The 68,146-nt window shown below is 45.8% G+C and overlaps 7 protein-coding genes across 12 annotated transcripts in view; 4 read left to right on the forward strand and 3 right to left on the reverse strand.

The window, feature by feature from the left end:
* Nucleotides 1-9,172: 9,172 nt before the first annotated feature.
* Nucleotides 9,173-12,144, forward strand: LOC124484371. Of its 2 annotated transcripts, XM_047045268.1 has the most exons (6): nt 9,173-9,220; nt 9,412-9,825; nt 9,949-10,107; nt 10,287-10,348; nt 10,490-10,609; nt 10,994-12,144. In XM_047045268.1, the coding sequence occupies exons 1-6, from the start codon at nt 9,178-9,180 to the stop codon at nt 11,012-11,014; spliced, it is 819 nt and encodes a 272-aa protein (XP_046901224.1). In that variant the 5' UTR covers nt 9,173-9,177; the 3' UTR covers nt 11,015-12,144. The 2 variants fall into 2 exon arrangements, with proteins under 2 accessions (XP_046901224.1, XP_046901225.1); XM_047045269.1 differs by having other exon boundaries at nt 10,490-12,144.
* A 1,232-nt stretch (nt 12,145-13,376) lies between these two features.
* Nucleotides 13,377-21,622, reverse strand: stim2a (tromal interaction molecule 2a). Of its 3 annotated transcripts, none has more exons than XM_047045735.1 (12): nt 19,837-21,622; nt 19,088-19,218; nt 18,256-18,367; nt 18,005-18,116; nt 17,746-17,861; nt 17,470-17,647; nt 17,219-17,396; nt 16,882-17,043; nt 16,657-16,757; nt 16,300-16,535; nt 15,930-16,104; nt 13,377-15,642 (listed from the first exon to the last, which is right to left on the reverse strand). In XM_047045735.1, exons 1-12 carry the CDS (start codon nt 19,973-19,975, stop codon nt 14,286-14,288), a joined length of 2,997 nt encoding a protein of 998 aa, XP_046901691.1. In that variant the 5' UTR covers nt 19,976-21,622; the 3' UTR covers nt 13,377-14,285. The 3 variants fall into 3 exon arrangements, with proteins under 3 accessions (XP_046901691.1, XP_046901692.1, XP_046901689.1); XM_047045736.1 differs by having other exon boundaries at nt 13,377-15,585; nt 15,915-16,104; XM_047045733.1 differs by having other exon boundaries at nt 15,915-16,104.
* Nucleotides 21,623-23,461: 1,839 nt separating this feature from the next.
* On the reverse strand, nt 23,462-28,823 carry rbpja (recombination signal binding protein for immunoglobulin kappa J region a). The gene is made up of 11 exons (XM_047045033.1): nt 28,609-28,823; nt 27,939-27,977; nt 27,640-27,735; nt 27,345-27,510; nt 26,911-27,085; nt 26,553-26,690; nt 26,203-26,315; nt 25,952-26,092; nt 25,074-25,229; nt 24,893-24,996; nt 23,462-24,761 (listed from the first exon to the last, which is right to left on the reverse strand). Exons 1-11 carry the CDS (start codon nt 28,626-28,628, stop codon nt 24,410-24,412), a joined length of 1,500 nt encoding a protein of 499 aa, XP_046900989.1. The 5' UTR covers nt 28,629-28,823; the 3' UTR covers nt 23,462-24,409.
* Nucleotides 28,824-29,220: 397 nt separating this feature from the next.
* On the reverse strand, nt 29,221-36,355 carry hgsnat (heparan-alpha-glucosaminide N-acetyltransferase). 2 transcript variants are annotated; one of them, XM_047045031.1, is made up of 18 exons: nt 36,130-36,355; nt 34,949-35,064; nt 34,457-34,593; nt 34,070-34,188; nt 33,835-33,904; nt 33,582-33,651; nt 33,198-33,301; nt 32,850-32,926; nt 32,716-32,746; nt 32,424-32,584; nt 32,192-32,307; nt 31,920-32,041; nt 31,539-31,665; nt 31,311-31,397; nt 31,063-31,140; nt 30,747-30,817; nt 30,517-30,629; nt 29,221-30,428 (listed from the first exon to the last, which is right to left on the reverse strand). In XM_047045031.1, exons 1-18 carry the CDS (start codon nt 36,302-36,304, stop codon nt 30,247-30,249), a joined length of 1,956 nt encoding a protein of 651 aa, XP_046900987.1. In that variant the 5' UTR covers nt 36,305-36,355; the 3' UTR covers nt 29,221-30,246. The 2 variants fall into 2 exon arrangements, with proteins under 2 accessions (XP_046900987.1, XP_046900988.1); XM_047045032.1 differs by lacking the exon at nt 36,130-36,355 and adding an exon at nt 35,432-35,842.
* An 816-nt stretch (nt 36,356-37,171) lies between these two features.
* LOC124483800 (proline-, glutamic acid- and leucine-rich protein 1-like) lies at nt 37,172-46,131 on the forward strand. The gene is made up of 6 exons (XM_047044330.1): nt 37,172-37,479; nt 43,083-43,124; nt 43,586-43,630; nt 43,844-43,988; nt 44,400-44,561; nt 44,712-46,131. Exons 1-6 carry the CDS (start codon nt 37,429-37,431, stop codon nt 45,815-45,817), a joined length of 1,551 nt encoding a protein of 516 aa, XP_046900286.1. The 5' UTR covers nt 37,172-37,428; the 3' UTR covers nt 45,818-46,131.
* Nucleotides 46,132-50,784: 4,653 nt separating this feature from the next.
* pdcd4a (programmed cell death 4a) lies at nt 50,785-62,902 on the forward strand. Its single transcript, XM_047044718.1, has 12 exons — nt 50,785-51,040; nt 51,149-51,258; nt 55,544-55,852; nt 55,978-56,075; nt 58,069-58,182; nt 58,329-58,550; nt 58,658-58,755; nt 59,374-59,488; nt 60,336-60,443; nt 60,915-61,025; nt 61,161-61,300; nt 61,381-62,902. The coding sequence occupies exons 2-12, from the start codon at nt 51,213-51,215 to the stop codon at nt 61,430-61,432; spliced, it is 1,413 nt and encodes a 470-aa protein (XP_046900674.1). The 5' UTR covers nt 50,785-51,040; nt 51,149-51,212; the 3' UTR covers nt 61,433-62,902.
* The window catches only part of mogs (mannosyl-oligosaccharide glucosidase), a 7,031-nt gene continuing 388 nt past the window's right edge, over nt 61,504-68,146 (forward strand). The window contains exons 1-5 of one of the 2 annotated variants that reach the window (XM_047044716.1): nt 61,504-61,799; nt 64,117-64,480; nt 64,694-64,917; nt 65,370-65,563; nt 66,387-68,146. The exon at nt 66,387-68,146 is cut by the window's right edge and continues 388 nt beyond it. In XM_047044716.1, coding sequence (XP_046900672.1) covers nt 61,770-61,799; nt 64,117-64,480; nt 64,694-64,917; nt 65,370-65,563; nt 66,387-68,146 — 2,572 coding nt within the window. In that variant the 5' untranslated portion in view covers nt 61,504-61,769. Of the gene's footprint in view, nt 61,800-63,362; nt 63,536-64,116; nt 64,481-64,693; nt 64,918-65,369; nt 65,564-66,386 lie in introns of those variants that run through there. The other variant, XM_047044717.1, reaches the window with a different exon arrangement.

The raw sequence follows: 68,146 nt of genomic DNA on the forward strand, positions 1-68,146 counted from the left end.
ACCACAGCCTGCACTGTTCATATCTCTACATCCAGAACACAGCCTACAGTCTGTGTGTGTGTGTGTGCGTGTGTGTGTGTGTGTGTGTGCATGTGTGCGTGTGTGTGGGTGTGTGTGTGTGGGGGGGGGGGACTGTGTGCAGTCTGCAAATCTGTGATTGAGAGAGTCAAAGGTAGTTGCCTACGCAGTTAACAGATCTTGTGGCACAATTAGAGGTGCGGCGGACAAGTGTGTGTGTGAGTGTGTCTCCGAGGGCTGTTTAAAATAGAAGGGCACAGACAGATGGCATGCACTCATTACAGAGAGTAAGATTAACACATCTGAAACACCGTGTACCCTTTCTCTCTTTCTTTGTTATTCTATTTCTTTCACTCTGTCAACCTCTAACCCTCTCTACCTCCCACCATCCCGGCCCTCTCTCTCTCCCTCCCTCTCTCCCTCCCTCCCTCCCTCCCTCCCTCTCTCTCTCTCCCTCTCTCTCTCTCTCTCTCTCTCTCTCTCTCTCTCTCTCTCTCTCTCTCTCTCTCTCTCTCTCTCTCTCTCTCCCTCCATCTCTCTCTCCCTCTCTCTCTCCGTCTCTCTCTCCCTCTCTCTCTCCCTCTCTCCCTCCATCTCTCCTTACATTTCCATAATTCTCTCTCACTCATTCTCCCTTCATCGCCATCGCCAATGCACTAAGGTCTCACAAACAGAATAATAAACCTATTTTCACATCTCAGATGACTGAGCGGTTAAGGAATCAGGCTATTAATCAGGTTGCCAGTTCGATTCCCTGTCGTGCCAACTGACATTGTGTCCTTGGGCAAGGCACTTCACCCTACGTGCCTCGGGGGAATGTCCCTGTATTTACTGTAAGTCGAAACACGATCAACAAAGCCACTTAAGTTTCTTTGCTTATTGGATTTATTTAGCTCTACTAGTATATTAACATTTACATTTTGTCATTTAGCAGATGCTCTTATCCAGAGCGACTTACAGTAAGTACAGGGACATTCCTCCGAGGCACGTAGGGTAAAGTGCCTTGCCAAGGGACACAACGTCATTTTGCCGGCCGGAACTCGAACCAGCAACCTTCTGATTGATATCCCGATTCCCTAACCGCTCAGCCATCTAACCCCCTTTACATACATGTACTGTCTATATTGTTCTTATGGAAAAGCAGCTCAGACTTCCTTCCTGTTTGCAAATTATCCTTCAGTTTCTTATTCTCATCAAACTCTTACATTCTGGTCAACTAAGATATTGCACATGATAAATATTCCACGAAAACGTGTAAATAAATAAATAAAATTGATTGTCTGTAGGTTGACTGCTTTGCTTTAGTTTTGGGAGACGTGAGATATCACAGAACTCCTCGGTTCGCTTTGACAGCCTTCACTAAATCCTCTCGAGACAATAGTGTGTATAATCATCGTTTTTATAATGTAGTCAAATAGATGGGGAGACGCAAAACTCTATTACCCAGAATGACACGGTCAGATTCTTCATTCTCTTGACTTTCTTGTCAGCTTTTGTGCCCGAAATGGAGTTCACTCTTCAGAAGATAAAAAATGACTTTTTGACGGTTCGGAAGCTAGACAGGAGACGGTGGAGGGGGAGGGGTGGAGGGAGAGAATAAAGAGAGAAAGGGGAAGAAAGGAAAGAACTGATGAGAAGATGGCAGGTAATTGCCTCTGTTATATAGATATAGGGTGAATAAGAGGAGAGAGGAAGAGGAAAGAAAGGAGGGAAGGGGGAGAAAGAAGGAGAGAGGGAGGAGAGATGTTTAAGTCACTCCATCTGGCTTTGAAAGGTCAACTAATGTGTCAGCTGTACTGTAAAGGTCCACACACAGACGCACACGCACACTAAAGGCCTGCAGTGGCTCATGGAAGATGACAGACAGGCAATTCTTATCTCAAGTGTTTTCCTCACACCTCTCAAACTCGTCTTTTTTTTCTTACAGTTTGTTCGCAACACGTCAATGAGAAAGTTTAACTTAAAATGAAACTCAGTGAGACTTTCTCAAACCTTCAGAGTTGCCAACATGTGTCCATATTGCTGCCCATCTGGTGTGTATTTCATAAGAGAGAAAGACAGAACAGGAACCGGGAGGATAGAAGTATCCCTCTCTCGCTCTCTCTCTCTCTCTCTCTCTCTCTCTCTCTCTCTCTCTCTCTCTCTCTCTCTCTCTCTCTCTCTCTCTCTCTCTCTCTCTCTCTCTCTCTCTCTCTCTCTCTCTCTCTATGTCTCTCTTGCTCCCTCTCTCCCCCCTCTCTCTTTCCCCTTCTCTCCTCCACTCCACCTATTTCTCTCTTTCCCCCTCTCTCTTTCACTGACCCTCTTTCTCCTTCTCCTCTTGTTTCTCTCTCTACCCCTTGTCTCTCCTTCTCCCCTATCTCTCCCTCTCCCCATCTTCTGTATATCCTCCTCCTTCTCCTCCTCCTTCTCCTCCCTCTCCCTGTCCCTCAGTGGTTCATCTGTTCTGTGTAGACAAGAAGTCTGTCTGCGAGATAAGCAGCCTCAGTCCAATGCCGTCAGGCCCCTAACAAGAAATAGAGCCCCTCGTGTTTAGACATGACCTGCAGTCAAGCAGCCAGTCAACCTGTCACTGTGAAACTGGAGGCTGCAGGCCAGGCACAGAATGGCCACCCACATAGGCTCCAGTACATGGAGGAGGGGATGGGGCCTAATATGCTTGACTGGGGGATGACTCTGATCAGACAAAGGGAAAGAGATCCACACACAGACACAGACACACAGATGAACCTACTTTCAATTACAGTAATTCATTTTCATTGACTCCCTTGAATTAATAGGCTATTTTATAAACTCAAAGACTAAACATACTTTAAAGAAATGCCTACCCAGGTCAACGGCACAAAATGACAAATGAATAACCACGACCCTCCAAACTTCAATCTATTGTTTGACGTATTCATTTTACCCACATTGAAGAAATGCCACAAGCTGTCATCACCACGCCCCCCCCTCACACACTCACAAACACACACAAACACACATACAGACACACATGCCATCCATTCCCATCTAATCACAACCATCCACACACACACACCCGTTCACACATCCATGTCCACACACACACCCAAACACACACTCACCCAAACACACACACACACACCCAAACACACCCACACACACACCCAAACCCACACACACACCCAAACACACACACACGCAGGTCCTAGGGGTCTCTGCATGGAAGCGTGTGTCTTGTTGTTGAGCCTCTGGCTCCTACCAATTAGCAGAGCAGAAGAGAGAGATCTGAGCCAGGATGACACCATAGTGTTTTTATCCCACAGGCCACAAGGCCCCAAAGAGCACTAATCACTAGTGATTAGATCACATCCCAAAGCTTACACAGGCCAGCTCACACACACACACACACCCTCAGACACGTCTTCACACATAAACAGGCACACACAAACAATCCTAGCACATGTAAAAGTGTGTGTGTGTATGTGTATGTGTGTAAACGTGTGTGTGCGTTTGTGTGTGTACTTTGTGTAAATGTAAGTGTACGTGTGTGTGTGTGCCTGTTTGTGTAAGTAGACATGTACGAGGGTGTGTGTGTTTGTGTGCGTGAATGCCAGCGTCTGAGTGTGTGAGTGTGTGAGTGTGTGAGTGTGTGATTGTGTGAGTGTGTGTGAGTGTGTGAGTGTGTGAGTGTGTGAGTGTGTGCGGTGCCAAGCAGCCTCAGATGATGTGCCCTCAGTGGGGTCAGGCAGAAACCACGCTCCAGATTAATAAAAAAAGTCTGACTATTCCTACTTGGTTGTCTCTCTGTTACAGTAATTTGCCATCTCCCTCCCTCCCTCTCCCCATCTTTCTGTACCTCCCTGTCTTCATCTTATTCCCTCTCTTCCTCCCTCCTTTGCACCGGGATTCCTGAGGAAGCCTTTCCGTTCATCTATGTTTCATGGCTCTCGTGTAGTTTTGCTTTGTAAAGGAATGCCATTCAAGCTCTCGACCCCCCCCCCCCCCTAAAACAACCCTCCCAACCAAACTCCTTTCAGCTACTCCTTTCAGTGTGTGTGTGTGTGTGTGTGTGTGTGTGTGTGTGTGTGTGTAGTCTGCGCGTCTACAGCTACTCTCCTAACTCCTTGCTCTACAGATGCGTCCTGAGTGGAATTTTGAAAACCCAATCCCCCCTCACAACAGAATCCCCTTTTTATAGTCCACTCAACCAACACACACACAGTAAGAGGCACTCGAAGGGGACTGCGCTTAAGTTCCTACATCTACTGAGAGGGAAACATTGATTCCTCTCAAGAATCAAAATAGGACTGGAAGTGATGTAGAAGACAACGACAAAAGATGTGTGTATGTGTCTGCATTTTAAAGGATCATTTGACAGTGAGCCTACGGAGTGGAGACAACCATGTGTAGCCTTTGTGTGTGTGTGTGTGTGTGGTTGCGTGCTGTCTGTAAAGGGGGCAGCAGTGCGTAATGATTTGGGTCATGGATGTGCGCCTTAGCGCGTTCAAGAAACATGAGGTAATTATGTGTGTATACCCAGGTGCAACAAAAGCCTTTCTCTCTGGCTCCCTTTCTCTCTCTGCCGTCCTGTCTCTCTCTCACTCTCTTTGTACCCCTCTACAGTATCTCTCTTACCCCCTTTCAGTAGTTCTGGTTCTGGGCTGTTGCTAGTGCTGGTTTGCAGTTGAACTCTAAGAACCAGTATGCTTTTCCACAAGCTGAAGAAGCACTTTGTAACGTCACTGTAAACGTCTGTACATGTCTGTTTCCCAGCAACTCAAGCACCAACTTTAAGCACAACAGACTACATTGTTTCTGTCCAAGTGCTGGTCCTGATTTTGCAAGTCTACATTGGCATCAAAATGAGAGGTCCAATGTGGATCTGCTGCTTGTCGCGAGTGCTATGGTACTTCACTATGCGATGGTTGGTCACGAATATTCCGCCCACCCTGTCCCCGAACCCAGGCATACTACCATCCTATACTACCATCCTACCATCCCACCATCCTACTATACTACCATCCCACCATCTTACAACATTACCATCCTACTACAATACCATCCTATCATTCTGACGTACTAACCCACTGTACTTAGCCTTGGGCTTTAGCAGATTCATGTATCAAGTCCTCACTAATTAGGACTGGATAATCATTTTGTCATGGATCAGAGACTGTTTTAGGAATCAAATGTTCTTCTATTCTAGTGTTAAATACTTTTTTGCTCCAGTCCTTGTTAACGTGCGTGCCTTGTATTTTCCAGTGTGTGTTCCAGCCCCTTCTCTTCCAAGAAAGTGAATCACTCTCATAAATACTTTATAAGGGTTGGGGATATTGGAAAGCTGAATCTAATGGATGACTCGACAAAGAGTTGCAGAGCTCTAGACAAGAACAGAGTAAAGTCCTACAGCATTCCACTGATGAAATGAATGTTAAGCACACACACGACCCGACGGAATACACTAGTATGGATTTTCGGAGGAAACCTATATCTGTCTCATTAGCAATATAAACTAATATGATATTCAGTGAAGCTTGTTTGGTCTGTGAGCAGCCACCCCTCCAAACATAAACTCAGCAATGTGTGTGTCTGTGTGTGTACGTGTGTCTGTCCCTCCACTTCCACCTAGTCTGTGCCAGTCTCCCCCCTAATTGTGTGGTTCCAGGCTCCGGGTATTCCAGTCCGTGTGTTCCATCCTACCCGGCACCTACGATCCATCACTTTATCAACCCAACAGTATATCAACCCTGGTGTTCCATCCACTCACCGCCGGAACATCTGCTATGGTGACACAGTCAGTCCTGTTTCGACGGCTTTGACTTAGAATTGAAAAACTCTTAGAGGAGGTATTAACCTCTATTTGTTTCTCTTTGGTTCTACCATGCCTGCCTGGTTCTCCTGCCTGCCTGGTTCTCCTGCCTGCCTGGTTCTCCTGCCTGCCCGGTTCCTTGTCCACCCAGTCTGTCTTGTCTGCCGTGCTCAATAAACCCCCCTGAACCTCGAAGCTGTGTGTCTTGGCTTGTGTTGTGCTCTCGGGTCCACTGGCTAGCCCTAACACTGGGTGTGGGGGTGTGTGTGTCCACATGTGTGTGGGTGCATGTGTGCGTCTGCATACACACATGTGAGTGTGTATTTGTGTGGGGAGGACTGGGGTCCAACAACCCTTTCACTGTCCCTGGGGCCCAACATGCCCTCAGGGTTCCACACAACCTGGGGAAGATTGGGCCCAACACACCTCTCACTATACCATCATGACTTCAGGGTACCACACAACCTGGGAGAATCACTCAAGGCACCCTCATCATAATTCAATTATCAGAGTGCAACAATACACATCAAACAGGATTCATGTCAAACTGGCCTGGAGAAAAAGAGGAAGAGAAAGAGGTACACGCTGAGAGGGACAGGGAGCTTGTGTGTGTGTGTGTGTGTGAGTGTGTGTGTGTGTGTGTGTGTGTGTGTGCGTGTGTGTGTGTGCGTGTGTGTGTGCGTTTGTGTGAGGACTAGTTGTAAAGAGATGAGGAGGGGGAACATTCTAATTTCCGTCTTGGAGGAAACCATGATTGAACACAAACTCTCTGCCGGCGGGTTGAATCAGCACAGAAAAGAAAGACGGAGAGAGAGAGTGAGAGAGAGAGAGAGAGAGAGAGAGAGAGAGAGAGAGAGAGAGAGAGAGAGAGAGAGAGAGAGAGACAGAGGGAGATAGAGAGAGAGAGAGAGAGAGAGAGAGAGAGAGAGAGAGAGAGAGAGAGAGAGAGAGAGAGAGAGAGAGAGATATTCAAATTCTGTCTTTTCTCATGCTGTGCCCTTTCAACCTTCTTTTCTTTCTGTTTCATCTTTAATTTTGTTTTCTAATTTAATATCTTTTCACTCTTTTTTTATTATGTCCTTTCTTTCTATCTCTCTCTCTTTCAATTTGTTTTTAATTAAAAAAATGTAGCCTGGTAGTGGGCCTGTCTTAGACTTCTCTTTTCAGATGTAATTTGTATAGTGTGTATGTCTGTATATGTATAGTGTGTATGTCTGTATATGTATAGTGTGTATGTCTGTATATGTATAGTGTGTATGTCTGTATATGTGTGTGAGAGTGTTTGTGTGTGCTTGTGCATAAATGTGTGTGAATAATTTGTGTTTTTTTGTGCATGGACTTTTGATTCAAAGTGTGCATGCTTGTGTGTGTGTCTGTTTGTGGGTGCATGCAGGCTGGTTTGTCTCCCTGCATGTGTACGTGCAAGTGTGTGTTTGCTTTCATGTGTGTGCGTGTGTGTGTGTGCGTGTGTATGTGTGTATGTGTGTGTGTGTGTGTGCTCTGTACCATCTGGCAGCTGACAGGCCAGAGCAAGGATACAATCACAACAGATTAGAGGCAGCTTCTCTTCTCTCCTTCATTTAACTTCCTCCCCCCTGTCGCCCATTCACTTCATTTCACCTGCCCCACTGTGTGTGTGTGTGTGTGTTTGTGTGTGTGTTTGTTTGTAGATAATTTGTCCATCATGTGTCCTGTCCGTGTAGTAAATCTGATGACACCACTAGCGCCAGTGCCATGGCTAACCTCTTAGATAATTTCTTGAATGGCAGTCTTCATTGGGAGCCAGCATGGCTAACAAGGATGCTAACGAGTACTAACACTCCAGTGATTAATGAGATTAATAAGGCTAATGGATGAAGGGAAACAGAGGTTTACACCGATGTAAACAACAGAAAAGGAAGAGAGAGGGAAGAGAGGGAGTGAAGGAAGGGAAGAAGGGAATGGATGTGGAAAGAATGGGAGATAAGTGTTTCATAGAAAGATAAAAGGCCTCCCTTCTCCTCCCCTTTCCTCTCCTCTCCTATCCTCTATTCTCCCATCCTCCCCTCTCCTCCCCCCCTTCATCTCTCTACCCTCTCCTTTCCAGCTCTTTGGCTCTTGTTCACCATGAACGGCTGTGACCCCAGTTTTGGCTCTGTATGAGGGGAATCTGTGTGTGTGTGTGTGTGTGTGAGTGCCTGTGAATGTGTGTGTCTGTGTGTGTGTGTGTTTGTGTGTGTATGTCCGTGCATTTTCAACTGAAAGATGAGGTCTCATACAGCAGTCTCATGCCCTGGAGAGAACATGAGGTTAGAACACTGCGAAAGCTGCATAAACTTCCAATTGTCCCAAAGTAAAAACCCCTCTTCAACCATGGTCCTACAACCACCGACAAGAGATGGACCGATTTTTCTTATATCAATGTATACAATGTAACAATACAACAAATAACATTACTTTGATCAAAATCCATTGGATTTGATTTCTGTACACTAGATATGGAACAGAAAACAGTTGGTTGTTCGTTGCTGATAAGCATTGTGTTCATGCAGTACGGGTACACACAGCTGAGCAAACAACCTTGCTGCCCTCTAGTGGTGAGTTTGGAAAGGGCAGCGTGGAAGCAGCCAAACCCTGGGAGCAGAAAGAGGAGCAGGAGAGCAGTGACCTTGACCATGTCATTGGGGAGCTGCACACGTCTGGTACAGAGCGTCGGCGCACGCCGACACACACATACACGCAGTCACACACTCAAAGCAGCACACAAACACGTACTGCACATCCGTACACATGCAATGGTTTCAAATGCAGGTATGTAAACACAACCATTTGCACAAACGCACACAGAAACAACATTTCGAACACACACACGCACTCACTCTCTCTCCCACTCTCTCTTTCTTCAGGTATGTTGCTTCAGAAGATGCTGGTAATATGTTTGGAACTCCAACCTGCCATTGCAAACATAGGAGTGCAAACATTCATTAAGATTTGGAGGCAAAACATCACCTCACATGGCAGCCACAAGACACACACGCACACACTGCAAATAGCACACGTGAAGTGTTGGTGAAACCTTGGGTGGTGTCTGCAGAAGTCCCACCTTCAAACAGAAGCCTGAGCTGTATATGCTGATACTGCTTTAAGGCTACAGTGAGGTTAGTGGGGAGATGTTATCACCTAACAGCAAATTTTCCCCGGGCATGGCTACAAAAACTTGTAGACATCTGTGTTGCCCCAACTCAATGCCACAGAACCTGGGTTCAAAGAAGCAAGATAACAACTTTCCATCGCAGCTAACCAATGTGCTGCACATTATGTCCTTTAATGGTATTGTAGACGGGCCCCTCGTACCGGAAATAGGCATTATAGAACTGCTTCTCAGTCAGTCAGCATCGGACCTGGAGATGGACAGGCTGTGTGTGTTTGTCGCTGTCACTGCACTCTTCTGTAGGTTAACTTTGGTCCAGTTTCTCGATCTTGGTAGCTTGTTTGTCCAGTCATGACTCAGATGATCTGAGAGTGAGGAGCATCTAGTCACGCACATATTGTTTAGTCGAAAGGTATTTGTGTTTGTATGTTCATCTCGTATGATATCATTGTGAGAAACTATAGATAATGTCTCACTAGACCTTCTCCAGATTCCTTTTCCTCTAGAAACAGGAGTGTCTCTGGAGTGGAGGTGGAGCTGAGAGTCCAACCAGAAGACAACGTTACTCTCCACTGTGACTGCAGAGCACGAACTGGGGTGTACATTGTGTGGTACAGGACATGCTTTCATAGGAACCAGCCTACTCTGGTCCTGTCAACGTCCTATAATGCCAGAAAAACTGGATACAATCTACGAAATGAGAAACTTCTGAACCCCTTCCCAGGTTTCACGCTGGTGTGGAACCAGTCTAATGAAAGCTTTGATATCCTGATTGTGAATGTGACTGAGTCTGACCTGGGTCTCTACTACTGTGGAACTGAGGAGAAGACGGTGGAGGATATAGAAAAGATCGCAGAGAAGAAAATCTATCGCTATGGAAATGTCACTATCAGTCTTTCTTTTGGTAAGAACATCTATCGCCATTTTCTCCACATTGTGACACACAAGACCTCACTAAATGAGGTATTTGATTGAGAACTGAAGGAAATGTGTCTGTGTAACGTGTATGTTCTCTGTTTCATTCAAGTGTCAGTTCCAAAGCCAGGTCTTTCAGAACCGGTCAACCCTCCTGACCCAGAGCGGAATCTGTACTGGATCCTGCTGCTCACTCTATGTCCTGCCTGTGCTCTCCTCTCCTCCATCCTCTCCTCCACAATGGTCTACTACTTCTGTTGCAGGACAATCGGTAAACTCCTTCTCTCGCGATTCCCGCACTCCTGTTCAGTGTCTATCTTTCTGTTCTCTCACTTCCTCTTAACATTTAGAGGTCATATTGACTGCTTGGCTGAACACAAAACACCCTGCAACAGCTATACTTTTTAAGTGAAGTTCACATTCACACTAAGGCTGAGTGGTTGTCAACAGCATCAAAGGAACCTCGAGGACATCTCACGCCGGACTCCAGGAGGGGAGAGAGCAGAGTACAGGTAAAACACTTACCCAACTTTCTTTGGGGTTGCAGATTCGTTAAACGCAGTCATAGTCAAGGCAGATCAATAGAAGGTTTCACACTCCCAAGTCATGAGACACGATCAAGGTTGTGTACTGAATGACCTTGTGACCCCAAGGAGGAAGGAGACCTGTGTTATAGTGCCCTGGACATTCGCCAGGGACCGAGGAGACCACAGACGACAAGGAGGACGAGGACTTCTGATGTCATTATCTACTCGGCTGTCAAAACTAGTGGAGTGAGTCAGTGAGCACAATGTACTAGCAGCATCCAACACGTGTGCTGGAGGATGACTGATTGTTTTCCAAAGGGTTTTCAGTTTTTCTGAAGTTTAATCAGAGATGTTTTGGGCCAAAACAAGTTGACCCATTTGTGGATACAGTATTCAAATGAATTAATCTAGATTACTTTGCTAGGCAACCATTTGTACTTTTACTGATGACTGGAAATACTTTAGTTTTGTTTGTATAACATTTATTGTGAATGTATTTTAAACACGTTGTGATCTTAATTCTGTTGTTTAGAAATAAAGTGTTGCGTGTGATAGATAGTAGGATGTGAACTGAAGAGCAGGAAGAAGCAGGAAGGCAACATTTTAAAAAAGTATTTTTTTTTACTCAAGAACACGAGGGGAATACTCTAGGAAACCATCACTGAGATGTTTATCAAGACTGACAAAGGGAGCAGACATATATACACGGCAGGAAGATCACAATGGACAACAGCTAAGTGATTGGAACGAGACGCAGGAGTGAAGGGAGAGAGAAAGCCCATACTAAGACCCAACAGGCACCCAGGCAGACAAACAGAAAACAATGGGGGCAGGGAAAACCCGGAGAACTTAATCTGTTTTCTATTTGAACCAAGACCTTATTTTAAAAGACTGACATTAGGTTGAAACAATCTAACCACTTCTATTCTAGAACTCGAGGGTGGAGGCTTGAATTGCTAACAGAGAAACCCCAACAGCTTTTGATAATGGTGGAAGATGTTCAAACTGATTTTAACCACGTTAAGAGGTTGTCTAAGAAACTATCAATGTCAAAAACAATACACTAATACATATCTTTTCAATATTATGTTTCATAAATATCTTCAACAGACAACTGCAACCACATAGGAAATCCTGCTGAAACAGTAAAGAATGACAATTTTCAGTCATTTTTTTCCATTTAGCCACAATAGCATTAGGGATTAGACCTGGTTTCCAGTATTAGAATTGATCCCGATTGTGTTTGACGGTGTTTAGGGCAGGGACATGTGCAGGCCAGTCAAGACTATCCACAGCAAATTAGACAAAACATTGCTGTTTTTTTTGCCTTTTCAGGGAAGACCCAAAGCACCTCTCATCCTCTTCTTTCAATTTGTTGACTTTGATCAATTTGACTTAATTACATTTGAGGTGATTTTCTTCTGTGCCAGCCAGATGAGTTTGTGTGGCTTTGGTGACAGAGACGCACACAAAAATCACAACAGTTTCTGTTAACTGCATAGAAACTGTCACAGGAAATATTCTGGTATGGCAGACAACTTAGTTGCTGCAGCAATTCAGGCTGTTTCTGTGGCTGCATTTCCTGGGTTCCAGGTCTCTGATCAACGTTCTGTCCTGTATCATCAAAGCCTTTTAAACAAACTTTCTAAGTTTGCACTTGTACATGTTTTTTATATATGATACAAATTCCTTCATATGAATGCAAGATTGACCTTTTGTTGCCTTGATTACTGTAATTGTTTAACTGTTGCATGTCTGAAAACTTTCACTTAATTTGAAATTAAAGCCCCCTCTCTTGTAGGCCATTTAAGCTGTCTGTTCTTCTGTGTGTGTGGAGAAATACGCACCTTTTAATAGACAGGTGACCCAAACAGGCTGAGATGGGATGTCTGGACCCTTTAACCCCCGACGCCTCTCCTTTGTCTCCCTGATGTCACATCTGTGATCCTGTCTGCTCTCCATCTCTCTCTTTCATTCTCTTTCCCTCCTTCTCCTCTCCGCTCATACCATCCGCTCATACCATCGTCCGTGTCACACTGTCTGGGCCACGTCCTGGGCGACATCCTGGGCGTTGAACCCAGGTCCTGCATCCTGGCTCATAAAGAGTCCCCTCCACAATGACCTTTTGGTCTAATCCTGTTTTAATTAGACTGTTCTCTACACTTATCGTGGAACCTTTTGAACGGAAAAAAGTTGCGACAAAGAGAGACTTTGAATGAAAGATAAAACAGTTACCTCATGGTTAATTGTTTGAAATAAAACATGTTTTTAAGAACATTATAAAGCAACTAACCTTCATGAAGACACAGACCATTCAGGTACAATTTAGTTTTTGTATTCCAAACAGCACCTTAAGCAGCTTAAAATATTGTATCATACGGAAAATACTTTTCAGTATAGTTCTTTAGATTTCTTTTCTATTGTTACAAATATTTCCCAGCTCTTTGGGGTGTACCATATTTACAGTACTGAACAGATAGATAGAACAACAATTGCTTACTGATATTCTACAGTTGGGTTTAATCTGTATATCCCAGCATCAAATTATTCTTATTGTACACTGAGGGGACTAGTATGAGTAACCAGAGTAAGTTTAAGGCGTGTAACACTTTACTAGTCAAAGTTAGCAGGGGGTACTTTTCCTGGCAAGAAGGAATACAAGCCTGCCATGAAATGCACCCCCCTCTATTGTCTGTTCTGTATATCCCAGCATCAAATGATTCTTACTGTACACTGAGGGGACTAATATGAGTAACCAGAGTAAGTTTAAGGTGTATAACACCTTCCTAGTCAGGAAAAGGAAGAATGTGGTACCTCAGATTTGATAGGTTGTGGTTAACTGCACGGTTGTGGTTAAATCTCTCTTTGTCTTCCTATCAGGCTGCTACTTATCGCCTGTGCTGCAACACCACACTTCTGTTATTTTATCATACAATTCTGAGGACAGGAAAACAAGAAGAATAACAAATCCACACTGCGGGTAAATCTATCAACATTTATTTCAATATGAATCCAACAATAGGTCAACAAGTCACAATACATGATTAACTGACTCCCATTTCAATAAATAAAACAGTGCATTTCCTTTTCCTTCCAGGACCTTCGAGAGAAACCAGTTTGTCCGAAAACAAAAAACGTCACTACATATCAGAACAAACACATTTAAAAATTATTATCAAATTATTTATCAATTCAATGTCAATCAGATTTAAAAGAAACTGCCTAAGGTTACCAATGTTGTCCCTTAACAATTAAACAAACAAAAACAACAGCGATGACTTTCCATCAAAAATAAACAAATAGTTACAAAGAAACTGTTCATTAATTAATGTTAATACAAATTAAGTTAATCTTTTTTGCATCCATTCAAATGACATACTTTTAAGAATCTCCTTTTGGTAAAGATTGGTGAAGCTTTTAATAACACTCATTATACATCTCAGAAAAAAGTCAAATGTAGTGAAACCCAAAATACTTAAAACTTCACTTCCAAACTCTGCTGTGTGGCATTACACAGAAAAACCTAAACAGATTTGAACAGGAGAATGTTCAGTCTACTTAATGTAAACAAAGTGTAGCAAAACACAAGCTGAAAGCTCAAAATACCACCTATCATCCTTCTGCTTAAGACTTCTTCACAAAGACGACAATTAATCAATATTATATAAAATTGTATTATATAAAAAAAAATACTGAAAAGTAACCTAAAAGCAATCAGGCAAAGAGAGAGAGTCCCAACAAACACAGCCAGTGTCTGGAAAAGACGTCCTGAAAACAAATGTTAAAGGGGGGAAAAAAAACTTGAGATGTTGTCATCCTTTCTAAGAGTTTTTCTTTCCTGCAAGTCTCCCCTAACAAAGGAGGTTCCAACCCTCAGGACACTTCCTGTTTAAAGAAAGTGTTTGAAAGAGATGGTAAAGTGTCAGAGTTTCTGAAGGCCTCCTTGTGGTGGCCGGTCAGAGGCAGAATCCTTCTTCTTCTTGAACAGATTTTTCAGTTTGGACGTCTTCTTACTCTTCTCCTTGTCCTTAGGCTTCTCCCCCCTCCCTGAGGGTTGAGGGTTGTGAGGGGTGGCAGCCACACCTAGTGCTCTCAGGTCTTCCTCTCCTGCTTTCAGGCTGTCGGTCAACATTGGTGCCGTGGCAGTAAGCTCATCTGCGCCGGTTGGGGTTGTAGTGGTTGGCGTGGAAACGCATTTCTCCAGGATCCCGTCATATACAAGCCGGCTCAAAGGTTCGGAGGGTGTATTCCATGATGACACAGAGTTTAAGGTAAGGTCAGGCTGTGCCATCCGCCCAGGCGAGGAGCCGGACTCCTGAACCACAAACTCCTCCCTTGATATCCTCCGTTTGGGCATTTCCAGGACAACGTCCACCCTGTCCCTGGAGATCTTCCCAGGAGACGTGTCTACAGAGATGTCAATCATGTCTCTGGGAATCCTCCTCCGACTGAGGGTTGCAGGCATGTCAAGTTCATCTCTAGAGATCTTCCTAGCAGCAGAGGAGTCCATAGAGAAGTCTGGCATCTCTCTGGACAACAAACGAGAAGACGTGTCTATGAGAATTTCCATCTTGTCCCTTGGAGGCATTTTCCTTGAAAGTGATTCAGTTGAGAACTCAAGTTCCTCCCTGGAAGTCTTTCTAACCGGGATGCTGATTGGGTCCACCATTTTTTCCTTGGCCATTACTCTCATGGAAGAATCTGAAGACCCATCTTTGTCCCTTATTAACTTCCTAAAACCTGTGTCCATGGACACCCCCATAGATTCTCTGGAAATCCTTCTGAAGGTGCCATTCAATAAACACTCCTCCTGCTGCAACCAGCTGTCCATGGATCCCCCCATGGACTCCCTTGAGAACTTCCTGCTCCCCATCTTGGTAGAAGATTCTCGTTCTTCTCTGAGCATCTTTCTGTTGGTGGAGTCCATAGAAACCTCAAATGCATCTCTAAAGGTCTTCTTGGAAAGGATGTCTACGGAGGGCTCCCACTTGTCCTTGGACATCCTCAGTGAGGCTGTGTCTGCTGTGGCGTCCATCTTGTCTCTCTGCGTCTTTCCGACGGCGGCTCCAACCTCCTCTCTGGGGGACATGCAGATGGGAGGTTCCACTGAAGGTTCCGGTTCCTCTCTGGAGGTCTTCCTCACAGGGGCGTCATCAAACATATCTGCCTCGTCATGGTAGATCTTGCAAGGGGCGGAATCAACAGTGGCACTCGGGAAAATCCTGCCAACAGGGGGCAAAGTCATGAGGTTGGCATCTGTGAGCATTTCCTGAGGCTCTCTATAAAAAAAGAGGGATAGAAGACGGCCAGAGAGAAGGGAGGAGAGAGAGAGAAATAAAGGATCAAGAGAAACAAAGTAGTGGAAACCCAGGGTGAAAGACCGGGAAGGAGTGAAGAGAAAGAGATCAGATGTGAGAAAGAGAAAGAAGAAAAATTGAAAAATGAAGGAGAAAAAGAGAAAGTTAGACATTCCATTTCAGTGTAACACAACAGTGAGTATCCAATCAAACAATACAAGCCTAAGGACTGGAGTTACCAGCCAATGACGTACTGTCTCAGCTGACACCTTATCAGTTTAGTGGCCTCCTCCTCCTCCTCAAAGCAGGGGAGCGGGGCATGACTGGCCAGTAGTAGGTCAGGGTCGGAGGACATCATGGAGGAAGTCTGGGCAATGAGGCCAGGGCGACGAGACCGACACACAGTGGAGCCGAGGCTCCCAGGGGAGCGTTTGATTGGAGGAACTGAAGTGGGGAGGGGTTAAGTCTCTCAATGGCAAAACATTTTTTCGCTTTATATTCATCAATTAAAGTGCGTGTCCAAATACTAAATTATAATATGAACATGCCTCATCACCACCACCACCACCATCATCATCATCATCTGCAGCACAACAACCACTACCATCACCATCGTCCCCACCACCACCAGTTCCGTACCAGGTATCTGAGGTTGGATGGGTGAAGAGTCTTCCGGCAGGTCCTCCACAGAGCTATGGCAGGAGTAGTTCTGCACAGGCACCCGGGACATAACCAAGTTGGCATCGACATAGAGTGTAGCAGTGAGGCTGGCCAGGCCAGTGTTCCTTATGATGGTGAAGCCACACAGACGCTCGATGTGCTGCCAGCGGACCAGCCGTTCTCGAAGACAGGCCGTCACATCTGACAAGGAGTTCCTGAAGGGAGGACACAGCAAAAGGGTGTGAGTTATGTATGGGATTCATACACTCAATCTGACAGAAGACTGTGTGTGTGTGTGTTTGCTCATCTGTGTTTGTGCTCATGTTTGTGTCTCACTTAGCCTCCATTATCTTTTGGTCCACCTGGTCCAGACAGGAGCTGTGAGCAACATGAAGAGTCCCTAGAACTGAACTCCTCTTCTTTTTGATCTTTTCTGCCTGGACGGAGACACGCATGCAAATGTATTCTGAATACAGACAGGACATCTATTCTACCATCCATCTGTCCATCCACATTTGTCTTTCCCCCCCTCCCTCCCTCCCTACCTCCCTTCCTCCCTACCTCCTCCTTAGCAATGGCCAGCTGGAGCTCTGCTCTGTGCTTCTTGACATTGTAGTACTGGACCTCCACCTCATGGGTGAGCTGCAGCCACAGCTGTAGGGCCTCAGGAATTGTCCAACTGGCCAGCATGTCCTTCTCTGCCCTCTTCAATGCTCCCCGCACCTTGACACACACAAACATTGGCATTTTGGCACGCAAAACAGGGCTTTGTAATTGGTTGAGACTCTGAATACATAGTTGAATCAAAAAAAATTTGAATAGAAGAGCCGACGAGCCAACTAAGTATGTGGCTACCGTTAAATGCAGAAAGAGACAGCTGCAGAGTCCATGAGCCTACCTGTTCTAGCTCTTCTTCTGCATATCTCAGGCGGCTTAGTTCGCTGACAGCGCCCTCTCTCAGCTCATAGAGGCGGTGCGCCTCCTCTTGCGCCCCCATGATCTCATCTCTCATCTTCTCCTCCAGGTTCTGCTTTTCCTCCGCCACATTCCTCTTCTCCTCCTGGGCCCGCTCCAATCTGGGGAGGAGGCAGACCTATTAGCCTCACACACACGGGGACACACACACACACACACACACTGTGTACTCACTGTTCCTGCAGTTCGCTGAGGTTGAGCTCAGCACTCTGCAGACTCTCCAGGTCTCTCATCATTCTGGAGATGTGTATCTTGCTGGATTTGTTCTGGACCCGGGAAAACCAGCAGCCACCCACTCCCATCATCACTGACACCATCAGCAGCAGGTCCTTCAGCCAGTTATGGGGTGGCCCTGGAAAATGTGAGGGGGCCAGTGGAGAGGCCAGAGTACAATGTTAAATGGTGATGGTAATGTTAATGATAATGGTTTGGGTGTTTGTGTGCTCGTACGTGTAATTGGTCCAAACAGCACAACGTCCAGAGCTTTGATATTGAGTTTCTGTTTGTCTCTCTGGTCAAAGATCTTCAGCTGACCGCTCAGGAATGATGGCTCATTTGCTGCAATCCTGCACACACAGCAACAACACCCACACTGGTTGGATCATGGGACTTGAGGGTTTGGGTGTAAACAAATGTTTACTACTCTGAATCTGATTGAATGCAGTTCTAACAGAATGCTTCTCCGAGGTTGATTATTGGTTGTTCTGACCTGGGGAGGGTGTTCCCGTCAACTCTGAACTCTTTGAAGTTCTTCTGGTACTGAGGCAGCTCCACAAAGTCCCTGAGCCAGCTGAGAACATCGTCTTGAGTCCAGTTATGCACTGTGGAAGAGGGTGAGTGGGAGGAAGAGGAGGGATGGAGAGAGAGCGGGAAGGGGTAGGGGAAGAAAATGGGAAGTTGGAAAGAGATTCACATACTGTAAATACTGTTTAGATATGTACAAACACACATACACAGTACCTTCTGAGGACTTCCAGCATCTCCACAGCTCCTCTACAGTGATGTGCTGATCCTCCCTGTGGAGGTTATTGTGTTTATTGGTCTGCTGTTGTTTCATGTCCTCTATAATGAACTGCAGAAGGAAGGAGAGAGAAAGGAAAAAGGAAAGAGGGAGTGAGGGAAGTGGAATGGGGGTGGGGTTCTGTGAACTTTCAAAGTCTTGGGTCAAGTGTTATGACTAGACAAGTCCCACTGCTGTCTTTGAAAATCAAATTGGGTGTTTCAATGTTCAAATACTTAGGGGTTTTAGGTGGAGCAGAATAGAGTTGTAGTCCATTTGTTCCTTGAGTTTATGAGAGTCCATTGTATCAAGGTAGTCAATTAATATGACTGAAATGTATTTAAAAGAAATAGTGTGTATGTGTATGCGTGAGTATGTGTGTCGACTGTCTTGGAATCCATCCTTGGCTGTAACCAGAGTCTTCATGTGATGGCTATTGGAATTCAGGGCCACTTTTCAGATGGGTGGACTCCTCCCCCCTAGTATCTATGGTAACAGCAACCTGAGCCCCGGGATACTGTAGCCGTAACCACATTCTGGAACGTCCCGACATTCAGTAGTTCTTGATCCAGCACCTCTACTACTCCCACATGTACTGGAGCTACCCACTCTCCTGTTGAAAAGATACTGGCTGCACCAGACCCACACGCATGACCCACACACACAAACATCGCACAAGCATGCCTGCTGCTTTCAATGAACCTGGAACCTTCCATAAACAGTATACGTGCGCGTGTTGACCGACCACAGCAGACAAAAAATGATATGAGAAAAGGGGGATACCTCCCATACCTCCACACTCTCCTCCACCTCGATCCCTCCGTCCTTGTCGTCGTCCATCTCCCTGTGGATGTTCCTTAAGGCTTCAAGACTGTAGCGGTCAGACTCGCTCATACAGGGAGGAGTTACCACCACACACGGGTCTACACACGCACAAAGCATCAGTTAGTCGGCTAGCAAACAGTTTGTCAGTGTGTCAGTAAGTCAGCCGGCCGGCCAGTCAGCCAGCCAACCAGTATTGGGAATGCTCTAGGCGAGTTCACAGTCAGTGTATAAACTAAGCTTGTAGTCAGTGTACAAACTAGCCTTTCTCTTAAGTTCATGCACCTCAGCTTTATGGCCTCACACACAGGTCGAAAGTCATCTCCAAAGCCGACCTCGGCAATACGCACAGGTCTGGGTGTACATCTGAAGTGGGCTGTGTATTCTGAACATAAGGCTCATCTGAGATGATTCCCTTAGAATCCTTTCTGACAGATAGGCCTACAAGTGTCCATCCCTTGGATTCTGTCATTTCATTTAAATACCCCCAAACGGATCTCGTCACATGGAAAGTGGCCACTAGAGTCTCCCCTGCCCTCTGCTGGATCTGTAGTCTTTTAGCTCGCCAGCACACGATATATTCTAAACATGAAAATAAATATGACAAAAGAAAATCCTGGTTGCGGTACAACCATTTGTTTATGTCCCCAAGAGACCTCGATGAACCCTTGCCAGTGATTTGTTACTTGGCACTTTTTGTTGACGGCGAGGCGACTTACCTTCAGAGTCAAACATTGCTTCTTCATCGGGGTAGGGGAATCGGTAGTGGTTATCACTGTAAACGCTTGCAATGGTGTGCGCGCCTACAAAGAGCACTAAGCGGAGGAGAAAGAGCTGAGCCTTGGATGTGGGCATCATGGCTGGGGCTTTCTAGATCTGTTGGCCCCAAGGCTGCCGCAGAAGATCCACCAAACAGATGTACACAAACAAACTCCTCTTCAGCGAGTGCAACGCCGTGCGCAACAGTGTCATGCGATCGGTGTCTATTAACGGCACCAATGAGGCAAGATGACGCTAATGATTCCGTTGAGAAACCAAGTATTACGATTAGGAAATGAAAACTAGTGCCATTTGTAAAACGCCAATGTTATAAACTCCTGAGCTTGTTAGGACTAATGTCATCCAGCAAGCTGTCACGCAACCAGATAACTTCATCAGACTTATTGGCCAAAACAGTTGGCTATTCTGAAAATATTGTCCATCATATAATTCCAAAAATACTTCATATGGCAATTTTTGGTGTCTGCAACCCCCAGATGTGGACCAACCCCCAAAAATCTCGTGTCCAATTACTCGTTTCTACCTAAGCTCCAGTAGCATCAACATTAAACTTGTGCGCAGAAGTCCAACATCTTTCAAGAGGAACCAAGACATCCAACGGGTTTTAAGAAATGCATGTCGTCGTCTGAGTAGTGTAAACGTGCTTTGTCGATATTTCCTTGTGCTATTGGGTTCCCCTGCGCCTTTCTTAGTTTTTCTTTATAAAGACGTAAACTTTCCGTACTTTTCCATACATCTCTCCCTGTTAACTCTTCTTCCCGTCCAGACTGCGGGGCAGTATAGCGCAGTTGCGTAAAGCTGTGACGCGTATGCGCGGAACCGACACACTCACATACTGAGCATGAACAACAGTTGTCCCAACAGCTTGCACAAACACTTTAGAACACGATACGCGACGTCTACATATCCAGGTCAGATCCGCATGAGAGACAGTCACCAACTCCAAGAATCCAACGACTTTTACGCGTGTTCGCGGATCTGAGCAGAATCGGGATGGGGTTAGTATTCTGCAGCTGTTGATAGACCTTCTCTAATAACATCTATATCAGGCCTGCTAGGTGATGCAGTCAGTTAGAAAGAGTTTTACGAGGCCACATTCCACACACACACTCATCTGCACAGCCTGTCCAGACTCCAGATTAGACAAGGATCTACCTCTCAAACATAGACCAAAGAGAGGCTTAACACACTCTTGCTCTCTCTTACACACACACACACACACACACACACACACACACACACACAGACACACACACACTCCCACACACACTTTCATGGTAACAGAAACACAGTGTCATCTTTCGTCCCTGAGCCCCTCAGAGGAGTCTATAAATAAAGGTAGGGCTGACCTCTATTCTGAAGAACATGCACAGGTGACAGGTGTCAATCACTGTGCCAGACGAAGTGTGTGTGTCTGTGTGATCTGAAAGGAGTAGGTTGCCACTGTTTGTAAGGAGTGTGTCTGTGTGTGTATTTTGTGGTGTTTATATGAAGTGGTTTTGGAAGCTGTTATAAGCAGATAGACTGATCACAAGAAACACACAGAGATCCATAAACAGAGGGGCAAACTTCTGCTTTTTTATTACTTGACCTTTCTCTTGCGAATACTGAGACTCACCTTTAGAATGACACTCAAAAGAAAAGACATGAAAGGAGAGAAAGAGAAATTAGAAAAAAATGATATACAAAACATGTCCACTGAATTACCCATCATTGAGTTCTTACTGGAATTAAATGATTCTCTCTCTGACTCCAACAAAAAGCTGCCAGCATGACGACAAAGTTAAAATAAGAAATATTACTTTGGCATTTTAAGAGTATAGCTGCTCCTGGCATTCTCTAATCCCTGCTCTCCTCTCTGTCCCCCCCCACACATTCCCTGTGGTGTGGGGGGTTTGAGCTGTCAGGACCTGCTTGGTCGTCGGTCTGCCAACGCTGAACCAGGTCGTCACCCGGAATCCAGTCTCCATGACGGCCAACAGCGAGTTTCCCGGTCCCATCCAACGTCTATAAAGCCGAACAATGGATTTTGGTGTTTCAAAACCCATTGACACTGTATGACTATGTTTAGCTTGTGTTCTGCTCCTCTCTCTTACCAACCGTCTCTGGAGGAGGGGATCCCTCTCTGAATTGCTCCTCCCAAGGTTTCTTCCATTTTTTCTCCCGGTGGGAGTTTTTCTGGGAGTTTTTCCTTGTCTTCCTTGAGGGTTTAGGTTGGTTGAGGGGCAGTTCTATGGGCACATGTGAAGCCCTCTGTGACATGCTTGCGTGTAAAAAGGGCTATACAAATAAATTTGATTTGATTTAGTTCTTATATCCTGTCCTGGTGCTTGTGAGATTCACAGTGTGAAGGCTTTATTGTCAGTCAAACAAGAAGACAGTGAGCAGAAGAGAGATGGCAGAGAGAGAGAGCCCCACCATGGATGGCTGAAGCTGGTGACAACCTCACCATCATGTTGAGGTCCAGGACCACACTACCAAGCAGACACATCGCTGGGTTGGAACCTATTCGTTTCAAAACGACATGTGACATTGTACACACTGTATATCCTTTTTATGCTGTGAATGCTAACAAGAACAAAATGATCCCTCTTTTTCAAAATACAGACTGAAGACTTTGTTCATTAAGCCAGTTCTATCAAGGGGTTATTGTGCGTTAACTACTCAGTAGACAGCAAGAGGAAGGAGCTAGCAGAGGGAAGAGAGGCCTCTTCTCTTTCTCGTAGGTAGTGGTTTTAAGACAACATGATTCAAAAGACCCCATAGCTTTTGCTCGTCACCCATATCTCATAGCTTTTAGCCCAAGTGCAGTAACTTGCACTGCACATTAGCGTTAGCTTAACAAGACACAGGTACAGCTAATTTAGTGACTTTAGTTATTTTGACCCTCCTAATGCAAACACATCATCAGACATTAGACAAAGACTGGGGGTTCTATAGAAGGCTAAAGGCAGACTTGGTGTTTTAAAGCTCTCTGTGAAAGAATTAGGCCCTGGTCCAAAACTGACCATTAGCCCCTTACTCCCTGCTTTAGGAGATGTTAAAAGGTTGGGTGCCAAGCAGAAAGACAGAACTCCTCATGACCTATCAGGGGCCAGGGTGGGAGTAGATCCAACCTGCCTCCACCAATCAGAACATCTTAGTGGCAAGGGGGTGTTGGAGAGATTAGAGGAATATGTTTGGATTTGGGCATTCACTTATATAAAAAAAGGAAAAATTGATTAGAAAATACAGGCCTTCCTTTCTGAAGGTCTCCCACATACACTGATAGTGTAGAAAACAACATCATAACCGCATATACACTTTCAACAACAAAAAAATGACTGTTGTAAAAAATTATGATAGAGAGAAGCGATTGGCCAGAAACGACTAAGGCAGCTATGCAAATAAACACCCCTTTGAGGTGTCTCAATAGGCTAAGGGTGTTTCTAGGGCTGTTACCATCAACTATTATGGTATTTGAGTATTGTGCTAATTATTTGATTTAAAAAAAAATATATACTTTCAACCCTCCACACTGGCCGTGAATAGTCCATTGCACTGTGAAGGTCCTCTTTATAATTGTAAGATAAAAAATCTTTAATTACATGTTAGTTACATGATTATGCAGTAATATTACAGCTCTTGCATTACCAGTGGTATAATTTTGTAAGGCAATATTTTCTCAATTTGTATTATTGTTATTTTCTTATCTGAGTGAATGAACAAATCTTGGACTACCAGAACAGTTGTTAGTGACAGCCCAAGTTAACAGTTTGCTTTCACCTTCACCTGACCGGAAGAAACAGGAAGTACTGGCAGTGTAGTGGAAGTGTGAGTTTGCTCTCATTCCTCACTACTCTTGTATGTCTGTAAAACTGGAGGAGACAAGGAGAGGGAAACCAGTTTAGACAACTTAAGATGCACACATTACCTTCCTACCCTCCTTAAAGACAGAAATGTCTCAAACGCGAGAAGAAAACAAATAAATCAAAACTATTTGGTAACAAAAGTGTACTTCAATTACTATAAAGTTATAATACAAAAAAAGTGAAATTGTACCTCAGCTAAAGCTTATAAAATATCATAAGAATACAATAATAATATAATAATATTCCTTGGTCCATAGAAACTGTTACCATAATAATGTTTTTTCCCCACACAGGTTTCCCTTGCACACAAGCAGTACATCTTCAAGCCCTCATGTTGGAACATCCTCAATAGAAAAGGTGTGTGGTGAAAGTCGTTCACAGGCGACCGTAGTATAAAAAAAAGTTCCTTTTACAAAACAGGCTTTTGTCAAAGTGAGGTGGTTGATGAAAGAAATGTAAGCGAAATCCCTTAAGAGTCAAGTCCGACACATCGCTCATTTCCAATAACGGCCACACGTGGGCACCAGAGGCACCAGAAAGATGTTTCAAAGTCTCATGTCTTTTCATCCTTCTTCTCAGCTCAAGTGCTCCTTCAAATGGTCATCAAGTACATAGTCCCATACAGGTCCATAAGCCTCCACATGCACGCACACACACTCCGTTACGAGGACACCGACATCACCGAGGCAGACGACATGCTGCTGGTGGAGCCGCTGGTGGCATAGCCCCCCTGTCCGTCCCCCATGCCCCCCAGCGAGGACGAGGACGAGGGGGAGGAAGACGACGTGGGCGAGGAGGAGGAGGTGCTGTGGGCTCTGAGGATGGCGCCGGCCGCGCTGCAGTGGGGCCGCGGCCCCGGCTCGGGGGTGTAGGTGAAGGTGAGGGCGGTGGAGTAGATGATGCCGTCGTTGCGCACCAGCGTGACGGGCACCTGGACGGGCTGGCGGACCCAGCGCCAGCCCTCCCTGAAGGCCGAGATGTCTGGGACCACACACAGCACGCTCTCCCCACACCTGGACACACACACACAAACAGAGGAGAGAGAGACAATTAGATAGAAACCCGGAGGAGGGAAAAAAACGGAGATGATTTGAGAGACACGGGACAGTCTCATCTAAGCTCATTGACCCGAGACCCCACAGACCTGTACATGGTGTCGGCCTCCACATCTCCAAACCACACTCGTAGTTCGGGGATGAAGTTGTGTCCTGTCAGCTCCAACATGGCCACATCCCCTCCTCCATTCAGCTATGGAACCAACAGACAGCATCAATGTGTGTGTGCAAGTGTGTGCGTGTGTGTGTGCGAGTGTGTGAGAGAGCTACCTGCAGACTCTCCACCACAGGGACTGGGGTGACTGGGTTGGGCACCGGGCCCATGCCTTCGTAGAAGGTGTACTCTGCCTTGTCCGTGCTGATGATGGTCCAGGAAGCACCATCGTTGATCATCTCCTTATTGGTCTCTTTGGGGCAAGGTGTGGCCTGGAAGGGGGGGAGGAGTGATGTGCATGTCCATATCAAAATGACTCACCGACCAGTGAAGTCTAACAACAGATGGCTTGGGCCGGACAGATAACAATGGGACTGCAGCAGTGTTTACACAGTAATGAGGTCAAAACTTCAGTCAACATCATCACTGCTAGTAGCTCACTGATCGACACAGAGATTATCTCTGTATTTTTGTGTTGGTGTATTTCTATGCGTGTGTGAGTGTGTGCATGCGCACGTGTGGTTGTGTGTGCCTGCGCAGATGTGCTGTGTGTGCATGCGGGTGGGTGCGTACAAGCGTAAGATGTGTGTGTGTGTGTGTGTGTGTGCGTACATGCGTAAGATGTGTGTGTGTGTATATGTGTGTGTGTATTTACATTTACATTTAGTCATTTAGCAGACGCTCTTATCCAGAGCGACTTACAGTAAGTACAGGGACATTCCCCCCGAGGCAAGTTGGATGAAGTGCCTTGCCCAAGGACACAACGTCATTTGGCACGGCGGGGAATCGATCCAGCAACCTTCTGATTACTAGCCCAACTCCCTCACCGCTCAGCCATCCGACTCCCTATGTGTGTGTGTGTATGTATGTATGTATGTATGTATGTATGTATGTATGTATGTATGTATGTATGTATGTATGTATGTATCCCTATGTATGTGTGTGTGTATATGTGTGCGTGTGTGTATATGTGTGTGTATATGTGTGTGCATACCTGGAACTGGATGATCCTCTCCTGGGAAAGGCAGAGGTACATCCTCTCTGTGTCCTTCAGGTAGAAGGCACACTTGTGGAGCTGGGAAACTGGGTCGTCTGCATCCATCAGAGCGGTCTGCTTGTCCACCTTACGGATCACCTGAACCCACACACACACACAAGGTCACTCAAGTTATTTTACCTTACAGAAACATGAGAGTAGGCTTTAGCTTTGTCTGCTTTCACACACACACACAGAAGTGTTCTCACCAGTCTGGGCAGGGCCATGCCAGTCACAGAGCACACCAGTTTGACTGTCTGGCCATAGTGGATGTAGCCGTCCCTCACTGCAAACTCCTCCCCTTCAGACTCCTCATCATCCACTGGAGGGAGAGAGATAGAGAGGGAGAGGGAGAGGGCAGGGAGAGAAAGAAATAACGGAGAGAAAGAAAAATTAATTGTGGCAAAGAGATAATATAACATGGCAGATGTTTTTCTGGTCCAATATTCCTCCATTTGCACAACTTTGACGAACATGAAACTCAGGAGGGGGATGCAAAACTGTTAGGGCTAGTTGAGTGTAATTCCCAGAGTGAAAGGGTTTGTAAAGTGGAACTCACAGAGGTGGATGTGGAAGGCTCCCCACTGCTGAGAGCTGGCGTGGAAGTTGCCTCCTTCTACGTGGAGGTAGCGCGTGCTGACCGTCTGAGAACGTAAGCGGTTAAACAATGCCACCTTGGTCCCCGACGCTATACACACTGCAGAGTGAGGGAGAGGGTCAAGAGAGAGAGACAGTGACGCGTCAAAATGAGAAAAACATTGCACCGTTCCCTTGATCTAGGTATAAAGGAAACCACAGCAGCCAGCAGAATAACCACAATACTGCTCCATCCTGCTAACACACACAAACACCAGCCCTAAGATGGCTATTGTACATGTTCTTTTCAACATGGATTGTGGGTGCGTGTTGACACTCACGGTCAGCATTCTTCAGAGACTGTTTCTTTTTGGAAGGTTTGGAGATGACCTTGATTCTCTTGCTCAGGAACATTCCAATGTTGCTGCTGTTGCCGTACAGCATCCTGACTGACAGCATGAAGTGCTTTCTCTTGTCTGAGTCACTGATGTACAGGGTCTTGGCTGTACAGAAATTCTGTTGGCGAGAGAGATATAGAGCGTTGGTGCGTGCTAGTGCGTACGAATCTAACAGAAAGATGACGACAGAAAGTTTGAGTGAGGATGACATCATCAGGTGCATTTGTGTGAATACAACACGACTAGGTGTGTGATTGTAGCTAACAATACATTCCATTGAATGACAGAAAGTAGACAGACACTGCCGGAAGCCCTTGATAATTCAGATTTCTTCTAGTATATATGCGGTGGTGTGCATGTGTGTGCGCGCGTGATACCTTCCCCTCCAGATTGAGCTGCTGCATTTCTTGTTCGCTGTTGCCGATGCCGATAAATGCGCAGGGCTGGGCCTCCTGGTCTGAGCAGCCATCTTTCTCCATCTCCTCCCTCTTCTTCTTCCAGCCGCAACCCATCAAATACACACACGGAGGCGGGCAGAAAAACCTGTGTGTGGGGTGGGTCACATGAAGCACACATGAAGAAACTGGCTTGAACACAGCATGCCTACACATGCGTTTTACTATGTAGGGTTTTTTTCTCACGCTCTCTGATGAACACACGCAACCTACACACCTTTTCTCATTGCCATAAGACTTCTGAGCGACTTTCGCGTGCAGTATGAGTACAGTTTGGTCACCTCTCTCCTTTAGGTAGTTCCTCATAGCCTCTCTGTGGGGAAACCACAAAACCACGTTTCCAACAATCATCTGACCAACTAAGACGTTGAACTACTATATTGCTAGTTATAAGATGGCCTCAGTTGTGTCACCATTCTTCTCAAAAACATTCAAGAATTTCCAGAACACAAAACAAACAATTACTGAAGTATTGTTCTTTCTTTTGACTGGGAAATGATTGTTTGGAGGTGTTACCTTGTCAGACGTTGTGGTTGAGGTCGCTCGCCAAACTTCCTGCAGAGGAAGTAAACAAAACAAAAACCTTCCTGTATTGAATATGCCACCACTTACTTTCAACACACAGGTTTTTTTTCTTATTAAGCATCATACTGCAGCTCTACTGTCATTATTTACCCTTAAATTAACAATAATCAGTTATGTAAGAAAACATATTTTATAGTAAAAGAAGCAGAGTAGTTTCTGAAGCAGGTGGTAATGCAGAGAAGTGGAACATAATTAAAGTACGTGTCTATAAGCTTTGTTTCTTTTCCCAGGACAAGCACGATAACATTTACGACACTTTGTTCCACAACAAATCTCGGGCGGATAATTCCCAAGCCAATAATGATAATTATCTAATATAACAAAGAGATACAGTTAAATATATTATTTCAGTCATGTACAATTATTAGGTAACCTAACTGAGTAATATTGTGGAGAAGGGTTGAGATTCGTTGCCGAACTAGTGGCCCAACATTAATACAAAAGTAGCAATATGTGTAGGACAAATTTGGAAAGCGTCCGTAACAACATCAACTCAAATCTTACTGTATAAATACTACAAAGTACTAACGATCTCTTCAAGCATTTAAACTAAACTTTTTTACTTTTCTTCCTTCATTTTGCTTAGAATTTTAACACTTACCCCGTCACAACGGGCGCCATCTTCCACAGTCTCCAAAAAAGTCCAACAATCGCGAGATCCCACCCTCTACCCCCTACAAAAAGCCAACGGGACAACGGAACTAGACTGAAGGAATAGGCAGAGGGAGAGAAAGAGGGGGAGGTGTGACGGGGAAAAAGGGGTGAGAACAGGGGGGAGCGACTGACGGAGGGCAGACGCCACAACAACAGGCGTGGGAAAGTTCAAACGTCGCGCGAGAACAGAAAAACTCTCACAATAGACGATAATGGAGTGAGACCCAGCGTATCGCGAGATAAGGTGATACCCTTATAACCTGGTAGGACTTTTTCACAAGGTTCTAAACTGTAACTCGATTCCCACGCCTTTGTTGAGCAGTAAACTACAGCTCGATGAGAGGCGCTTGAGTCTAACCGACAGTCAACCAAGAGCGAAAATGGCAGTTTTAGAATATGCTGTTGCTTTCTGAGATTTCTACACAATTGTAAAAATAAAAGTTTATAACTGGTTCTCATTAAAAAGCGTTAAGTTTAGTCAAAACACCAAGGCAGCACGTTTTTAGATACTTTATTGATTTGAGGTGGCGCTCCTAGTGAAGTAATGAAAACACACACAATCAGTCAAGTAAGTTTATTAAAATATAAGATTACATTTATATTACATTCATATAAAAAAGCATAATGAATCTTTTTGAAAAAGTTCAATTTCATGTTATAATAAAACCATTTATACAATTTTGTTCACACTTACAATAAATGACACAGAAGAGTTTTAGGGACAGGTCAGTATTTACTCAATATAGTGTGTAGGTCAGGTTATCATTTTGTACTGATGTACTGATTTTGTGCAACTGTATTAAAGTTGTATTATTTTCTATAGTGTTATGGCACATCGCTTGCTGTTGATCTAAAGTTGTAATTTGAAGTGTAATCAGTTACTTGGATACATTCTTCAGGACAAGTGCAATATATTTTGTAGATGTTTTGTGAGTCCTTTAATTGGGAGATAATACAGGTATATGTATGACAGGTTTTTGGCACAGAAATCACTGACTGAGGTGCATGATTCATACACAGACAAATGTGCCTATGCACACACTTGTATAACCCACTCCAAGGTGATTAGCAACAGACCTTCATTGAATTATTATTTTACATAGTACCTGAGACCTATAATCTGGATTGAAACACATGGTACACCAGTGTTTATAAAGATTGAGACAAAAACCAAACATGCCCCTCCCTGAAACTCTTCTCCAGGTCCCAACACAGACCCCAGACCAGTTGTTCCTGAGTGAAAATGTCTTCATTTTGAAGGGCTGGACTGTCTTGTTATCCTAACACAGACCCCAGACCAGTTGTTCTTGAGTGATAATGCCTTCAATGTCAGTGGCCAGTTTACCCATTGCCATAAACTGGACTTTTGAGAGCACACTGCTGTGGCTTGACACTCATCGCCTACAGAGTGGGAGGAATGGTCAGCATGGTCAGGGTCCTTGTGTTTGGCATTTTCAAGCAGAATGAGGCACTGTCGTACATGACCTCAATATAACATGATCCAAGTTGTCCATCTTATAAGGTTTTACTAGGTTGCGTCTCTTTTTTTACTCGATCCATCATCCTCCCCGTTTCCACAACGCACCTAGATCTTCCAGAAGATCTTCTTCCTGTACAGCAGGAAGGAGATAAGGACCCAAAGAGAAGTGGCCAGCAGGTTCTGGGTCAGATGCGCAGCATGTGATTGGCTGTTGGCCATCTTCCAGCGGAAGGGGAAGTAATCCTCAAAGACCTCGTGACCCACGTACACCAGGATCGAGTTCATACCTGCAGCAGGGGTCAGAGGTCAAATATGTGGCCAAATCGAGCAGGTGGTTGAGCAGGTCTGAGGCCGGTTGAGAGCAGGTGTGTGTACCTGGGTAGTAGAAAGGAGCTCCAGACCACCAGTGCTTCACATCTACAGTGTAGTACACCAGGACCAGGACCACGTAAGCAAGACACGCCAGCGTGGTCACGTACGACAGGGACCTGATAACACCCACACACAATCATTACACCGCTTGCAAGTTGCATCTTACATAGCTCAGGCAAAATAATGAAAATAGCTCTGCATTAGTGTCCTGACTATTTGAGGGAATTGCTCACCACAGGTTCTTATTGACTGGGATGAAGCCTTGGTCTCGGGAACACTTCGTCAGTGTGGCCGATATCACTCCCTGTGTGAAGCACGGCGTACATTCAGAGACGCCTCACAGTCACAATTCCCTGCGGTGGGAATCAAACTCACAAACCCAGGAAGCTGGGCCACTAGGAACATTCTAGGCTCATATGTGGACACCCATTCGAAGTGAGACCGTATTTTATATAATTTATTTTTGAAAAAGATGTAAACCCCCAGACAGACACACAGGAAGGAAGGACTATCTATATGACTGTATTTCCTGTGGCATGATCGGCTCACCAATATGAGACCCCAAATGAGAAACCTGCTGATGACGCTGTAGTGAAGTTCCTTGTAGTGTAGAAGTATCTTTCCTGCCTGAAAACCACACACAAAACAATTAAGCCAAGAAGTGTCAACGTTGATCTACATTTTTCCACTCCCTCTCTGCAGCTGTGCCAGGCAGAAACGGTCCCCAATATGTGTACAATTACAAAGGATACACGTGCACATGAAAAAGAGGGGGGGGGTTAAGAGACACTACAGACCTGCAGGCCTAGGAACGCCATCAGTACAGAGTTGATGCTGCCCAGCACTCCCTCTGGGTCAAAGGGCATGTGACTGAAGTAGATCACCTGACAAATCAACAGACACAGCAAGCTGGATAAAACAAGCACATAACTCAACCACCACCAGGCTCTTTGCAACCAACTCTTCTGTCCCATTCGGCTCTTTGTGCCTGTGGTTGAGTGGTCGTTTGTTGTGTGGTCACTCACGTGAGAGGTTGGGGTCTGGTAGATGTGTCTGTCCCCCAGGAGCCAGCGGTCGATGTAGCCCGTGGCCCCGCCGGTGCAGTTTGGATAGAGGCCCATGTCCCCGATGCCTCCGGGACCCAGATACCCGCTGGAGGGAAGAGGTCCATACGTCAATTACATGCCCAGACACATGGGGGGGGGGGGGGGGGGGCACAAGTTTTAAATAATGTACTTTTGCTCTTATGGAAATAAATTGGTACTTTTATTCACCAAACTGGCATTCAACTGATCCCAATGTAGATACACGTGTGCAATATTGAAACCTTTTGCCCCCCAGTGTACATACACACAGAATCAAAACCGGGAGGTTACACCCATTCAGTTATTCACTCACTCACTCACTTTGGACAGTCTGGCACAGGGAGCAGAAAGGTGAGACACAACCAGAGCGTTTCCAGGGCGACTACGACCAGCCAGGCCGGCCAGTAGAGAAGAAACTCCCTGACAGGGAACCACCAGGCATCCTGGGAAGGGGGGAGGGGGGGGTATAATCATCATAATCCTGGAAAACTCAGATCCTCAGATGTTGTAATTTGAGTCAATAAGTAGCCTGTTAAAATGACTGGGGTATGAAGTGAATCACAGACATTATGGCGCTTCTGTGTTGTTCTGACCATAGGGAGGTTGTCCAGGCGTGTCCGGGCCACACACAGGTCCAGACATGCCACCACCAGGTAAGAGAAGGCCAGTCGCTGCAGTACTCCAGGGATACGCAGGGTGTCCCATGACACTGCGCACACACACACACATGCTCAACAGTTAAAGCAGATGTAGATGTGTACATGTCTCTGTGAGTCTCCATGAGTGTGTGTGTGTGCGCGTGCACAAACATGCGTCAGTACTCACAGGGGCCCAGGCAGTAGTTGGGGTTGATTATGAAGACGCCTATGAGGAAGAGCTGCATGCTCCTCCATGCAGTCTTCCACAGGAGAGAGCAGCGCGTGGAGCCCCCTCGCAGCATGGAGTGAATGGACAGGGCTATGGATGTCCCCATGATGAACACAAACCTGGAAGGAGAGATGGACGGAGGAAGGGAGAGAGAGAAGAGTTTGAAAAAGAGCAAATCAAAATAGGAAAGCTGGTCAGTGTCCCTGTTGCTGAGCAACCATAAAAATATTCAATAAACGGGGCGTATTACCATGGAAATACCAGGTCAGCAATGGTCAGCCCTGAGAAGACAAGACAAGGACTGTTATAGCTGATGGCCAGAGAGAGCAAACGGAGGAGAGGGAGGAGGAGGAAGAGAGGGAGGCAGAGGGGGAGGAGACTCACCATTCCAGCTCTCGTGCCTGAAGAACCAGTACCTGCCTCCACCGTAGTTCACAAACACCATGATCACCAAGGACAACCTGAGGAGACGTGGACCACAGGTACATGGAGTCACACACATACACTCTGAGGACGAGAGGAGGGAGGGATGGAGGCGGGAGATGTACAGTTGGAGAAGTAACGGTAGGAGAGAGCCATGGAGATATGAGGATGAGGAAGCCAGGAAGGAAGCACAGATGATGGGACGAGAGATGATGGAGATGTGGAAGGAATTGTCCAAGTGGAGATGGAGGGATGTGGGCGTAGAGGTCTAGAGGTGTGTGTGTGTGTGTGTGGGGGGGGGGGACATACCCTCTGAAGGTGTCCAGAGACCGAAGCCTCTTGGTGGGGGCTGGCTGGGTGGGAAGGATGGTGTCTGTGGCCGTCTCTACTGTCCTGCCTGGAGTTCCAAGTTCCTGGAGAGGGGGATGTGTAGGGAGAGGGGGATGAAGAGCAAAGAAGTGACACACATTTACAACAACAAAAAAGGACTGATGGAGACCGAGGGAGAGCAGGACAGACAAGGAGAAGAGGAAATGGGCTCTAAGGATACTGAAAAGTAGAGAACGACAGAAAACGTGAGAAGAAGAACTCTGTGTTTGGAATATGGAGTCAACGTTTTTGTACACTCCAACATCCTGTACTTCCACAGTCACTGAGCCCGGTCTGGGATTCTCCTTTTATGACGATACTCACAGAGTTGATGAGCCTCTCCGTTTCCATGGAGTTGCCCAACCGCAGCATTACATTCCTCACCGCATCCAGCCTGCACCAGACATGACCAGTCGATTAGGAGAAAGCCTACCAACAATGGAAGGCGTCTTGCACTCAAAATAACAGCGTGACGAGTTTAGGAATCCCACACCAACACATGCACCGACACAAACGCACAGCATCACCATGAGGCAAGTTATTTAACTGTGTGACATTGGTCAAGGGACAACTGTACCGTGTGATCGAGCCTGCGATGGCCCAGACTATGGCCAGCCCAGTGAAGAGGAGGGAGGCTATCAGGATGGCTGGGAGGAGGACAGGAGAATCACAACATTAACATGTACCTATGTGAAGGCATGCTTGTGTTTGACTGTCCAAATGTGTACCGTGTGTATGTATATGTATGTTGGAGAGATGCAGCTAAGCTGTTACTGGTGTGTGCGTGCACTGTGTCTGTATATTCCACTCACGTATGTAGATGTTGACTGGCTCTTTGTCGGTGATCAAGGAGCAGTTGACCACCGAGGAGTCATTGAGGTTCTTCACCCATATAGAGTAGTTTCCTTGCTCCCCAAAGTGAAACTGAACCCTGACACACGAGGTCGACACTCGTTAAACAACACATTCAAGGAAACATGGTAAACATACTTGTGTGTGTACAATTGGGTCTGGTGTGTGTGCATGTGAGTGTGTGTAGGAGGCTGTGTGTGTGATTGGGTCTGGTGTGTGTGGGTCATTGCATGTACAAGTGTTTGTGGGGTTCTGTGCATGTGTGGAATTTGTGAGAGTGTGTCTGAATGGGGGTGTGTGTGTGAGAGAGTGTGTGTGAGAGTGTGTGTGTGTGTGTTGGGGCCCACCTGCAGAGCTCCAGATTAACAGGGGTGCTGTTGAGCTGCAGGGTGATGCCATGCTGCGTGCCCACAGTAAAGTCCACCGAGCTGGGCATGCCAGGACCCGGCCCAGCCGGTACCACGCCCAGGGGCTGGAGCAAACACTAACACACACAGAGGTTCAGTCATTCATTCACTGGTACTAATCCAGAGTAGAGGTGAGGGCTGTATACAGTGAAGACTGACTGTGAAAAGTACTGTCTACACTCATTACTTCACTGTTTGCCTAAATTGTTTTGCACAGATTAGTTGTTTAGTAATAGGTACATTTCACCATACGTGGTACACCTTTCTCTATATTAGAAGTTTTGTATTCATATCTATATTGACAATCATCTGTACAAGTACTAAGCTCTCTGAGTACTGTGAGTAATGTGTACTGTGAGTAAAGTATACTGACTACTAAGCATTGTGTACTGTTAATACTCAGTACTATAAGTACTCTGTTAACTGTGTTACCTGGTAGCAGTGGTCGGATAGCCATGAGACCACCATTTCACTATCCAGCTCATTATTGATGGTCAGAGAAGCCTCATCCATCTTGTGAACGGTGAACTTCCGCCGATGAGGGTGGGCTGAGGAATGACAAAATAAGTTTACACAAGGTTCTTGTATTTTTGGGGGGAGATTGAGTTACACACATAGATAAAAATAGACACAGAGAGACACAAAGTCAAGATGTATAAATAGGTGTACACATCACGGACACAGCTAGAGATGGTACACAATCCACATGAAGCTGACACACATCAGCATGGCGGTCACGCACGCACGCGATTAACTATACCAGTTTGACCAAAATCCTTCAGACAGACAGCAATGCATTATGTTCACCCTCTACTTGTCGTAATGTTAGGATTCAAGTTGCTAATTACTAATACAACATTAGCTACCCAACTAATAACTGTTTTTCTTGTTTAAATGCCTTAAATAAGAACATACCTTGAGGCGGACGGCAACCAAACTAATGTTTTATGGGTGGCCAATTTAAGGATACATGAGTTAGACAAGTTGTATGAGGCAGACTTCTTTCAAAGCAGCTAGCTGGTTAGCCTAGCTATCTAACCATCTAGCTAGTTGAGACTGGCATTTGAGCACTGAGCAGTGACAAGACCGTATCTTGGAGGGGGCTGGGGTTTGCGTTTACGGCTTCCACCCAGATGTCACATGCTTTATTAATCCGCTTCTGTGGCGGGGAAAAAATCAGTTTGGTGGGAAATTTAAATCTCCCGAATTGGCCACTTGTCACACTCACAACGCTCGCTTGGCCCACCAAAATCGTCTTGCCGACGAGTTTGTCATTTTAGCTATGCTAGCTACCTCGCATACTTGAACGAGGAGACCAGTCATATAGTACTAGCATAAGCCTAGCAATATTATTCTAGTACATGCTAACGTTACTGACTAGCCAAATGCTGCAGCACAACAGTGATTTTCATCAATTACTTCCTGTACTTTCAATTCCCATCCAAAACAAGTGTACCTAGCGAATACCAGCGGTTTCCATCGTATGGTATGGTGAGATGATGTTAGCTACAGTGGCTATGACAGTGTAGACAGCCAGACTGCTCGCTCGAGCTAGTGCTAGCTAACTGGCTAGTAGACTAGCTACCTACAATACTCGTGTTATTTCTACTTACAAGATAATTCGCCTGACAGTGGTGCCACGCAAACAGCAACCAGCAATGTAATCACAGTCAGAAATAAAACATTATGTCGCCTTTCACTCATTTTCACGACTTTATCACTTCCTTCTTGTCCCCGGACACCCCAACCAGCGTTTGAGAGTTTTCTCCTAATTTTTCTTTTTTCCATAATATTTAGACTACCGAGCTAGCTACTTCCGATTCCTCCTCGTTTCTGACATGTCTAGTATTGGGTGAGAAAGGGGACAGAGTAAAGTACAATTATGGATTTTCAAGAATACGTTGAGGAATTGAGATATATTGTTGTGGCATTGATGTTTATTATACCATTTAACATAACATTTATCGGATATGACATAGTTATTTGTTACTATGTATCAACATTAACTAGGCTACAAGCCTGGAAAAAAACGCCTTCCTACTTCTTCAGTTTGAGTGAATACTGGTCGTCGCAGTGGCTGGCCTACCATGGCATTATTTTTATTGCCACCAGGTGGACTTCAATTTCAAGTTCTGAGCCGAGTCGCGTTCCACTCGGGAATGCTAAATTGGTTAATTTAGGGAGATTTTATGTCAAATGTCCCTTTAAATTCAATATAATTAGCCTTCCATGGGTGACAACGTTTTATGGATGTCTGTTTATGTGCAAAATACAATATCTAATGTAGAATACTATTACAAGGCTGCTCGGGAGTGCCCTTGTCCCTCTCGCTCTCTCGCTCTCTCACACTCACACACACTCCAGAGTAGCGTGCACCACTACACTGTTGCAAGCGCGCACACTTCATTGCACAACCCCTTAGCGCGTGCACCACACGTAGGAACCTGACTTGATAAAACATACGAGAGACAGAACAATTCCAGTTGCCCATGTTTTTGTGTAGGGCTGCACTTCAGTTTAATTGCCTAGGTAACGATATAGAAAGTAACGACAGCATCTAATTGCAGCCTCTGCGGCTGTTGCTAGGATGAATTCACCCAATCATCGGCCCACCCTCACAGAGGGCTGGAATTGCATGACATCATACATCCCCGACTGGCTTTATTAAAAATCTTCCCCGCTGCATCGGCAAACACCGTGCAAACGGCAAAACGTTTTTATTGTAATGGTCACCTTACATCCATAGAGCTGTGCCATTCTTGGATTGGCCCCGGTATCGCCGTTTGTATAGGATTCTGGGAGGAGCGTTCTTTACGCACGGGGAATGGCGGAGTAGGAAAGAGATGGGGGCTTGACATAATATTATCCCACTCTTTTGTTTCTCTGCTGTGATCAACTCGGTGACTCTCACAATGGATCCAGAGAAAACCTTGACGTTCTGCCTCGGAGTGACGGCGGAGGAGGTATCAAGCGTTTATTTCCCCTTTTTATTAGATCTGTGTGACTATATTACTTCTTATTTGTCAACAAATAAGCAATAACATGCTGCAGTGATGTATGACATCGAGTCCATGGAGCTCAGCTCACAAAATTACTCAAATTATTTGACCCTCTTTTGTGTGTGACTTTGTGTCTGTATTCTGTAAATGATTTGTGGAACATTTTCAATTGATGCTATAAGTGTTGTGTTTGTTGTCAGTGCAATAATTATGCCAAAATAAACGTGTTATTTCTTAGCACATACTAAGTAAATGTTTTGTTTTCTGGATATGTTGGTCCCAGACCTGTCTGACCCACCTGTAAGGCAGGGTGGGTCATATGTAGCTCTATAGGTCATATAACATGTGATTTGAGAGGATACACTCCTTTACTTGTTGATGATGTTGCTGAAACCCTGGTGAAGTCATCCCCTCCCCACCTCTCCTCTGCTTCTTCTGGGGAAACTGCTGTAATGCATCAAGGTATTAGCTCACACTTAAGTAAGCCATAATTAAAAGTGCTTTTACCTGCCAGACTGGGGTTGTAAAGATAATTTACTGCCCATCTGCCAACAGTAAAATACTTGAACGCTGATTCAGTTTGCCATGGTCTTCTCTGCACCACCAAACTCTCATGCAGTACTACAGAAGACTTGTGTTTTGCAAGTTAGCTGCAGTGTTGTTGCTGACAGTGAGGAATGTGTGTCTACAAATATATTCCCCAGACCCCTGAGCACATGTTTTTGTATTGAGAATGCTGTGTTTCACATCTCCTCCAGTGTGGCAGTGGTTTTAAATCTTCATCTCCAGAACAGTCATTAGCTTTGTGTCTCTTTAGCTACAGTCATGGCTCGCGTTGCCGATGCTGTAGGGTTCCCTTCTCACTGTTCACACCCACATCACACACCCACATCACACACACACAGGTGGGATGTAAGATGTGTGGAGGAAGGGTACCAGAGGAGGGACATAACTGTGTAGGTTGGAGTAGGTAACTGTAGGTTTGGGTGGGTAGGTTAGATTAGGTAACAACTGTAGACCAGAACAAGTGAATGTATAGATTAGTGCAGGTGACTGGAGACCAGGGTATGTAACTGTATAGGTTACTCTATAATAACAATAAGGCCTGGCGGCATTGAGTATGCATTATGTATTGATTTCTCAATTAAAGGGAGGGGAGGGGGGGACGCGTGGACCTCCAGTCAAATGCTCTACCACTAAGCTTTTCCTATCCCACATCTCTGAGTGGAGCTTCCCAAGACCTTCCTTCTGGGGTTGTGTTCCCCTGCCTGTCGCCAGCAGATCAATAGTTGGCAGCGAGGTGCTCCTAGTGCTGGTCTGACAGATGCTGGTCTGCTCTCTGCTTACTGCAGGGCCTTCAAATCAAATCAAATCAAATGTATTTGTATAGCCCTTTTTACACGCAAGCATGTCACAGAGGGCTTCACATGCGCCCATAGAACTGCCCCTCAACCAACCTAAACCCTCAAGGAAGACAAGGAAAAACTCCCAGAAAAACTCCCACCGGGAGAAAAAATGGAAGAAACCTTGGGAGGAGCAATTCAGAGAGGGATCCCCTCCTCCAGAGACGGTTGGTAAGAGAGAGGAGCAGAACACAAGCTAAACATAGTCATACAGTGTCAATGGGTTTTGAAACACCAAAATCCATTGTTCGGCTTTATAGACGTTGGATGGGACCGGGAAACTCGCTGTTGGCCGTCATGGAGACTGGATTCCGGGTGACGACCTGGTTCAGCGTTGGCAGACCGACGACCAAGCAGGTCCTGACAGCTCAAACCCCCCACACCACAGGGAATGTGTGGGGGGGGGACAGAGAGGAGAGCAGGGATTAGAGAATGCCAGGAGCAGCTAACAGTTACAGTCAAAATAGAATGAGATCCCCACCGGTCAAGTGTGGACTAGTGCAGCAATTTAACAGAGCAAAAAGGGTATTTGATGCAGCCCCACACACCAAAACAACGACAGCCCCCCTCAGTTGGAACATGAAATCTGTTCCAGGGGAAAGAACTCTAAAGTAGGTTATACTTATACGAATAAGGATGAAAACAGCCAGTCCCCCGTTGTCTCCAACTAGTAATAAAAACTATAACAGTAACAATATACAGCAACGGAACTATAATAATAATAATACTAACAATATACAGTAACAGGTTTACTTTATTTGTAACATCTAGCTGGGCAATGTGAACATAAGCTATAATTAAAATTTAAAAGTTACATGTGATACACACATAGGCAAGCACACATCCCAGGTTTACATAGAAAGTACACACATACTTCCCTTTAACAATCATAGAATTGACTAAACAAGAACGTTTTTAATCTAGTTTTAAATGTCGAGACAGTATCAGCTTCCTTAATTGAGATGGGTAATTTGTTCCAAAGAAGAGGTGCTCTATATGAGAACGCCCTACCTCCAGCAGTTTTTTTCTTAACTTTGGGTATTACCAGATAGCCGGCATTTTGAGATCTTAGAGACCTTGCGGGGCAATAGGGTGCAAGGAGACCGGAGAGGTACAGTGGTGCCAATCCATGCAGAGATTTGTAAGTTAGTAGTAGAACTTTGAAATCAGCTCTGGCTTGGATAGGGAGCCAGTGTAAAGAGATAAGAGTCGATGTTATATGATCAAACTTTCTAGTTTTAGTCAATAGTCTAGCAGCAGCATTTTGCACCCGCTGTAAGTTTTTTAGGTAGGTAATTGGGAGGCCAGAGAACAACACATTGCAGTAGTCCAATCGGGACGTAACAAAAGCATGTATTAGTTTTTCAGCATCATCCTTTGAGAGGAATTTTCGTATTTTGGCAATATTACGTAGATGGAAAAATGCTGTTCTGGTGATTTGCTTAATATGGTACTCAAATGAAAGGTCTGGGTCCATTGTGACTCCCAGATTTTTTACCAGCTGGCTTTGAGATACTTTGACGCCGTCTAAGTCTAAGGTTAGATGGGATAAATTATTTCGGTGTTTTTTCGGACCAAAAATTTGAACCTCGGTTTTATCCGAATTAAGAAGAAGGAAATTTGCAGTCATCCAAGTTTTCAACCCGGAAACACAGGTTTCCATAGCATGTGGAAATTCTCCCGGCTTTATAGACATGTATAGCTGAGTATCATCTGCATAGCAGTGAAAATCTACCCCAAAACTTCTAATTATGTTTCCTAAAGGCAACATATAGAGTGAAAATAACAGAGGGCCTAAAACTGAACCCTGTGGTACTCCGTATTTTACAATGGAGCTCCTGGATGAGCAACCATCATAGTGGACATATTGTGATCTATCAGATAGATACGATCTGAACCACTGAAGTGAAGTACCAGAAATCCCAACATAGTTCTCCATACGTTCCAGGAGAATCTCATGATCTACAGTGTCAAAAGCTGCACTTAGGTCTAGAAGAACAAGGACAGAGCTAAAGCCCGCGTCAGAGGCTAATAATAGATCATTGACTACCTTGGCTAATGCAGTTTCAGTGCTGTGGTGAAGACGAAATCCAGACTGGAGAGGTTCATAGAGCTGATTTGAGGAGAGGTGCTCAGTGAGCTGTTTTGCCACAGCTTTTTCCAAAATTTTGGAGAGAGATAGCAAATTTGAAATGGGCCTGTAATTGCTAAGACAACCTGGATCCAGGTTTGGTTTTTTAAGAAGGGGCTTGATAATAGCTTGTTTGAAATCGTCAGGGACTTGTCCAGTTACAAGAGATTCATTAATAATACTAAGCATGGGCGGTCCAATAATATGGAGAAGTTCCCTACAAAGTTTGGCAGGGAGGGGATCGAGAAGGCAGCTAGTGGGTTTCGAGGAATCTATCAGCTTGATGAATGCTTCCATAGAAATAGGGTTAAAGTGAGTGAGAGTCTCAACATGCAGAATGCTGGGTACAGAGGGAAAATCAGTGTTGATGGCCACTCCTCCAGGACTAGTCTGTAGTTTGTCCCTTATTGCATAGATTTTTTGGTCAAAGAAATCTAAGAAATCATTGGGAGAGAGATCTGAACTAACACAGTGTACTTTTCTTAGTGAGTTTTGCAACAGTATCAAATAGGAACTTAGTGTTGTGTTTGTTCTTACTAATCAACTTAGAGAAATATTCTGATCTGGACCTGATGAGGACTTGCTTGTACTCTATTTGGCTGTGACTCTATTTAGTGGTACGCCACTTACGCTCTAATTTTCTAGTGGACCTCTTGAGAGTGCGGGTCTTCTGCTTGGAAACCCACAGTTAGATTGATGGAGACTGCACTAGCTGCTACTTCTAGGAACTGTGGTAGTGTTCTAATAGAACTGTGGAAAGTTATGTGTGTGTGTGTGTGTGTACATTAAAAGAGAGTTAGCTGAGGAACACGACCTGTCCTTTTCTGTAGTGAAAGGGAAGGGGGGACTGGTACCTAGCTCTGCCTAGCCGTATTTGGTAGTGGTGGCAGACAACACAATCCCCCCCCCCTTCCCCCAGTGTCCATGCAAGCATTGCCCCCCCCCCCCCCCCCCCCCCCCCCCGCTCCCGCCAGCCAGCACAGACAGGCATTTTCCTTTTTCAGTCTTATGCAACAGTACTGCGTGACGATCCTACAGGCATGATCAGCACTGTGTGTGTGTGTGTATGTTACTGTGTGTATGTAACTGTGTGTTTGAGATGGAATCCCTACAATGGCTGCATTGTGACAGGTCTGGTTTACGTTCAGAATAGTGGTTCCATTGCAGTTATGCTGATATCCTACCATGATGTAACATATCGCTGATTATGAAATGTTCTTCTGGTCTTCTTCCTGTCGTGGTATTAGTGAGCACCTTGAATGATTTCAGGTCATCTCACCTCCTCAAAAGGACACTGCAGGCTTTATAGAAACCTGTGTTGAAGATAAATTAATGATGAAATGAAAATGAGAGAGAGGGTGTGTGCGTTTGTGCGTCTGAATGTGTGTTGTGGAGCTGAGAGTGGCCCTGAGTGTCTGTCTGGGAGCCATCAAAGAGATATATGCTGTCAAACAGTAATTGTCCTATCCTACCAGCCTTCATGACAGTCTAGCCAGAGAACAGATAGAGTTTTTTTAATATATATACAGTAAATGGTGTCTAGTCATCTTTTTTCTACACCTGCTCTTCCACAACCTTTTTCCCCACAATCTCCCTCTCTGATTTGGTCTCTCTCTCTCTCTCTGTGTCTGTCTCTATCAGTCTCACTCTCATCATTGAGAGTTCACCTCCATCTCTTTCTGATGTATGTGAGGGGGCCTGCTCTATCGGTGTGTGTACATTTCATCAGTACCAGCTCTGCTGTGTTCTCCTCTGAACCATCTCTGCTGTGTTCTCCTCTGAACCAGCTCTGCTGTGGTCTCCTCTGAACCAGCTCTGCTGTGGTCTCCTCTGAACCAGCTCTGCTGTGTTCTCCTCTGAACCAGCTCTGATGTGTTCTCCTCTGAACCAGCTCTGCTGTGGTCTCCTCTGAACCAGCTCTGCTGTGTTCTCCTCTGAACCAGCTCTGCTGTGGTCTCCTCTGAACCAGCTCTGCTGTGTTCTCCTCTGAACCAGGTACGGTACGATGCTGTTTTCTGTTTATCTCTCCACAGATGACCATCTCTCTGCAGGGGCCCGAGGGCACGGAAGCGAAAGTGAGTGGCTCAACCTTCACATAACCTTCACACGAAACAATGCTTTACGTTTATATTTTATCCATGTAGCAGATGCTTTTATCTAAAACAACATCCAAATAGTGCAAATAGACGAAAATCTAGATTCAGAAGCGTCAAGTTCTAACAGTATTTTAGTGGTTGAGGAACGGTCTGTGTATACCAAGTACAACACATTATTCCTATGTCACTTTGAATGCAAGCACCGGCTAAGTGAATACATCTTTTAAAAAAAGCAAGTAAAATATTACATATTACTTTGTTTTTGCTGAAAAGAAATGTGGGTACAGTCTCATGAACCTTCACACAACCTTTATGGTCGCGTCACCAACAATGAGGCCCAATCATAACGTCATTCACATCAAGACTGTTTTGCAATCACTAAACAACTATTTACAACTCGACTATGTTATCAAGTGCATAAATCTAATTTCTCTTCTTAGGTAACCGTTTCTCCAAAGGCCCCTGTCATAGGAACCATCAGCAAGGTGAGATGCTTTGCTTTCTTCACAGCCCTGTAGGACACCTGGAGGTTGGTTCACTCCAGACCTAATGAACCCTCATATCTCAGGCTTATGTTCAGGTGCCCTCCTCCCTCCTCCTCCTCCCATTTTAATTCGCCGAATGCCATAGTCTGTTCCCCAAAAAAGGGGCCTTCCATGGGCTAATGCTTTCATGTAATGTTGGGTTACATCCACTAGGGGGTGAAGTACCCGGGCAAAGGCAGTCAGCCTATGATCAGTCCTAAACACTGTCCAGGAATCAACAACAGCCCAGGGTACCTGTGTGAGACTGGACACTGCTGTGGAGAGACAGGCTGCTGCACCTACTACTACGAGCTCTGGTGTGAGTAACACTGACAGTATATAGTCCAGTCATAGGATAGCTCTCTATTGTATTGTATTATGTTGTCTTGTAGTCCAGTCAGTCCATTCCCACCACTCTTGCTCTGTATACACATCAAGTTCTGTCCCTATGGGTTTTTTGTGTGTTGTCTATCGCGTCTGTGTGCATGTTTTTTATGGGTTCTGTGTCTAAGTTCTCAATGGGTTGTGTGTGTGTTCCGTATTGGTTCTATGTCTTTGTTCTCTATAGGGTCTGTGGGGGGGGGGGGGGGTTCTCAATAGGTGCTATGTGTGTGGTTTCTCTTCAGCTTCTGTGTGATTCTTGCAGGCTTTAATGTATGTGTGTGTGTGATCTCTGGGTTCTCTGTACGTGGGTTCTCTATCGTTGCCCTCCTGTTGGTGCGTTGTGCAGGGTTCTGGCTGCTGTGGACGGTTCTGATCCTGTTCAGCTGCTGCTGTGCGTACCGGCACCGCAGGGCCAAGCTCCGCATGCAGCAGCAGCAGAGACAGAGAGAGATCAGCCTGATCGCCTACCATGGCGCGTGCAACTACCCTGGCTCTATGCTGGACCTCAGTACGTCTGCTTCCACCTGATGCACCATCCATGTATACAACATAGTTGTAATTCGAGGAAATACATATTTTGTAGTGGCTCCTTATAATGGTTCTGTTATGCACTCTAAATCACAGTTGAGTGACAGTTATCTCCACGTGTGGCTGGTAGGTTTCTTGGCCTCCTTCAAGCTGCCGTCCTATGAGGAAGTGGCGGCCCAGCCCAGCACCCCGCCCCCTCCCTACAGCTCCGTGTTCGGCCTGCAGGGAGGGGGCGCCACCTCCTCTTACCCCCACCCCTACGGCCAGCACCCCCAGCCTCCCTGCCCCCCCTACCTGTCTCAACGGGCCGGCCCCAGCGGAATGACTTCTTCCCAGAGCTCTGACAACTACACCAGCTGCTCCTGTGAGTCCTGCTCCCTCACGTCCCCCTCGAGCACCTCTTTCTCTGTCCAAGTGACAGACGAGACGGATGACAGCAGCCTCGCCTCCACGCCCAGCGAGGCTACAGGGGGGCGCGACCCGGGCGGCACCGTGGCCCGGGGCAGGTCACCGTCAGAAGGGATCTTGACCCTGCCTCCTCCACCCACCCTTCCCCCTCCTCCTGACCTCCGACCCATACCCTCGCCCAACGTCGTCCCGATTTGTTCCCCCAGCGTGAGCGAGGGGACTCCGGCCACGCACCTCGCCCTCCCCCTGCCTACTTCCAATCAACCTGTTCCCCCCTTCCCTCCACCGCTGCACTTTACCCCTCCCCTGCTTCCCTCGCCCTCTCTTCCTCCCCCTCCAGTCCATTGCCTCCCCCTGCTTGTCCTCTCCGACCCACTGGGAGCGACGCCAGAGCGGAGAGGGGAGGAGCAGAGCCCCGAGCCCACCCCGTCGCCCCCGAAACACACCCTCTTCTCGTCTGACGTGGCCTTCTTTGAGCACCACAGCCACTTAGAAGATGAGAAAAAGGAGGAGGAGGAGGAAGAGGAGGAAAACGAGGACCACTTCCGTCACCGTCGACTGACGGGGGACTCGGGCATAGAAGTATGCCGGTGCCAGGTTAAGCGGGAGACAGAGGTGGATGAGGAGGGCGATGAAGGGAAGGAGGAGGGAAAGAAGGATGAAGAGGAAGGAGAGGAGGCGGGGTTTCTCCACGACAGCGTTGACTGTTCCCTTCGAGCACAGGCAGTCGTCCAATCAAAGCTCCCCAATGAGCAAGCCATGCAGTGCGGCCCCACCTCCTCCTCTGTCATCCTCAGGGGCAGGGACTCTGTCATTACCATGGAGTGATCATAAAGTCAACGAATGAGACCCAGTCTATCCTGTCAGGTGACCGACAACCTGACTTGACTGATAACCTATGAGGATATGGGTATGTTTACTGTGGCCGCATCCCCCCACCTGATGTTCAGTGTAGAGGGGATACAAGGCCTGAATACCAACTAATGTCTACCTGTGGTTTTATCGGTTTAGAGCCATGGTCTAGTGCCATGGTCTGGTCAGGTGCATAGGTTCCTGTTATGAACTGCTTGTTTTGCTTACGTGCCAGAGAGGGACACTGTTTATCCTGCTGAGCTCTCATGGAGAACAAAGACATCTTTTTAATTCCCCCCCCCCCCCCCCCCCCAAAGAGCATAAGCAAAGCAGCAGTGAAAATGCTAATGCCGTTGGCTAGCCTTCTCTTATTGTCACACACAAACTGTCACTCGCACTCACATACATGCACACACACACGCACACACACACACACAGACACACACACAGGAAGAGAAACAACAGCTGCGTGGAGCTGTGTGAAGTCAGAATAATGTTCACTTAGTGTCCGATACAGACCCACACACACATCTGCTCAGTCTTTAGCTCTGAGCCTGCCTTTTCAATTTGCATTAAAAAGTCCCTTCCACTCCTCCTTTGCCCTTCCCCTGTCTCTCTCTCTACCTCTATCTCTCTACTTGTCTTGGAAGACCACACATAGACACACACACACACACACTGCTTGGTCTATGATATCTATATCAATAATGCCAAAGCAATAACAACATGATCGAAGGTGAATGTCTAGGACTAATCATTGGAAAACTGGGAGGTTGTGTGTCTGCCAAAATTCACATCTCCTGGGTATTCTCCGGTGTTTTCCTTTGCATTTGGTCGCTTTGTCGTTTAGTATGTCTCTCCGGTATTCTCCAGTTGTCCAGTGCCAGTTGATGAAGTACAGTAACAGAACACCACACCACCAACTGAGGAATTCCAGTCACTGTCGTTTCATGTTGTTGCAGTCTGACCTGGAATTCTGCTTGTCCTGTCAGAATATCTGTCAGAACATATGTGTACTTCCCCACTGATATTGAATGTAATGTTTTGCCTAATGGTGGATAACTGTTTGAAATGTACAACATGGAACTCATGGGATAGAGCCTACTGCTCATTGAAATAACAGGATATCACTGCTCCATGAAGTGAACTTTGAACTTTAAAGCAGTTCATGAAAGACTTACTGTGTGAATTTAAGTGCCCATATCACTCACGTTTGTTCTAATACTATTTCTTGGACTTTGTGAAGTGAACATTTTTATTTATTTATTTTTGGGGGGGGGATTTGGTGAACCACATGTTTGCATATCAACAAGGATTGTTCTTATCATGAGATAGTAAGACATGCGGTCTCAGAGGATAATTGCACACCACTCTGCTTTGATGTTTGTCGGATATACTCTCAGAGTGCTACGTAGACCCATTGGTTATTGCTGGAAAGCCCAGTGTAAAGGTTTTTGGACATAATCATTTTCAGAATAGTTGTTTAACTGCTTTTAAAGCCTTTTGGTTTCAAAGTAGAACTTCACCTCTGGACTGTGTGGAACTGTGTGGAACCGTGCAAGAAATGTTTTCGCTCCAGGGACGAGGAAGACTGCTTACTGTGGTACACTCCTGTTGGAGTGCAGGATCATTCTACCTTTTGTTACAGGACAACATGCTTCACCACAACGGCGCTCACTGTGATTAGAACCAAAAGCCCTTTTATTTCTGATTAAATTAAAAATATGACCAGGGGTGTGTGTCTTTTTGTTGGGAGCTATTTTTTTTCCTTCTCGTGTGACGCCTTTTTCAGGGTGTCAACTCTATGACTCAAAGTTATTTAAAGACAAAGACACTTCTACCCTCCTGGAAAACTGCTTCATTAGAAAGTCACTTTATAGAAATGGTTGCTATAGCTTTCTGTTCTGGCCTCTGTTGGAACACCAGTGCAGCTATCAACCTACTACTAGACTGGACCATTAGATTAGACTACATCTATCCAAAGCTAGATCTGTTGTAATGTTTTACACTTTGGACATAACGCTTTCACCTGTACTGTACTTATGCTGTGTATTTGTTGCCAGCTTCTTATGTTTCTAACTACAAGCATTCATCCTTGCCTTTTGGGTGGAAATGTTCTACGTTTAGTATTTTATTTTTTGGGATGGTCACTGTCTGCCGCTGCTGTACAGGGGCTGATGCCCTCTGCCCATCTGAGTTGACTGATGACGTATATTTTCTTATTGTAAAATGGGGGATAGGATATAGAAACATCACTAGAAACATCCCTGAACATATCATAGCCAGATGGCTACCTTTTGTTCAAAGATAAAACGGTCATAATTGGGGTCTAGAGAATTGTTGGGGGTTAACCTGTTTCAAAGTTACTTTGTGCCTAAAATAAGATTTCCTTTGCGTTTGGTCGCTTGTCATTGAGTATTTATCTATGTGCCACATTGTGTGGATTATGTAATAGTTGTATATAGTTCTAAACCAAATAGGAATAATAGTTTTCCAGCAGTTCTTCAGCAGTCTCTTTATAAAAGATATATACAGTACACTGGTACTTGAGACTTAGGATAAAATAGTATTTAGCAATAGTATGGTATTCACAGATTATCCTTATTCCGATCAACGTGAGTTGATAGGTGATTATTGTTGAAATAATCAATCAACCTCTTCTCATCTATGATTGTATACAACAAAGCCTGGGAGACACTTTCTTTAGGCTTAAGGATGTTGTTATGAACAGATTTCTGATCAGCTCGTCACCCCCCACTTTTAAACTACACCCTTTTGAGAGGACAGACCAATCAGATCCTAGTTCAGTGTTTAGGACAGGCCTAGTCTTATTTGGCCGGGTCAGCAGTCGGTCCTTCTGCGACCCCTGTCCCTGTTCAGCCACGGCATGATACAAGACTGTTAATTTGTGGAGTTTTGACCGCAAAAGGGATGTTTACATATCCTAATGCAGATACAACACACTTTATGTTTGTACTATGTTTCTTTTATAAGGCCAGTAAATGAGGTCAGCACTTATTTTGTTTGGACAAGTGACTCATTCTTGAAAAAGAAAACCTGTCCTGTCTGGACAGCTCAAGACTGTTGGTTCTCCTCTGCTGCGAGAACACGTAGCATATTCCTCCAAGTCCTGCCACTCGTGGATAGGAGGGTGCGTTGTTGTGACTGTTAATGAATTTGATTTTGAAATTTCAACAGAAGAACATAAAATGTGAGGGGAAGCCAAGCTACCCATCAGTTGTAATTGCAGCAAGTTATGTTTCAGCCTCTTCATTATGAGGTCAAAGTCATTTGATTATTTGTTAATATGACAATATATGTAATTAGATCTATTGGTCATTTTTATGAAGTTGTCACTATCAATGTTGCATTCATTTTGTATCCTGTATAGGACATGGTAAATGTATAACTGATAATGGGGTGTAACAAACAGTTTTGATGATGTACTCTTACTGTGCAGTTCTTCTGTTCTCCTGTAGTGCTTTCAATGCTTGGTGATTTGACTCCATGCTGCAGTTACTTCATGCCCCATGTTAGTCTGAGTGTGACGTTGATTTGGATTTAGACCAAATCAATTAACCACTTACAAAAAACAGAATTGTGTATTTTCTGTGGAAATAAATATTGCTACACAAACACTACGTTACTTCAAATAAATGCAAAGAAAATAGTTGTGGCATTTTTGTATCACATTCATATTTGTTCTTTCTCATCTCGTCTTTTTGTCAGTCCTTATATTTTGAGAAATATCTGTTTCCGTTCAAGAGTACTGAGTGTTCAAAGTGTTTTTTTTCTGGTTTAACACCGCAGGCTTCCTCTGTTCCTCGTGGGAACGAAGGAACAGAAGTTTGGTGACATTAAAATGCTGTTTTAATAGGCCTATATACAATGCACTGTTTGTTTCTGAAATAGTTGTTGTTTGAGGTGCTGGAATCTACAGCCAGCCTGTTAGCAACAAATCAGTGAAAGTGTGAGATAGCAATTAACACCTACTCATTTGAAGATGTAGTTGCTCCCTAGTTGAGAATGAGTCACCATCTCTAAAATTTCTCTCAAATGTCCTTTAAAAAGGCCTACTCCACTTTCCACGTAGGCCCTATTACTGTAACAAGGAGTGTGACTGACTGACAAACACTTAACCAATTATTTTTATTGTGTGGTATAAACTTCTAATGGTTTGTTAATGTTCCAACTATTAACTTTGCATAAGACATGTGCTTTTGAATATTATGACAGCATACTATTGTGTGGGAAGCTAAGAGCAGGGCTCTCAAGTCTCCCGCATTCGTCCTGAGACTCGCGCATTTCAACCAACACCTTGTATTTCTCACGTTGAGAAGTAGTGATAACTTCCCGCTATGTACAATTAATGGACGAGGCGCTGGCAGACGGAGGTACATTTTTCTGTCGAGTTGATAGTACCAACTTTAAGCGTCTGCTGAATGAATACATGTAATGTACATTGTAATACTCCTTTTGCCTGGCATTGAATTTGAAGTCATTCGCATTATCATTTAACTGCTAATCAAACAACATTGTACTTTGGCACCACCTTGTAGTTAAAATTGGGACTGAAATGGTGAACAGTAAAAACATGTCAACCTAGGTCTCAAAAGTGAGTGCATACTATGGACAGACGATATTTAAATGGTACATCTTCAAAGACCTGTTCCAAGTTGGGTGGTGAGTGGTTGAGCATAATTCTCCTTTTTACAAATTATACTACACCCGAAGAATACAAATATATGTGCAAATAATCGTTATTAAAGACAAACATGCTGAATGTTTTTACGGAAGTCACGTTAAAACTTCAGTATAGGCATGCATAAACCCATATCGTTGGCCAGTGTCATTTAACTGCAATGTGATTGGCCTGACCAGACAAATTCCTGCCCCTTTATTAACCACTCCTCATCCACCCTTGGTCCACGTGACTTTACGCAGACGTTGTAAAGTTAAAAACAGACTTTGTTTATCTTGGATGCTCCTGACATGTACTCGAACTAGTTCTGCATTCGCCCATAGTTTTTTCTTCGTGATCTTTTTAGATTAATTCTGAGAAGAGTGTACTATCTATCTTTGAAGCTTAACAGACATCCTGGTGTTTGTTCTATATTTGCAGCTACATTTAATTTACCATTTTATTCGAAATCGACGTTGGCTTTATCAAGCGCGAGCAAGCTATCAAACACGATTGAGGTTTATGCAAATATTTGGCTGTCCAATCATATGCATTGTTACATTTAAAATGAATGTTTAGTTTCGACTTGTAATGTGTTTATTTACTCGTGCACGCATTGTTTTCAGAGCAAGCAACTAGGTGAGGATAGCAAACGTTAACGAACGGTAAACGGGCAATTCAAAGAGCGCCATGGCGACCGAAGTGGAGACATGGGCCACCGCTCAACAGCACGACGGTGAGTCGGAAATAAAACTGTTCATGCTTTTGTGGTGCAAACATTATATCTGGATCCGTATTTAATATGAAAACATCCGTCCCATTCCACCTTTGTCCCTGGAAGGGAAGGGCTGCAGTTCCCACTACGCTCTACCATGTGCTCTAGCACCTCATGTACTACACAGTGTGCGCTCAAAGCAGTTTGCAGAAAAGCTATTTCATTCGACGCATAACTCTCTCAAACGGTTGGACCAGGGACGTTATTAGAAAAGGCACCTTTTGGTTATATATTTGCTGTGTTTTGATCTTGCAGTCCACGTTGTAAAGGCACAATGTGAATGTTAACCCTTTCGTGACGTTCGGTTGGCAGTGAATTTGCTAGTGTTATCCAGCTGTCTAAACCCATGATGTTGATGCTAACTAAACGCATTAGCTTGCTAGCGTTACTCATTTGGATCATGTATTCTAGAAATGGCCCAACGTATCATTATTTAACTCGATTGAAGACCTATAACATCACTTATCTTCATGTGGTATATTGTTTATTTGATATGCTATATTGTTTATTTGTTGCTCATTAATGGCAGTCAGTAGCAATTGCACTGACGGGCGAAGGATTATTTGCTTTCCTTTTTCTCAAGCGTGCTCTGTGCTTCAAGTCGAAAAACGAGGAACTGAATGTTGTTGTTTTGAACACCACGCCCCCTTGAACTGTGAAAGGTCCTCACAAGCCTATTTGTATTTATCTGCTCTCATCAATAACAACATCGTATGCTGCACTATATATATATAAATGAACACACAAAATACAATTTATATTTTAAGATTAATATGGCAAGTGTTTGTAAGAAATGCTACAGCATGCACATCCACGCATGCACATCTGTTAACTACTGTATATTTTCCGCATAAACGTATTCCACGGAGGTCGTTCATTACAAAAACAGAGGCTGTGAATTAACGATATTAAACGAAACTATTCACAAGCAACAGAGGCCGAGCTTTTTGGTGCGAAAGTGACGTCAGCATCCACAGCTACCATGTACGGACCAATTTGAATTTATTGCGTAATCTCCCTTCTCTATGTGCTTAAACGTTGCATAAGGGATATCTATGCCTCTTGTATTTATAGTAGTTGTAATTCATGGCTTAAGTACAGTCAAATATTTTGTTTTATCAATGCATAACATTTAAACCCTAAAAATGTAATCTATACTATGCATTCAACCAGTGGGTGAGTTTGTAGTGATTTTCATAATACACAACCTGTTTCCTTGCCCCAGGGTCGGAATGCGGTGCCTACCACCTTATTTTGGCTACACGTTTCTATAAGAGAGCTATACACAAAATGCCCCCTTGTGGAAATCAAACGTCCCCCCAGTAGGTTCATTCTGGAGCCTGCTCTGCCCTTTGGATGTGGCTCATGTCACTGCCATGGTTTGTCTGTCTCCACACATCTGCTCCCAGATGGGGGTGGGGGCTCCACTCAGAGCAAACTGCCATTTTTAGGGAATCCCTGCAGGCCTGGTCTTTGCACAACATGTCAAAGATGCCTTTGAATTGGCTGAAAAGAAGGGGGGGGGGGGGTTCTTAAATATTATGGGCCTGTTTTAGTCATGGGAGAACAAAAAACAAACTAATGCGTGCACACACACACATATGCACACACGTACACACAATGACCTGTCAAGCCTGCTTGGTTCATGGCCAGCTGAGTACACATAATTCATGTTGAGGTTTGTCACTGTCGCTTTAGTGAAATGCAGACCCTCCTGCAAATGGACAATAATCAAATACAAACAGGCCTAGGTCAGACACTTAAGCCCAAGACGTGTTGATTATTAACCACAGGTTAAATGTGTGCACATGAACAACACCTCATGAAAGCGTTCCTGTCCTCTCCTTTATCTTGTTCACAGCAGGCTCTCCCAACACACTCCCAAATCTAGGTGACAGTTAAACGCCTCAGTCAAGGCAGACACACCCCACCTCTCTTCAGCTCACGCCTCGCTGCACTGCCCCAGCCTGGAAGACGGTTTTCCCTTCACCAAAATCCAGAAGCAACCACCGTTTGTAGTAATTGGACGTGTTCATTACCAGCTACCTTCTGTGGTCTATCATTAGGCTTGGCTATGTGTGATCTGTTCAGAAGCCTGGTACTTTAAATAAAGCCATGATGGTTGGGGAAACTAGGTCAATCCTTGGAGATCAGTGAAAACTGCTCCACTGACCTCTGGATGGGTTTGTGTAGGCAGCATGTCTTTATACCACCAGAGGGTATTAGCTAGTCTGGCTGTGGTAGACCTGTCTTGCTGTGGTAGACTAGTCATCTTTAGTCCCGCTGTGGTAGACAAGACATCTTTAGTCTTGCTGTGGTAGACTAGTCATCTTTAGTCCTGCTGTGTTGGACTAGCTCAGGGACACTACTGGTTGTATTAGACAACTTGGCTACCTGTCTAACCCGGATCAAGCCAAGGTCAAAATCTTGCTTTGTGTGTGTTCTACAGCTGGGTAAATGACAGACTAGTGTTGTTGTGTACTTTTAGTTAATCTACATGGTCCGAGTGCTCTTGGTGGATTAGAGACTCAGCAGATGGGATCTGTCTGAATTTCTGCAGGGGTGTAAGCATGCACATGCAGGCCCTCTTGTGGGGGGGGGGGGTGGTTCCTCTGCACACATAGACCACAACACGCGCACAGAGGAGTAAAGTTACCTAGCTTTTGGGGAAGGCTACATTCTGTTTTGCTGCTTTTGCGATGCCTCGACTTGGCTGTAGCCCAACTTGGTTTTCTTCTCTCTTGCTCTCTCTCCCCCTCAGTCCTAATATACTGGCAAGTCATGTTAGGCATGCAGCTGGAGAGCGAGGAGGAGGTGTGCTGGTCAGTTGTTTACAGTTTGAGCAGGCCAGGAGTGTGTGGGCAGAGGGTGTGCATGCGGGTGCACTCATAGAAAAAAAGAGACACTTCCTCAGAGCAGAGACCTGTGTGCAGACGGGTCTGCATCCTATCTTAACAACTGAGATCAATTCAATTTATTAGTCTATTCTTTTCTCTCACTTTTGTTCCTAGCAAAACAGAATTTTTCCTGATTCTAGGTATATGGCTTGGGTGAGATTGTCCTCCCCCTCCTCCTCCCTATCCCTCGTTCCAGCGTACCCTGTACCCGTAGGCCCATAACTCCTCCGGTTAGCCCTGGGCCTTCTCAGGAGGGGTAAGGGTATTCATTACAACCCCAGAGAGGTTCCTGCCCCTCCCCTAGTCTTGTCCCTGTGACCCTGCACTGCCATATGTGGTCAGACTCGCTGTGAGTGGGAGCGGTCTGGGCTCCTCTCCATACGGGAAAAGCTGCTGACTCCAGCGTTTCTGCCCCCCTTGAGCTCTCCTAACCTCTTCCTTTCCTAGCTGAGTTTCCTCAGCTGTGTGTGTGTGTGTGTGTGTGTGTGTGTGTGTGTGTGTGTGTGTGTGTGTGTGTGTGTGTGTGTGTGTGTGTGTGTGTGTGTGTGTGTGTGTGTGTGTGTGTGTGTGTGTGTGTGTGTGTGTGTGTGTGTGTGTGTGTGTGTAGCGTGTTGTGCCATCTTCCCTTACTTGGACTGTGTTCGGTGCAGTACCCATGTGCTGTAATTGCCAGAGACCTCGTAGGTGCTGGCTTGCACGCTATGCTAACACCACCAACCATGTGCTCTAAATGCACCAATGTAGGTCGACAGAGATGCAGATTGGGCTGTAGTAAACAATGCTACTATCATTCATCTCCCCCAAAACTATCAGTCTGCTTCTCTCTGGATGGCTCACGCGAGCTCCCAGAACCCGCCCATGTGTAAGGGAGACCCTCAACAGCTGTCAATAACCAGTAGCTAAAGAATTCCTCTCTGTCTCTGCGCACTCTCTGCCTTGTCTGTGCACCGTCTCTACACTAAAGGAAAACATAGCCATGTCAGTTGGCGTAACTCTGGACTCGACCTGTCTTTTTGACCCTGGACGACATCTGTTTATGACCAGCTGTTAATGTTCCCCCTGAGCAACAAGCTTGTAAACAATGAACTTGTGTTCACACAGCTGATTAAAGCTATCAAGATGTATCATTGTACTTTATGGTTCTAGGTATTATGGTTGCACTAGCCTGGTAGCTGAGATGTGATTACTTTCTAATCTTTTTGACCTCAAATACTGTTGGATCTGTGAACTAGGATCCTTGATTTTCTGCTGTACGATATGTACTATTTGCATGTCACTTTGGATAACCGCATCTTCTAAATGCTAATATATATGGATGTCATAGTGAACTGGATGCCTTCCTTCCACAGGAGTGTTCGCCTTTGACAGCGACCTGGGAGGGACTGACCATTTCTATGGCGATGAGGACGAGGGCCTGATCGAGGCGGAGGTGAACGGCAACTGGACCCCGCAGGAGAAGGCGTTGCACAAGGCGCGTCTTGAGGCCAAAGCCAAGAGGCGTCTGCGCAAGTCCTCGTCACGCAACTCCACCAGCGACTCGCTCTCCGAGTCCCTGTCCGGGGAGCTGGCTGGGGGCGACCCACACAGCCCCAAGGGCAAGGTCAATGCCAACGACCGCAAGTCGCGGGCAGGCAAAGGCAGAGGCCTGCCCAAGAAAGGTAGGCTGCACGCCAGGCTGATATGAGGGGGGTCTGCTGCTACGCTAACGGCTAACTCGGTGTGTGTGTGTGTGGTTGCCGCGCGCCTGCCTCTGTCTTCCTGATGTCTGCCTGTCCGTCCTCAGGTGGTGCGGGTGGTAAAGGGGTGTGGGGAGCGGCAGGAATGGTCTACGAAGACGAGGAGCCGGACGCGAGGGACCCCAACTACGACGAGTCCAAACAGGTGTGTGTGTGTGTGTCTTTGCGGGAGAGGAAGTCCTCTACGAGCTTACCAGTATCCAAATGACAGGGATCATCGCTGGGGGTGTAGACGATACGGCTGTAGAGACGCACACCCTGCATCGCCACGCCCAAACGTACACAAACACAGCCCAGCTCTGTCCTTGTCAGTCGCCCCCCTCTCCCCTCCACACAGCCAACTATGAATGAACCAGTACCAGCCGGCCCAGGTCAGGGTCTTTCTCCCTCAGGGCTCGTTGGGGTCTCAACCCGTTTTTTCCGGGAGATGCTTTGTTCCAAAGCGTCGCTCTCATCACAAAGCGGTACTGCTTTGGAACACCTCTTCTATGGCCCCCGCAGAAAATTAAATATGCTGATGCTAGGGCCACCAGACACGAGGGAGCAGGGATGAATAGAATGGCCCCCACTGCTACCCTCAGCCCACCACAGTTGATTATGTACTGACACAACAAGACGGGTTGCTATTAACACACAGCATTTACGGTAGAGTCGTTCTGTTTCGTCCTGAATGAGGTAGGCTAGACAGACTACATTGACTAGACGACATTTGGCATTTTATTCATTTAGCAGACACTTATGTGACGTGACGTACAAGTACTGCCTATCGAAAGAACAGCTGAAAATCAGCCATTTCCAGGTACTGTCATTGGAGTATTGCCAATTGAATAAATGCAAGATGCACCACTTTCAAGAGTTTAGCCTACTGTCCTGGTTCAGATGTGGGATCTGTTTGGCCTGGGACACATAGGAAATGACGGCCCTCTGCTCCTCCAGTCCTCATCGTGAAGCCAGCGTAACGGTAGCAGTTGGCAGAAACTCTGAACTGAGATGTGGGTCAAGGCCGTGCATGTCCCCAGACCACAGATGGCTCTCTCCTGTACCCGTCAGTGGGACTTTCAATCTTTAACCTGCAGTATCGACCCAATGTAGAGTCCCCATGCTCCTGCTCCGATAAGAGGTCACAATGACACCGGAGTGGGAATGGTGCGTCTGTCAAAGGCTGCCCACCCCCCCACACACGATTAGAGATGGAGGTGGATATCAGGGCTGGCCTTGAGAGCTGCTGTTGCGTCGGCAATGAGCTGACTAGTGGCCGTGAATGAAAAGTAGGATTTTCAGAGGTGATCCAAGTATGCAAATAGGATCCATCTCTGTATCCTTATAAGTTTGCGGCAAAGCCATAGCTGATTCAGCTGTCGGTCAGGGTTTATGGTGAAGGTTAGAGCGGAACTTATCACTGTTCAGCTGGGGTTTTTCATTATTCAGGCCAGAAATGTGGAAGGCACATGGGACAAATGTGTAGTCCCACCACCTGGTAAGGCAGGGCTTCACTGGGATGAGAGGCTCTGCGGGGCCACCTTCTGGAGGCCCCACCTCTTGGGTAGACTTGCCAGCTGTTTGTTTGCTGAAGGTCCTGTTTTCAGTATCTCGCCGTTCTATTAAGGATCACTTCCCATAAGTGGCAGGAGAGAACAGGAAAGTGAGTCATCCTGTTTGAGGTTGTTGCTGAAACCCTTGTCCTCACGCTCGGGGGATGGTCTTTCCCCTGTTGTGAGTTTGATATTTTCAATGCAGGTCCAAACAATGAAGCCTGGACTTTCTTGGATTTCCTTCTGGCACTGTGCTGCTCCGGCTAACTCTGTCTCCCCCCAGAAGGGTTAGGGTTTGATGTACTCACACTACCTTACATTGTTTAGCCTGAGCTCTGAAACCAGTGGTGCATTAATCTATGTTCACAAAAATCAGTGGTCAGTGGTTCAGGTCAAGTGGCAAAGCTGCTCTAATTGTGTTTACTCTTTGTTGTAATTGTTTTAGGTCAGGTTCAGGTTTTGCAAGGGGAACAATATTACTAACACCCACAAAAGATCACCAACTGCTCTTACTGCAGTTAGTAAACATATGCTGACCCTTTGCTTTATGAAAGAGGAAATGGGTAATTAATCCTGAGGTGTGTATGTGTGTGTGTGGGTTAAAAGGGAGACACGGTGTATGCAAAAGTGGTACCAGTACTGGACGAGAAGGAGCTGGAGAAGACCGTCAACCCAATCGTCCAGGAGTACTTTGAACACGGAGACACAAAAGAGGTCCAGGTAAATGGGGTGTTTGACCAGAGCAGATATCCGCAGGTCATGCACTGCTTGCAGCCATGTTACCAGGATCAGTCCCTGTTTGAGGCCACGCCCTCTCCATGTCTCTGTGTGCAACCAAGATTCATGTTTCCATCTGTCTCCCCCAGATGCTGCTGAAAGGACTGAACCTGGGCCACAACAAGTATGAGTTCTCTTCCCTGGCCCTGTCCCTGTCTCTGGAGGGCAAGGCCAGCCACCGGGAGCTCACCTCCAGGCTGCTGTCCGACCTGGCGGGTAAAGTGCTGTCCCAGGGGGACATGGCCCGGGCCTTCGACAAGACGCTCCGCGAACTACCGGACCTCATCCTGGACACCCCTGAGGCCCCACAGGTAGGAGTGGTGAGGGTGGAACGCATGCGCTTGGTTTGAGGTCTGGGAGCAGCCTTGTGTTATAGAAGACGGGTTTGTTGTTTCTGAGTACTGGACTGTGTTCACAGATGCTGGGTCAGTTTATCGCCAGAGCCATAGCAGACCACGCCCTCCCCATGGCCTTCCTGGACCGCTACAAGGGAAAGGTGGACTGTGACTATGCCAGGTGAGCTGGGGTTAAGGGGATTAAAGGTTGTTTATGCTCAGTTTGACCAGCCGGATAAATTGCCACCTTAACTCAGTGCACACTAGAAGGTTCATAACTACAGGAATTGCCATAAGTGGTCAAAAAGATGCCAAACTCTTTAATGTGTTAGTTTAATGATAAATACCCAATTGGGAGATTTAATCCTGTTCAGACATTTTCGTAGTTTTGTACAGATTAGCCACGCTATTTAATCTAATAATTTGTAAGTGTATGCAAGACAGCAAAAGAACTAGAGAGCGCCAGTGATATTTCTTTGACAGAGACAAGGATAGTTGCTAAGCAACCAACAACCCCAGGAAAGATTTACAACAGAAATTCTTCGGTCAATATGATCTTGTGTGGCTGAAATAGGTCAACGAGTTAATATTCTTTTATTTTTTTTATATTAAAAACATTTAATATACATTTCAAAACAGTCTAAATGACTGTTGTGGCTGTTCTTGTGTTAAGAATTCACCGCTTCTAGAGAAAATAAATTCACCCCTCACACGTGTAGGATCCTCTTATGAGGATATGTGGTTGTGGTTCTCGTGGTTGTGGTACTAATGGTGTTTGTGTGGTTGCTGTGTCCTCCAGGGCAGCGCTCGACCGTGCGGCCGTGCTCCTCTCCATGAAGAGGGAGATGGTGCGGCTCGACAACGTGTGGGGTGTGGGCGGAGGCCTCAGACCTGTCAAACACCTCGTCAAAGAGGTAAAGCCTGTTCAGGGTGGGGCCTCTCTCTTTCCTGGCTTTCCCTCCTTTCCACCTTCTCTCTCTCCCACCCCTGACGGGCATCTTAAGTTGCTAGAATGCCAAAACAACAGGGAAGTGAGTGATGTGTGGCCAAGAGTTTCAGGGCCTGTTTGTAATGATAAAGATAAGTTTAGGAGGTGTGTTGTAATTAGCTTCACCTACTGACAGATTATTTACACTATCTTTTGGTGTACTTTCCGCTGTCCTTGCATAACATCAACAGATGGTAGAAGTCCATGCGGGGAAGAGAGCCACAAGCCAGGCCTGTTTTAGTAGTGTGTATCAGAACGCACTCCCACTGACACAGGATCCTTCACAGCCTGGAGTCAATAGGTCAATGCACCCTGGCCACACACACACACACAAACACACGTAAGCACACAGGTGGGCAGCTGGCTGCAGGTTCACCAGGTGTCTGTGTGCTCGTAAAGTTAATGGAATCCTGTTTGAATAGATTCATAGTGTGTGGTGTGTGTTTAGAAACCGCCCTCGATCCTTTGTGTTGCGTAACCTACGGTAGCCCTGCCTGTGAACCAAACTCCCATCCAGTTTGGATTCCTGCCGGGTCATTCCTCTGCCTTTGACCGTCTCAGGGGGAGGAGGGGGGGGGGGGGTCCCTGAGGCCCTGCTCACACTCCCACAGCACAACCTGCCTGCCACTCTCGTTCTCTCTGTCTCTTTCCCTCTTGCTTCTTCTGTCCATCTGTGTAGGAGCCGAGTTCTTGATGATGTGTAGCCCTTTCAATGTCAAACCGAAGCAGCAGTCGTGTATCCTCAATGTGTTGATGTTGATGTTGTTGTCCAGATGAACCTGCTGTTGAAGGAATACCTGGTGTCAGGGGAAGTGTCTGAGGCAGAGCACTGTCTGAGAGACCTGGAAGTTCCTCACTTCCACCACGAACTGGTCTATGAGGTATGCTAGCTTGGCCTTTTTGGAAATGTTGACTGATGTAATTTTTGGGGGTCAAAAAGGTTGGAATATTATCTTGATTTTTATCGGAAGAACTGTAAGCAGGATGAAAACCTCCCTTTCAAACCCCAAATGCCTATTTTCATAAGATATTATGAAGCAGTATTCGACTGACAGTAAAACTGAGCTAAGAGATTACATAACATTCAGCAGTTAGTATCCTAGATACTAAGTGCAAATTCCATAAGAACTGCTGTCAGGTCAATGACAAGCTTGCTGAACTACAAACCAGTAATGCCCTCTTGTGGTGTCAAAGGGGAATGACACTTAAGTTTTAACATTTTTCTATGGGCTTTTGTATGTGTGTAGTTCAAACTCGCCTTTAGGAAATATCCTCCGTTTTCTGAGGTGTTCATTTCACACCAGTGCATCTGAGGCTAATATCTAAGTGTGTGTTCTCCCTGTGTCTTCCAGGCAGTGGTCATGGTGCTGGAGTCCAAAGGGGACAAAGCCATTCAGATGATGGTGAAGCTGCTCCAGTCCTTCTGGAAGTCTGGACTTATTACTCTGGACCAGATGAACCGGGTCAGTCAATCTTTGCATTTGGGTGATCCCGGCCATATAAATCAGTGTCAAATTTGTATGAAATATAGAATCAAATTCAAGGTTATCATCAATGTTCTCCTCAACCCCATCTTTGTGGTCCCATTTCCTCCGCAGGGTTTCCAGCGCGTGTATGATGAGCTTCCAGAGATCAACCTGGACGTCCCCCATGCCCATGGCATCATGGAGGCTCTGGTGGACCTGAGCTACCAGGAATCAGTCATCACTAAACAGCTAAGAGACGCATGTCCCTCCAGGTCAGTGCCTGCAAACATGGGCATTTTGCAGCACACCCAATTCTTTTGCGCAATCTTCTCATTCTGTTTCTGACCACCAGGGGGCGCAAGCGGTTTGTGAGCGAGGGAGACGGTGGACTGATCAAGCAGTAGTGTGGAGGAGGAGGGGAGGCTACGGTGTGTCCATCACCCTCCCCTCTGCAGCCCTCCCCTCTGCCCCACGCAGCAACCCTGAGGCTGGTCTGCCTGGCAGGCTGACTCCCCTGCTCTACCCCCAACCCTCCGTCATCAACACCTACACACACACTCACACAGCACCTCACACAGCACCACACACACCGACGTTGACATCGGGTGGAGGAGGATCGAAGTGAGAGGCACTGGCGTTCACCTACTCTATTTTCTTTTTTGTATTAGGTCTTTTCTGTGAGAACGTTGTCTATTTCTGGGATTGCCATGCGTTCTCCTGCCTCATTCTTCAGTTTGCCCCATGATGTCTGGATTGGTCCTCCTGGTCAAGGTGTCTGAAGAATGGGGGAAGGGGGTGGGGGGATTTAACGATTAACATGGAGTTTAGGTCAATTGGAGTCTGTTGAGGCGCATGTCTGGTGATGGGCATGAGGGGTTATGTGGTTTCAGTTGCTTTGCCAAACTGGTGTTTCGGTAATTACATTTTGCTTTGCATCTACATTGCTCAAAATAAGCAACATGCAAAACACTTGGAGGTCACAGCCTGCAACTTTCCAACAAGCGCTTAGTTATCGAATGCTCTTTGGGAACGCTATGGACCTCAGCTTTCTTTTCTTTTTTTTTGACCAAAGCTTTATTTGTAAGACAGTTCTCAGAAGTGTTCAAATTGATTCAACCAATTATTCCTGTTCTGTATTTCTTTGTCAGCCCAATGTCCTGGCTTATTTTGGTTAGACAGGGCATAGTTCACTGTTCAGAGCAAAGCTGTGGTCAAAACAAAAGCCTGTTTGTACCTCGTTGGTTATCCAAGGGCCCACCTTCTGTGGACAGGCTTGGGAGATCAACGTAGGGTATCTCAAACACTCAGGATGGACAAGGCCTTATGCATACTTTTCTGGAGGATTTAGATGCCCCAAACTGGAGTACTTATCAGGTTTTTGTTGTATTTGTGCTAGATTCTGTGACCCACTCCCACAGTGGAATGTATACCCCTATATCATAGAGATTTCTTCTTTGTGCCCAGACTAAACCAAACCAGGTGCTGGACTAGAGAAATATGAATGAAGGTTTTCAATTTTGTGTGGTCTCGAGTCCAGGACTTAATGTGGTCAAATCTGGCTCTGGTCTTTTCACTGACCCTGGTGTCTTGGGCTGAGGGTATGCTCTTTAGTGTTTGAACCTTTTCTAAATGCTGTTCCTTCCATCCCTTTGTGCATGGTTGTAAGCATGTGCATCCTATGAATCCTTTGAATGTCAGATCAGGGAGTTAACCTAGGGGGGAAAGGATGTAAGGATACATTTTGAGATGGTTCACACTAGAGCCAGAGTTCCGTTTGTCTGACCAATGGGTAACCTTCAGAATCACAATGTGAGGAATATGGAAATGGATTTTACATCTTTTCATTGAATAAAAAACAAGCTAGCATCAAAAAACAATGTGTGTTTCTTCCAGTGTTGGTTAACGAACCCTACTAGTTTGGGGACAGAAGGGGAGATGGAGTGTTAGAGGTAGGGTACCCTAGGGAAAGACTAATAGATTTTTCTGACTTCGCAAGCTAATTTGCAGGCGTCATTAGCTGAAAAAATATTAGAATGTCAATCTTTATTTTTTTATAACCACCATAGCATTTCAGAGTGGGTGTTTCCATTCTTAGCTAAAAATCTGCTCAAGACTTAGGCCTTCTGTCCATTGTACAGTTGCTGTAAGTTATTTTAAATCAATCATTGTTAATTGTGATACAGCATACTATCTGAATACATTTAAAACAGAAACCAAGATTTTTTTTTTTACCCAATTACCATTGCATTAGTGTTGATGAAACACGCTCGGAAAATGTTTACCAGATCACTTCCATCCACGATTAATTGCACCGTCAAAAAAATGCTGTTTGGTGTTGAATCCTGCTTTGGGAAAACAATTTGTATGATCTAAAGGGCGATCCGATATTAGGTCTGTGAGTCTTGACATTTCGGTTGTACACGTCAGTGGTTCAAGAAAACGAGGCAAGCAGGAAGTAGATCCGAGTTAAAATGTTGAGTTAAGAATTAAGAATAACCGTCGCTACGGTGAGTTTTCTCATGAATTAGCTCCCTTTAACAAAAGCCGTTCTATGAAAGTAAATGTTTCGTTTAGCTCTTGTACGGTACATTATAGTACGTTTCAAATGGATACAAAGTGTAAATTACTGCTTGCTGGCTAAGCTGCAAAGGTTAGTGCTAGTTTTCACACTACAGTACTGTAGCTAATGGGCCGCGTACTGTACACATTATTTAGCTAGCATACAAGTTAGCTATCTAGCTACCTACGTGGGAGACAGCTATACTAGTTATTCCATGTTTCAACATATACTATAGAGTTATATTACTCCAAATGTAGCCAGCTAACCAACCCATCAACTTGACATGATTGCAAGCTAGCTGGTAGTGGTGCATCAATAGCTCTAATTGCAATGGGCTACAGACAGTGTGCTACGGTATATAAGTGTGCTTTCGCTTACTACCCTTTCAGCTTCGTCTGTGTGCTCACTCTGGTCCTTTAGCAAATGCATGTGTACTGTACTGGCAATACAAATGATGAAAACACGTGCAACAACAACAGAACTATGTTTTCCCTCGGACCCTAATGCCAGCGCCACCTTTTTCTTCAGCTGGAGACGAGAAGGATGGGCAGGCAGAGGAAGAGGGTGGTGACAGGTGAAGCCACCCCCCCCTTGAGGAAAGAAGAGAAGCCCACCGCACTCATTCGCAAAGAGAAGAAAAAGAAGGTCGACATCGGCAAAGTCTTCATCAACATATCCATAGGCCTTTGCATATTCAGCCTGGTCTGGTTCTTCTATGCCCTCTACATGCGCTCCTCCCTGGCCAAACGGGTGGTGACTCTGCACCCGTCGCCCCCTGTCCTCGATGCCAACAGCACCAGTGCCCAGGTGGCCCCTGAGAGGTTCTGGGGATCCTACAGGCCCCAGGTCTACTTTGGGATGAAGACGAGGAGTCCCCAGTCCATTGTTACAGGTAGACATGTATGACCTGCAGGGTCACTTATGTCCTGAGGAGCCTGTGCAGAAGAGACTACTAAGCCTCTATAAATAGAGAATGTACTTTGAGAAGAGTACGTTTTGTCGTTAGTGTTTTAAAGCCCCAAGTGTGAAACATTGCAGGCATTCTTTGCATAGCAGCCCCGTCGTCACCATACCTGTCTTGGTGTTCCTCGTGTTTTCCTTCCAGGCCTGATGTGGATGCGTCAGTTTGCCGACGTGGACGTGAACCTCAGGCACACGTGCGAACAAGGCGATAAGCTGCAAAGCTACGGCTGGCTGATGCACGATGGCCTCAGCTTCGGCGTCCAGGAGATCCGCGACAGCGACTTCACCCTTGCAACCGAGTTTGTCAAGAGGCTGGGAGGGGAGCACGGAGGGGATTGGACCTGGAGGATCACGGCCAAGCAGCATGTGAGAGACGAGGCCACGTTAATTTGGTAGAAATTGAACATCCTTTGCTTTGACTCATCCAGTTATGTTACCCCAAGAGACCAGCCGGTAGGTGAGTCTCTATATTAATGTACTGTCGTTTCTCTGACACAGTATCGTAGTTGTCAAAGTCAGAAAGGTTATCTTACGACAGGATCACCAGTCAAAGGTTACCTTACTTCAGGGTCACATAACTTAATGATTTCTTCGTCCCTTTCTAAGAGCAGAAGTCTAAATGAAAGTAAGTTAAGGTGATACGTTTTCACCCTGACGCTGAATTGTTCTCAACAAATGAAAGTGAATATCCATCTATTGGAGCTCTGTAACTTCTGAATGCAACTCGTCTCGAAAGGACATGTTGGATCTGCTGGTGATGAACTCCCTGGTTTGAAGCTGACTAACCTAATGCTTGTGTTCCCATGGTGTCCTGTCAGAGTTCTGCTCCTCACGCTCCCGTCATCTCCCTCATGTTCTACGCTGCTGCCGACACCCAAGGTTCACTGGAGGCCCACATTGAAGAAAAGAACCGCCTGGGTTCCCTCACTGGGTTCTCAGAGGAGCTGGGGAACTTCAAGATCACCTTTCGCAAGCCTGTCTCAGGGGAGTCCTCCAGTGTCAAATACGCCAGGTACTGATTTGAAATAATGGATCTGTACTTGATACATTTTGCTTGGCACAGTGTAACCATTCAGCTAGTTTGGACTTACATTTTCTTGTGCCTTTGTAGATCTACGTTCTTTTTAGCTTAGAATTGCAATTCGGCCTCTATGCTGTAGCCTCATCATTGCATATAGGTGTTCCTTCACTGATTTCTGTCTTTATGATTTTACACTATATAATGCTAGACAATGGAAAAGCATTGAACATGACATTATGTCAGTATTAGCATATGTGTTTGAACTGAATCATAGAATCTAAAATATATATATATATATATATTTCTGATTCTATGATAATTAGTGAAAATGTATTGAAAATTAGTGTGGAGGTCAAACATATATATATATATATATGTTTGACCTCCACACTAATTTTCAATTGGAACAATGACATCTATGACAAATGAAGCAGTCCAACAAACCCAGAAAGGTGTAGGCACAAGGTTCTGCTGACAGAATAACTGTCAGTATGTTGAAAGGGATGCAAAGAGCAGTCAATGAGAACTGAATACTTGCCTCAAAGTCAACTTCTTTCATCAGTTTAAAGACTGTTGCCACTGATAGACCAAACACTAAGTGGTGAGTCACAGACAAACTTCTTGTTCATTTTGTCACTTATTTTCCGTTGCCTGTTTGCAAAGAGGGTGTGTCATCCTACCACCTCCATCACTGCTGCTTCAGGCTTTTAGAGGAAGCTTTGGAGGAAGAGACAGGGAGAGACAGGGGCAGAGGGAAAACAACACAACACATGATTTCTTTGAGGTTTGATCCTGGTCTCTTTCCTCCCCTCAGCTACAACTACCTCCAGACCGTCACTCCAGGCTTGGAGAAGCTCACGGACATTGTGAGAAATAGTCTAAACCGTCGGTTTGTCTACAGCCCCCCTTCTGGCAATAAAAGGCAGTACATTGCGGTCGACACCTATAAACCTCCGCACCACCAGCACCAGCAAAAGCCTGATGACCCCAGGAAAGAGAGTGACTTTGTGCTCCATCAAGTTACCGTCCAGACACCCTTTCAGATAGAGGTGCTGTTTGAGTCTGGAAGTTTCCGCAACCGGCCCAACCAGCTCGTGGGTACATCCATGACAGAGGAACTGGAGAAGAGGAAGGCAGAGTTCGACGTCAAGTTTGAAAAAATATTCGGCCTCCAGGGCAAAGGTTTCAGTCAGGCCCAGGTGAAGTTCAGCAAGGCAGCTCTCAGCAACATGCTGGGGGGGGTGGGCTACTTCTTTGGCCAATCGGTTGTCCAGTCCGTCTACAACGAGTACCCACTCCTCTATCCCAAAGGCACCCTGTTCACAGCTGTGCCGTCTCGATCCTTCTTCCCGAGGGGCTTTCTCTGGGACGAAGGATTCCACCAACTATTGCTGAGCAAGTGGGACCCTCAGGTGACCCGGGAAGTCACAGCTCATTGGCTGGACCTCATCAACATGGAGGGCTGGATCCCCCGGGAGCAGATCCTGGGGGATGAGGCTCGTAGCAAGGTTCCAGGGGAGTTTGTGGTGCAGCGCAACGAAAACGCCAACCCTCCCACCCTCTTCTTGGCCCTCCAGGAGCTGGTGGAGCAGCTGTCCACCAATCCTGAATCGCCATCCGTGACTTTGCCCTTCCTCCGCAGACTCTTCCCCAGACTTCAGACCTGGTTTGCTTGGTACAACACCACTCAGACGGGCCCCCTGCCCAACTCCTACCGCTGGAGGGGCCGCGACAAGGACACCAACCTGTTCCTCAACCCCAAGACCCTGACGTCCGGCCTGGATGACTACCCCCGGGCCTCCCACCCGTCGGTAGACGAGCGGCATGTGGACTTGCACTGCTGGATGGCCTTGGCCTCCGGGATCATGGCCAGCGTGGCACGCCTCCTGAAGGAGCCGCACCAGGAGTACGAGCGCACCCACCTCGTGCTCAGTGACAACCATCTGCTGAATGAACTCCATTGGTCCGACCAGCTTCGAGCCTACTGCGACTACGGCAACCACACCCAGGCAGTCATCCTGCAGCAGGAGAAGGTGTACGTCCCGCCGGGCCAGCCTCGCCATCAGTTCCCCGTGGCCCGTCTGGTTCGCTCTGTGCGCCGAGCGCCTAAGCTGCAGCATGTGAACGCCTTGGGCTACGTGAGCCTCTTCCCCTTCCTCCTGCGCATCCTCGCACCTGACTCGCCCAAACTGGAGCATATTCTGAATGACATGAAGGACCCTGAGAAGCTGTGGACACCCTATGGCCTGCGCTCGCTCTCCAAGTCCAGCCCCCTCTACATGATGAGAAACACAGAGCATGATGCCCCCTACTGGAGAGGAGCCATATGGATCAATATTAACTACCTGGCTGTCAGGGCACTACACCACTACGGCAACACAGAGGGTCCATATCGAGAGAAGGCAGCCACACTGTATCAGGACCTCAGGACTAACATAATCAATAATGTATACAGACAGTACGCAGAGACGGGTTATATCTGGGAACAGTATAATGACAGTTCGGGAAGGGGACAAGGAAGTCACCCTTTCACCGGCTGGTCAGCTCTGACAGTTTTAATGATGGCTGAGCAGT

Source organism: Hypomesus transpacificus, chromosome 22, assembly GCF_021917145.1.
Source record: "Hypomesus transpacificus isolate Combined female chromosome 22, fHypTra1, whole genome shotgun sequence".
Classification (NCBI taxonomy): Eukaryota; Metazoa; Chordata; class Actinopteri; order Osmeriformes; family Osmeridae; genus Hypomesus; species Hypomesus transpacificus.

Excerpts from the sequence above, each read along its gene's own strand:
- rbpja (XM_047045033.1), bottom strand. The coding sequence starts at position 28,628 with ATGGCGCCCGTTGTGACGGG. Across the intron at positions 26,691-26,910 it reads GTCTCTGAAGAATGCTGACC|TGTGTATAGCGTCGGGGACC; the intron begins GTGAGTGTCAAC and ends CTCACTCTGCAG. Across the intron at positions 24,762-24,892 it reads GAGGCCGACACCATGTACAG|GTGTGGGGAGAGCGTGCTGT; the intron begins GTCTGTGGGGTC and ends GTGTGTGTCCAG.
- stim2a (XM_047045733.1), bottom strand. The coding sequence starts at position 19,975 with ATGATGCCCACATCCAAGGCTCAGCTCTTTCTCCTCCGCTTAGTGCTC. Across the intron at positions 18,117-18,255 it reads ATGCTGGAAGTCCTCAGAAG|TGCATAACTGGACTCAAGAC; the intron begins GTACTGTGTATG and ends CCTCTTCCACAG. Across the intron at positions 16,105-16,299 it reads CATCCAACCTCAGATACCTG|TTCCTCCAATCAAACGCTCC; the intron begins GTACGGAACTGG and ends TCCCCACTTCAG.
- hgsnat (XM_047045031.1), bottom strand. The coding sequence starts at position 36,304 with ATGGAAAAAAGAAAAATTAGGAGAAAACTCTCAAACGCTGGTTGGGGT. Across the intron at positions 32,308-32,423 it reads CAACTACTGCCTGGGCCCCT|TGTCATGGGACACCCTGCGT; the intron begins GTGAGTACTGAC and ends GTGTGTGCGCAG. Across the intron at positions 30,818-31,062 it reads TCATTTGGGGTCTCATATTG|GGAGTGATATCGGCCACACT; the intron begins GTGAGCCGATCA and ends TGCTTCACACAG.
- LOC124483800 (XM_047044330.1), top strand. The coding sequence starts at position 37,429 with ATGGATCCAGAGAAAACCTTGACGTTCTGCCTCGGAGTGACGGCGGAG. Across the intron at positions 37,480-43,082 it reads TCGGAGTGACGGCGGAGGAG|ATGACCATCTCTCTGCAGGG; the intron begins GTATCAAGCGTT and ends ATCTCTCCACAG. Across the intron at positions 43,631-43,843 it reads TCATAGGAACCATCAGCAAG|GGGGTGAAGTACCCGGGCAA; the intron begins GTGAGATGCTTT and ends TACATCCACTAG.
- LOC124484371 (XM_047045268.1), top strand. The coding sequence starts at position 9,178 with ATGGACAGGCTGTGTGTGTTTGTCGCTGTCACTGCACTCTTCT. Across the intron at positions 9,826-9,948 it reads CACTATCAGTCTTTCTTTTG|TGTCAGTTCCAAAGCCAGGT; the intron begins GTAAGAACATCT and ends GTTTCATTCAAG. Across the intron at positions 10,108-10,286 it reads CTTCTGTTGCAGGACAATCG|CATCAAAGGAACCTCGAGGA; the intron begins GTAAACTCCTTC and ends GGTTGTCAACAG.
- pdcd4a (XM_047044718.1), top strand. The coding sequence starts at position 51,213 with ATGGCGACCGAAGTGGAGACATGGGCCACCGCTCAACAGCACGACG. Across the intron at positions 56,076-58,068 it reads ACTACGACGAGTCCAAACAG|GGAGACACGGTGTATGCAAA; the intron begins GTGTGTGTGTGT and ends GTGGGTTAAAAG. Across the intron at positions 58,756-59,373 it reads GTGGACTGTGACTATGCCAG|GGCAGCGCTCGACCGTGCGG; the intron begins GTGAGCTGGGGT and ends TGTGTCCTCCAG.